The following is a 60,948-nucleotide window of genomic DNA, read 5'->3' as shown; positions in this document are numbered from 1 at the left end:
CTGGCAAACTATAGGCATCAGGGTTAAGAAAGCAACACCATTGGATTTTTATATCAAAATTTCAAAAGGCCATGGCTTGAAAGTGGTCAGAGATAAAGTCCTACTGTAAATGTAAAAATCTTTGAGTTAAACAAAAGTTTATGAAGGGGGTAAATTTACCCATCTAATTTGCCACTGGATGGCAAGCACCTCAAATTATGCACCTTTCAGTAAATACTGGATGAACATATTTGAGCAGGTTTACTTTCCTTTTTTCATATTACCCACATAACAAATTAACAGGAAAACACCTACGATGTATACCAACACCTAAGATGTATATGGTTTCTAAACCACAAGCCTACAATAAAGTATTCTGGTCAAATCAGTTCCTATCGCGGGTAATCTGAGTACCCAAAAGTTCGCATCATATTGCGGGTGACTTTGTAGTTTAGAGCCCTATTTCTACTAGCCCTGCTGTCTGTACCATGTCCATTACGGACACTATCATCACGATTACTACTGCAACCTCCAAGCTATGTTGGGCAGAGGGTCGAAATAAGCATGGTATGCTTAGTGGACACCCATACACGCAGATGCACCTCCATTCAATAGACGATCGATCATAATCTCCAAAAGGATATTCTCCTTCAGATTTAAAATAGGTGAATAACATAGCCTACCTAAGACTTCATCACACGTAAACGTTTTTCAACATTTGGTGTAGGCCTATTTCTGCTTAATTTCTGTTTCAATTTATGCAACACTATGGCCTGCATCGCTTCCGCGTCATTACAAATGCACGTCTTTGTGTTTCTCGCTAATACAAGTATTTCCTGAAAACTTTGCGCAGCGATTTTGGGTTTGAATGAAGCTCTGGATGTCTAGCACATAGTGGAGCAAATGTGCGGAGTACAAATGAGATGTCGTCACCGTACTTGGAACTATCGTTTATTTTAATCAGTATCGTTGTTTGTCGCAATTAAAAAGTCTCAAGGGCCGGATTACATTATTATTTTGACATACGTCGCGGGCCGGAATTGGGCCGGACACGGGCCGGATTTGGGTGTTTGAGACCCCTGCTCTATATGCTCCCACTTGGACAAATCATCCAAAATAATTTGATTTCATGTCATAGCTATGCAGATGACACACAAATTTACTTAGCTCTGTCACCAAACGACTATGGTCCTCTTGAATCTATGTGTCAGTGTATAGAACAAATCAACACCTGGATGTCTCAATTTTCTTCAGCTGAACAAAGAAAAAACTGAAGTAATTATATTTGGTAAAAAGGAGGAAAGACTTAGGGTTGCCACTCTCCTTGACACAAAAAGGCTGAAGGCAAAGGATACTGTTAAAAATCTTGGTGTATTAATTGACGGTGATCTAAAATTCAAAAGCCACACAAAAGCGATAACTAAATCAGCTTTTTACCACCTCAAAAATATTGCCAAACTCAGAGGGCTGATGTCAAAACATGACTTAGAAAAACTCATTCATGCATTTATCTCCAGCAGGGTTGATTACTGCAATGGACTGTTCACAGGCCTTCCAAAAAAGACTATTCAGGTGATGCAAAATGCAGCAGCTAGGATTCTAACAAAAACTAAAAGAACTGACCACATTACTCCAATTCTTAAGTCCTTGCACTGGCTTCCAGTAAGTCACAGAATTGACTTTAAAGCACTATTGCTTGTTGTGGAAAATGTCCACCATCTGGCATTTTAAATGATTAAACACTGTCCAGATATTTGTTTGTCTAAAACAGTCTTTTTTTAATTTAACAAACTGTTTTAAAATGGACGTCACATATCAACTTGCACATCAATCGGTCTGCCCCCACACACCAAAATCCTGGACCTTTTATAAGGTACCAGAGTGGGTGTGGCCCAATTAACCCATTAACAATTACAAACACCTGCAGACAGTCAGTCAGCTAACATGCGGACAAGAACGTGCAAAAGTGCATTGAATTAAAAACAGTGTCCTAAAACAGGGAAGATATAGTCAGCATCTTCACACTTGTTTATAAATCAGTAAATGGAGCAGGACCTAAATACCTATCAGACCTGCTTCAGCAGTACACACCTTCTCGGCCTCTCAGGTCCCAGGTGAAAAACCTATTAGTAAAACCTACTGTTAGAACTAAACATGGTGAAGCAGCTTTTAGCTGCTATGCAGCTCAGCTCTGGAACCAACTTTCGGATGACATCAAAAAGGCCTCTGTAAAACTGTAGGCAGTTTTAAATCTAGACTTAAGACTAAACTGTTCTCAGATGCTTTCTGATAACTGCGCTGAGTTACAAATTCTGAATCTGCCTTGATAATTATTCTACCTTTTCTTTTATTACTTTTTTACTACTTTTGCCTTTGTTTTTGCCTACTAATTAAGGGCAGCCGTGGCCTACTGGTTAGCACTCTGGACTTGAGGGTTGCCGGTTCGAGCCCCGACCAGTGGGGGCTGAAGTGCCCTTGAGCAAGGCACCTAACCCCTCACTGCTCCCCGAGCGCCGCCGTTGAAGCAGGCAGCTCACTGCGCCGGGATTAGTGTGTGCTTCACCTCACTGTGTTCACTGTGTGCTGTTTGTGTTTCACTAATTCACCGATTGGGTTAAATGCAGAGACCAAATTTCCCTCACGGGATCAAAAAGTATATATACTTATACTAATTATTCTTTATTTTTATAAATGATTTTACCTTGTGTTTTATGTTTTCTTTTTATTATGATCTTTACCTTTTTAACTATTATTTAACTATATTGCCCTTCTATGCTTTAAGTTGTTATTATTGTTTGGTTTTGTTTATGTAAAGGACATTGAATCAGTGTTTCCCACAGAATTGGATTCAATTTGTGGCGGTAGATGACTTTGACAAGGGTGGGGGGTGGTATTAAGATCGTCTTGGTAGTGTATAGGTGTAATTGAGTGCCTGTCACTTTAAGACGTTTGAGGGAACCCTTGCAATTGTAACATAGTTGAAAGGCTGCTGATGTGTGGATGCAATTCATAACGTTTTCTACATAGTTAAAATAAAAAAAAGTAAAAATCCCTCCTTGGGACAAGCACTTTTGAATTTTGGAAAACACTTTTCCATTTACATCGGGATTTTGCAAACATTCAGTGTCAGAGTCAATAAAATGAGCCCTTCAACAGAATTGACAAGCAGCTTAGAAGTAGGCTAAGCATACTAAATTCGACATCCAAACAGTATTCTAACGTTAGCTTTGAGATACTGCTTGATTTCATAACTCTTAGTCTCTTCAATGTAGCCTACTATGCTGTGATAAGACCTTAGCAGAGTTCACTTCAATGCAGCAGTTTTGAACAAATTTGCGCAGCATGGTCACGATGCTAAGCGGATTTAATAGCAATTTAGCCAGACGTCTTCTATGCAATGCTTCTATGTGGCAACAACAATCCTTCAACAATCGTGAATATTTTGTTAAATGCACATGCAGAGGAGGGGCAGCGGGCTACGAGAGAGAGCGGGGCGGGTTAAGGAAAGGCTGCGTGCGTAAAAAGCGCAACTCAATGCCAATGCAAGGATTTAACCCTTATATTTAATTTTAATTAAATTAAACATAGAATATTCATCTGTGGCGGCCGATTTTTATTTCGTGGCGCCCCGCCACAGATTAGTCAATGTATGGGAAACACTGTGAATGACCTCTGTGTATGAAATGCGCTATATAAATAACGGAGTGTCTATTTACACCCCTGGTACGAATAGCCTTGGCCACACAGCTGAGCAGACAGGGTACTAATAGAACACATTGCTGTGTGCACCGGGGTACGAATAGCATACATTGATATTTGTACCAGACGGGGTACTAATAGGACACATTCCTGTGTGCACCGGGGTACGAATAGAATTCACTTCTTATTGCACCAGGGTACGAATAGCATACATAGCTAATTGTACCAGGGGTGCAAATAGCCTTACCCTATAAATAAACTTGACTTGACTTGGCAAATTTACTTAAGGCACTGGCAGACACATTTGCTTGTTTTTAGGACAATTTCGCTTAACACACTGGCAGACAAAGCTTGTTTTCAGGATGAGAAAGAAATCGAACTCTTAAGTCAATGACTTTACGAGAACCTGCTAGATAAGTCTCTTTATCACTGAAACAATACTTTGATTTTTTGATCTTGATGTAAGATTAATAAGACTTGGTTAGATTGTATTAGATAAGCAGTTTTTGCAGTGCACAAACATAACATGAACAAATAGCTTTCAATTGTTTTCAATCATCACCTTCAATCATTAACATCACAGAGGTCTCCACAGTCATTGCAGCCATAAAAAAAAGGGTTGTGAATACAAAACACTTACCAGTGACTGCCGGATAAATGTTTTCAGTATCTGTGCCTTTTCGTCCTGAAAGTAACACACTTTAAGCTTATAATCTAAACTGTGACGTTTTACACATACTCAAAGCCAATGCAAACTCTGCATAACTCCACAAAAAGAGAGAGTATTTGTTGAAACTCACCACTCCTAAGATGGCATAGAGGGTGAAATAAAGACTGATATTGGTAGGAGTTTGCAAATTGTTCACAGGACGTGCATCAGTTGAGTTAAAGATGTTCGCGTTGAAGGCATCAAGGAGAGATTGTGTGTTTGGTTCTGAGCAGTTTAGAGTCACCACAGGATTCATGTACAAAGCTAAAGAAACAAGGACTTCAGTATTCAAAAGTGGAATGTTTGCAGACAATAGGAGCAATATGAGGAATAGAATAGAAGTGAAGAGAACACTCAACATCATTAAATGTGCTGTTGGGTAACGTCACTTCTGTTGATGTTCAAACAAAACAGAAAGCTAACTCGCCACTCCCTCCCCCTCCCTCCTGTGCAATTGAAATTCTCCTAAACGTGCATATCGTCGGTGATTGGCTAGAACAGTGTGTTATGGTTTTATGGTCCATAAGGCTGGACCAAGTTGTTTTTGTTGCCGTTTCTGGAGACTAGGCTGTCCACAGAGACCACATTTTTTACAGTGTATTCAGGGCAGAGGCATCTAGTGGATGGTGAGTGATGTCCCTGCTGAAAAAAAACAGCCTGACCAGCTTAAGGTGGTTTGCCGGTTGACCAGCTTGTTAACCAGCTTGTTTGACCATCCTATGATGGTTGACCTGCTAGACCAGCAAAACTCTTCAGCAGGTTTACCCAGTTTACAATGGTAATTCAGCTGGTTTTGCTTGTTGAACCACCATCTTACACCAACAATGTCAAGCTTGACAGGCTGATCACCAGCATGACCATCTTGCACCAGTTGTATCCCACACTACAGACTGGTCACACCAGCATATCCAGCTGGTGGCCCAACCAGCTACACCAGCAAAGACCAGCAAGAGCTGGAAGAAAACCAGCAAAGAACAACTAAAACCAGCTACCAGCATAAGCTGGTTTCTATCTGTTTTTTCAGCAGGGGTATGTGACAAAAATGTTGGCTTAGAAACCACGTCACTTACAGCACTTATAAGGCAAGGCAAACTCTTTTTAACAACTACAAGACAACATGTAAACATTTCATTTGTAAACCACAATACATGTTATGCTATCTTACCATGTATGAATACACTAAAGATGAATCCTCTTGGACTCCATATGTTTTGACACTGCAATATACGCATTCAGAGGAGTAGAGAGGATAGTTATGTACACAAGTAATGAATGAATATATTTGTAAATGAAACATATTTTATAGAAACATAAATAAAGCTTACAGTGTAATTTTAGGACAAATACAAAGACACATGCAATAAATACATCACACATGAAATAATTAATGTATTATTCATAGACAAATAATGAACAGATACATTTTAGACTACCGTATTTTCCGGACTATAAGTCACATCTGAGTATAAGTCGCACCAGTGAAAAAATGTGTCATGAAGAGGAAAAAAACATATATATAAATATATATATGTTGCACCTGAGTCGCAGGACCAGCCAAACTATGAAAAAAAAGTGTGACTTATAGTCCGGAAAATACGGTATATATAAAACACATGTAAATCTAAAATACTATACAGAAGTACTATATATATTTAAAATTCAACTCACTGTGATAAATGTCTCTGATAGATGTGTGGAAACCATTGCCACTGATCGTCTGAGTTGGTTTTACCGACATACAATCTGCTCTCTGCGTTTGTGTGTATGTGTGTCTGTGGTAGTTGTTTTTTATACCACTGATAGTATGTCATCATTTCCACTCCACTGACAGTACATTTCCATACAAAAATAAGCACCCCCACCCCATCATTTCAATGATCTGCTTAGTGCTTTGCATCTGCGGCTCTGTGTTGCAATAAGACACCATCATTTCAATGATCTGTTTATGGCGGCCTTACATTGTACGATTTTGGTCTGTTTTCACAGTCGGCGACTAAATTCCCAAAGTCCGGGCAGTTGTGGCCTACTGGTAAGCGCTACGGACTTGAAACCAGAGGGTTGCCGGTTCGAACCCCGACCAGCTGAAGTGCCCTAGAGCAAGGCACCTAACCCCTCACTGCTCCCCGAGCGCCGCTGTAGCAGGAAGCTCACTGTGTCAGGATTAGTGTGTGCTTCACCTCACTGTGTGCTTAGTGTGTTTCACTAATTCACAGAATGGGATAAATAAATGCAGAGACCAAATTTCCCTCACGGGATCAAAAGAGTTTATATATACTCTTATATATATATTTAAGCAATATAGCACTCTATTCCCACGGGTGTTGTTCGGCCGTAGCCACGAGGCCGGAGGCCGAGTGGCGCAGGCAACAACAGCCGTGGGAATATCCATGACCAATCCCACGATCACGAGTGCTATATTGCTTTTATACAACAATTCTACCACAAACTAAATAATCTGAAAACATCCCGTTATTGTTTAAAAATGTTAATTTCGACATCGTTCTTACGCACCAAAAAAATAGTTCCCTTCTCTTCCACATGACAAAACAACTCTATATCGGTTAGGGATGTTACGCATGAAACAATGCTGCAGAAACACAAAAATATGACTGAGTTTAGTAGTTCAGTTCCTGTTGATATCTATTGCACAATGGGTAATAATTTAAAGGAATCTAGTTGCAGTCTTGTAAATAGTGACCCTGCAAGATCCCTAGTTGTTGCAAAATCATAGTCTGTGACTTAAAACTCTACTACTTGTCTTTAGATGTGAGAGGGTCTGAGACTGTAGTCTTTCAAAAATCTTTTCCAAATCTTTGCAAATCTATACAAAGTCTGTCAGTGTAAGGAGGGCTTTAGTGCTTTGCATCTGTGGCTCTGTGTTGCAAGAGCCAAAGTGTGACAAAAGCATGTTGTGGTCATGCAAATACCTTGGTGCTTGGCAAAAAAACTAGCAAGCAAATATGGTGGTGGCCTGAAAAACTAGCAAGCAAATATGGTGGTGGCCTGAAAAACTAGCAAGCAAATATGGTGGTGGCCTGAAGTTTCCAGTAGCTGCAGGAAGGTTACAGCACATGAGTGAGTTTAGCTGCAGGCAAATGGAGAGAAATGAACTCAGACACAGGACTATGGACTACACATGACACATGACTGTTAGAACTTAGATGCGTGTGGAAAGTGCTGTTGAGACTGGAGCGAGTCATATTCAAAATAATCCAAAAAATAAATCCGCAGATAAAACCAATTATCCTCATTCATGCCTGCCAGCATGCCTGCTTGCCGACGTTCAAACGAAAAAAAAGATGTCAAAGCACCTTTTGCGTTTGAATGTAGCACGAATTTAAACAGCTTGACAAATGATTTAGCTAATTGATTATAGCCTGTACAGCAATTGTTGAACATTTACCTGTACAAGTACATTGTTAGCCTACAGACCAATTTCCATAGTGCACATCTTATCAACAGTTTGAATGTTGTGTGTGTTTCTGCATTGACAAATACCGTTCAGCACAATGATTCATGCCCAATTAATTTCCCCTGTTAAAGTGTTCGCCTTTGTTACACTATTTGGTTTCATGATGTAGCCTATGATAAACACCATATGGCCAAATATGTGACTCAGCTAATGTTATAGGCTATACAATTTCCCCTCTTAAAGACAAGCTGGTGTAGCTTATTAGACTAGGCTACTATTAAAATGCACCGACGGTAGCCTTGGCTATGTGTAAAGTAAGCTATCGCATGATTTCATGCACGTAAGTTCATGCATCTGTCAAGTTCGTAGGGCCTCGCACCCCCTTGCGACGGCCCTGCAGCTCCTCCTAAGACAGCGAGGAAAACGTTAAAATACGCGATAAACCTGGGAAAAGTTGACAGGTTTGTTTCGGTCCCAGTGATTATTTGTGAAATTGTGCAAACGACAGCCTTTTCAAGGCATTTCAAGGAAGGAGTCGTAGCATGCAAGCTCCCACATTGACCCAGAAGGCATCAATAGCCTAAATTGTTGGGACTGGGGAGGGTCATGCGTTTTTTCTCAATCACTTTGGAGGGTCATAGAAAAATGTCTTGCTGGCGAGGGAGGGTCACATCTTTTTTGACTAACGCTCCCAAAACTCCTCCGGTAGCCCCTTAAATAAATAACGAACAGTCCCTAATTGATTATAGCCTGTAGGCCTACACCAGCAATTGTTGAACATTTACCTGTACAGGACATTGACAGTAGCCCAGCCTAACAAGCAGATGTTGCAAAAAAGACGCAATTAATCATAGAGGGCCACATCATTGAATTTATAGGTTACTGAGGGCCACATAATCGGCGAACATGTGCATGGTGCAAACTATGAAATCGGTATTGCAGTATGGCTTATTCAAAATTGGTGTGTAATGGTCCTAACCACGTTAAAACAGTGTGGCTGAAATAAAAAAACAAACAGCCTACAACAGTAACATTTTCAAATGCAACTTCTAGGCCTACAGTATTAGTTAACAACTGATCAATATGCATTCATGGACTGACATTGATGAGAATAAACTGCAGTCAATAATGTGCATAACAATGTCCATAACACATATCACCACTAAAATTAACTGTGACTAAGAAAGGTACTGTGTGTGTGAGAGAGAGAGAGCTATGGTACGTACACCCACCCACCCCCACCCCCGCAAAAACAAATTCACGCGTGTACAATATTTGTCCGTTTCCCGGTTTTAGGTCCGTGCATTGCAAAAAAAGTAGCCTACATAGCATAACAATATCCGCATGCAATAATACAACAACAACGTCTACGATGACCTATTAATTTGGACAAATTGATACAGCCCTATAGCTAAAGTTACCTTTAGTTTTGTTCTAGCGTACTGTGACGTCTGGCTTTAAACAGCTGTAATCTAACGTTCTGACAAGCACACCAATTGCCTACCTTGTTCTTGCCCATCTGGAGTAACTCCTCTAGCTTTGTTGTCTCCATCCTTTCTGTTTTCGTTGTTTAAACTTGTGATAGCTATCCATTACGGAGCCCGGGAGAGCTCACTTTAAGTGATATTTTTTCTGGTCGTGGTCATTTGTGAGCACGTTTTCCTTTAAGCCCTCGAATTAATGAAACGTGAGCACGTTTTCCTTTAATTGAGCCTTCGAATTAATACAACGTGACCCCGTTGTAAGCCTAAATTGAGCTCTCGAAATATGTATTTCGTGCTCACATTTAGTAATTCCCGACATTTTCACCGCTCGCTGTGCTGTGGTGGCAACTTCGTGTACCTTGACATGGACTAGGCCTACAGCTGTCTGTAACAGTTCATATTGGTAATGTGATGATAACCGTAGGCAGCTAATTAAAGACTTTAGGTGGTCATGGTTTATAGCGGACTTCTACTCTTTGTAGCAGGGGTACTGTGGTGTCAACCGCCAGCTATGGAGACCCATAATGGGGAAATTCTACTAGGCTACAAAGGCTACTCGGGCTCTTGTAATGACCGGTTTCCACTATCTCCTGGATTGTTGACTTAACTGTGAGGTCTAGAAGTCAATCGAAGCACATCACAGGGACAAGCTGTTGGTACAAATAGGCTACTGCGTATTAGTAGTATAGCCTAATACCCACCCAATACAATAGGTTCCCTCTAGCGCCCGATGGGCTTCACCAGATAACCCACGCGCACACCAATGGTGCACACAACGAGGTAAGCTTTGATACGGACTATGAAACGGGAGACATAAACAGTGGCGTTCACGATGCTCAGCTCACACCGTTCGCGATAAACACCACAGCTCTGCATACACTTGGACCTCAACAAACACTCAAAACTTCGGCAAACATTCAGCTGGACGATGATGGCAAGGGGCCTGTACAAACACACACAATCATCTGCTCTCCCACCTACAGCCTACCTAACGGGGCTATATCCAGGTGCACTGCAATCAATGAGATTCCCTCTACGTCACTACAAGCGACACACCTCCCCACGACATTCCCGGGGATACCCCTTGACACCACACTATGTTTTTGTGCACACAATTTAATTTCTTCGAGCCCACGTTTTAATTATTCGTGGGTGCGTTTTAGTAGATCGAGATCTCGAATATAGCCTACTATAACGTGCTCATGTTTACATGTGTCAAGACAATATTGAGTGCACGTTTTACAAATTGTGGCCACGTTTAAGTAGATAGTGCACACAATGTTCTATAACCATGTTCACAAATTGTGCTCTCGTTTTAATAAATTGTGCCCTCGTTTTACTATGCTTAAAATGAGAGCTCAATTTAGTAAAATGAGCTCACACTATAGTAAAACGAGAGCACAATATAGTAAATTGTGCACACGATTTAGTAAACCGAGCGCACAATTTAGTAAAACGAGCGTACGATTTAGTAAAACGAGTGCACAATATAGTTAAACGAGAGCACAAATTACTTAAACAAGAGCACAATTTAGTAAAACGAGCGCACATTCTCTCAACATGCAAAACATTTTGCGATGACCCCTCTAGGGCTCCGTAATCCATAACTAGTGAATTAGCCCAACATTGTGTGCTGATAACCATATATAGATAGCCGAGTAAAAGAAAACAACAAGTAGCCTAGTTATGTGCCTGCGTGCGTATCTGTCTTTAAAATTTAATAATGTTCTGCACCTTTTACTAAAGAATAAAGAAAATTAAGAAGACATCTGAGCTGCACCGGCGTCTCTCCTTCTCTCTAACACTTTTTGGCTTTGGCTAAATATTTCTAAAATCATTTGAGTTTCACTATAGTCACATGTTTTAACAAGCAACACTTCTTATTGAACTAATAACAGACGTGTGTCAAAAATTGACTTTATTTTCCATATGGAGAAATAACATATGCAGAGTCTACCAAGGTCAATCTTGCCAAAAAAGCCCTCAAACCTGAAAACACATGAGGCAAAAGTGCAAAAAATCACAAAACTAACTAAACTAACACGCGCATATTTTTGTATTGCAATCATTGTAGCCTACAGTTGTAACAGCGCGTAACAGTCGTTTTACTCCCCGTATGCGCTCATTATAAAGAACGTTTAACGTGTCCCAAAAACAGCTATCAATTAATCACCAAACGTCTTATAAACAAGTATTGCCAGGAGCAACACCTTGCAAAAAATGATAACAATAGGCCTAGGCCTTTATATGGCTCTGCTCCTGCCTAGATTCGAACTCAGAACTGTCTGAAAGTTGCAGACCTGTTCTGGAAATACGTGCATTAACCCACTTGACCGTCAGACAACGCTATCTGCTTCGAGTAGCCTATTGGGTAGGAATGTAGCCTACACTGGTTGCTGTGGCACAGTCTTGAGTGACTGAATTCGTTTTCCTTTGTCATATGAATGCTGTCATTTTGTTAACATTACTGTTAAGGAGATGCTGTAGGCAAAGGCTATATATTTCAACCTCGTTAGTGTAGTAAAAAAAAAAATCAGAACTATTCACAAGGTTTCTGGGCAGCATATTTATGTTCTGTTAGCAAGCGAACTTCTCATGACTACCGACAAAGTAGCGTACTGCCAGCTGACGAAGCTCTCATTTTAAAACATTACTGAGAGACAGGCACTGTACAATCAAGAAATCTTGCCACTGAATCCAAAACTATGTTTAACATTATGTACAAAGCTTAGGCTACAGTGGACTAGCATGTTGCAGGGGCTGCTAAAAACACAGAGAAACGCACTGAAAACTCGGCCAATCACAGCCCTTGCTGTCGAATGCGCCGTCCGGTTCGACCGTGGAACGCCATAGCAGACTATGCTGCCCCCAAGCGGCTGCAGTTGTACTTACATTTCACCCAGCTGCGTGAATCACCTTGATCGTGAATGAAGTGTCAATTTTTAACTGGGACCCACTGTAGACCAGCAAATCTATTGAGAAAATATACCTTCAGCTGGTTTGCCCAGTTTACGACGGTGATTCAACTGGTTTTGTTTATCATACCGCCTCAAGCCAGTCATTTTAGTTGGTGTTGCTGGTCTACATCGCTGGTTTAACTGGCCATGCCAGCTTAAGTTGGTCATTCTAGCAAACCAGCATGACTATCGTACACCTACAATGTTGGCAGGCTGGTCACCAGCATGACCATCTTACACCAGCTGTATCCGACATGACAGGCTGGTCACACCAGCATGACCAGCTTCCTCAGTTGGTCACGCCAGCATGTCCAGCTGGTGGCCCAACCAGCTACACCAGTAAGAGCTGGAACCAACAAAGACCAGCTAAAACCAGCTACCAGCATAAACTGGTTTCTAGCTATTTTTTTCCAGCAGGGTTGGAATCTGAAAGAGAAGAGAAGAAAATAATGTAGAAAAAGTAACATAAAAAACGATATCAGTGCAAGAATAGGTTGAAGTAACAGGGTTACATCCATTGGTCAAGTATTAAGTATAAAGTATTAAGTACATACACAATGGGAGGGAGGGAGGGGTTATGCATATGTGCTAATATAGCATGTAAACAGTGTAGCAGTCAAACAGTAGGCCATCAGTACACAAACATGGAGAAGGTGGAAAGGCAGACAGACTATGCAGAGAAGTCTATCCCTCCTCTTCCCTTTAGTGAAGCATTGAATGTTTCACAGTTCAATGGCCCTGGGGACAAATCTGTCAGTTGTGCATGACGGTGAACGAAGTCTCCAGCTGATCAAGCTCTTCTGCTTTGTAAAAGCGCTGTGGAGTGGATGACATTCATTGTCCAAGATGTTGATCAGTTTGTTCAGGGTCCTTTTATCTGATATTGAAGTGATTCACTCCAGTTCAGCTCCCACGACAGAGCCTGTCTTGTCGCCCAGCATCCTTCTTCTTTGTGCTTCCTCCCCAGCATACCACAGCATAGAAGAGGACGCTGGCAACAACAGACTGGTAAAACATCCTGAGGAGCTTACTGCAGACATTGAAGGACCGCAGCCTCCTCAGGAAGTACAGCCTGCTCCGTCCTTTCCTGTAGAGTGCTTCAGTATTGGCTGACAGGTCCAGTTTATTGTCCAGGTGTAAGCCCAGATACTTGTAGGTGTTTACCACCTCCACATTGACCCCATCAATGGTGACTGGTAGAAGAGCGGGCTTAGACCTGCGGAAATCCACCACCATCTCCTTGGTCTTCGAAGTGTTGAGTTGGAGATGATTGAGTTTGCACCATTGCACAAAGTCCTCCACCAGGCTCCTGTACTCCTCCTCTTGCTCGTCCCTGATAAACCCCACAATTGCAGTATCGTCAGAAAACTTCTGCATGTGGCATGACTCGGTGTTGTAGCAGAAGTCAGATGTGTACAGGGTGAACAGGACTGGAGAGAGCACAGTTCCCTGTTACAGGGATGGCAGTGGCAGTGGGACCAGGCCAATGCCACACATGGCATTTCTCACTACGAGAAATTATTAACTTTCCCGCACAGAAATTTCTAAGGGCTAAATTTTACAAACGTGTCACACAATGTTGCTGTCTGTGCACTCATTCAGCTCAGAGAGCTGCTGTTCAGTTACTAACCTATCAGCCAAACAGAAAATAGGATTTCTCAACCAATCAGGAAATAGTTTTGTTTTGATGTGGGTCCGCAACGTGGAGACTGCTGGTCCGCGGAGTCTTGGAGTGAAATAGGGCCGGTGCTTCGTCTGATAATTTGCTGCGCAGTTGATCAAGATACTGCGGACCGACAAAAAAAGAAAACAAATGTTTCTGCTATCGATGTCATTAAACATGGAGCCATGCAATAAAGTGGTGGTATGAGTGTTCATTCAATGCAGGCGTCTGCGCGAGGGAAACTAAAACTAATCGATAACGTTAACATCAAAGCTCCGCTTCAACCTGTTGAATGCTATTTAATTGTTTAACGACACTTAACCCTTTAGGCGCCAGAGGTTTTTTTCCGAAACGATCAATTTTGACATCTTCATTTCAAAAGGCTATATCTTAAAAGTGATAAGAGATAGAGACTTTCTGTAAATTAGAGAAATATTAAGGATGACCCAAAGTTTATGTAGAGATTAAATGTTTATATCTAATTTGCATATTATGACGTCATATGGTGGCGGCCATCTTGGATTATAGAAAAGTCGCATGTTTGAATGATAAAATGCACCACTTCTTTCCCCCCAAAATGTCCCTCACCTTCTGTATGCTATATTGCACAATACTGAATGCTCAGGTAAATAGTAAGTAGTGAACAAACTGTGTAAATCATTACTAATAAATGGCCGAAACAAACCAAATGCATGTAGCGGTAGACTGGCCTTTTGCTGTAGAGATTTTCCATTTACTACATACAGTAGGCACTCTGATTCCATGTATGGGGCACATATAGATTATTCAGATGACACACAAACACAAGTAGACAAGACCTGTTTAGTTCAAAAGCTCATTTGCCACGGCAAGGCACAGATCAGGAGTGAGATGACGAGACAAGATAAGAGACAATGTTAGTATTTTTTTTCTTTTTGTTGTTTTTGTTGATGTTTTTTTTCTTAGCTGACAAAGACACACACATCACAAGGACATGAACACACAAAAAGGAACACATAGTGTATGTCCTAAATGATCAGGGAAATAGATAGCAAATCAACAGTGTAAATCATTACTAATAAATGGCTGACATTTTTTTTTTTTTATGTAGCAGGCCTTTTGCTGTAGAGATAATGACTCCCTATCCCTATACATACAGGGCCGGCATTCCCATCATCTTGTGATAGACTATGCATGACCTAATGTGTGTGTGTGTGTGTGTGGGAGAGGGAGAGGGAGAGAGCGTGTCACCACCTCCACCATGCGAGCAGCATGGCCAGATCTGCCTCGCGCGCGCCGAGTGGAGAGAATTTGCGCAGCTCGGACTAGGCCTACTGTCATTCTCATTGCGACTCCCCACACTGCCACTACGTTTCCCCCTAACTCTCCTATGAGCACTTCGACCTCGTCTAACATACCCAGTCGCATTAGACAAAGGCTCCACCACGTTACTGTCGCCGCGATTGTGGAGAGGCAAAAGACAGAAGCTAGCGCTATTAGGCTACCTCCAGCCTTGTTCGCCACACCACTAACACCCTGCTAACTTCCCGATGAACACTCCGAACCCGTGAAACATTATTCCCACCAGTGACATTGGGCAAACGATTCAACGTTTGTGCTTGGTGTAAGCTAAACTATGGAGTAAACTCTCACTTTGTCCAGCTGCATCATTGAAGGCAGGGACGCATCTGAAGCCTCACTAAACGAATCACCGTCATTTCCTGAAGGCAGATATTCCCCTTCAGAATCAGGGTCCGCGAATAGAAGACCCAACACTTCATTTCAGGTAAACTTTTTTGATGCCATTAGACGATAATCTAATGCAAATACTCGCTAACGTTGACAATATCGCTCTGACTAAGTGGCTCACACGCACACTAGCTCCGGTATTGCACGCACTGATTCAATGCGCTGTAGCTCAAAACTTTTGTTTAAAACATGACCTTTTTCGGACTCGGGGATGACGTATGACATGTCTGCCACCTAGTGGAGTGGATGTCGAACGAAATATGACACCCTATTTGACTAAATCGGCCGTTTTATTCAGTACCGCATCTTGTCGAGTAAACTCGACAGTGGCGCCTAGAGGGTTAATACTGTAGAACAACGTTGATTTTTGAAACTTCCATAGAAACAGAGCAGAGACTGTATAATACAATGTATAGCACTTAGTATTGTATAGTCAAATTTGAATATAACGTGGCCAAAAGCTATTGTAGCCTTCTTTCTATCTGTTAAAGATCAACAGATCAGTGATTTACGCCTATCTGCTCGCCAAAAAAACTGCTATTGTGTTTCCTGAATCCTTACATTCAGGCTTTCAAATTAAACTTCATTACAGTAAAAACATGTTATTTTTTTTTCTCCATTTCCTACCAATGTATGATGCTTGCATGAGGGAAACATCCCAAAACAATAGCACCCATATAATTCTTGCTGTTTTGAGAAGTATTTCTTTTCTTATGCAAGCATCATGCAACTATGCAAAAGCAATGACTGGGCCTCAGGTCAAAGACGTTTGAGAAAGGCTGGTCTACATAACCTGCATCAGATTGAGGTTTGCAGTTATGCGCCTGAAGGCACGGGTTGAGGACCCAGTCAGTTACGTCACAATATGCACATTTGTTTAAATTCATACCTACGTAATCACCATGACCAAAATTGTACTTTTTTTTTACTTTGAATCTTGAAAAAAAAAATATTGACCGACCTACCTTTTTTTTTTTTTTGGCTGTTACTGCAAACAAGAATATTTTTAAGGATGGCCTCATGACTGTGAAAATGGCTGACATTGAACCACAGTGCTTTAAATGGGAGGCCCCCAGTGTCAGTCATCAAGGCATCAAAATCTGCCACAAACACTTACAACACACAACATCACTAATAAACACACACACACACGGACAGAACCACCACTGTTCAAGAGTGTGTTTGAAATAATGGAATTTGTGCTCTCTCATGAAGCTGGGTCGATGGGACATGGGGAAGGGGGTTTGTTGATCGGGGGGAGGGGGTGTGGCGCCACGAGTAGTTCAAGCAGACGTAGCAAAGATTATTAATCTTTGGACTTAGGAATTTCATGTACTTCGATCAGGAGGGAGTCACTGTGCTAATGCCACGCCCCCTCCCCCTGAGAAACGTCTCACTCCTTGCAAACTTCAAAACTTGAGAGCCCTGGACCCAGGGGTCAGGGCAAACCCAGGGGTCAAGGGAAACCCAGGGGTCAAGGGAAACCCAGGGGTCAGGGAAACCCAGGGGTCAGGGCAAACCCAGGGGTCAAGGGAAACCTAGGGGTCAAGGGAAACCCAGGGGTCAGGGCAAACCCAGGGGTCAAGGGAAACCCAGGGCGGGCAACCTATCCATGACGGGGGGATGTCTATGTGAAAGCAGATTAATAGAAAATGTAGTTTCTTCCTGTATGGTGGGCATCACAACTAGCAGTGTGAAAACTAGCAGTGTCCAGACTGGCCTTACAACACACATGCTGGTAAACTGATAACATGGGACATTGTACAGCTTCCACTGTGTGCCTACAGTAATGTCAGGGTAAAGGGGTACATTATGTTACCCACCCATATGCAAGCTGTACAATGGATGACTTTTGACCTTTACCAGGGCACACAAGGCCAATACATTGCAGCAGCTCCTCATTATCTCCCAATGACAAGACTTTACCGCTTACATATTCGGCCTTTGGCTGTGTTTGATAATGATTGTGATTTTTTGAGACTTTACTGCACACATATTCAGCCTTTGACTGTGTTTGATTTAATGATTGTGATTTTTTGAGACTTTACTGCACACATATTCAGCCTTTGACTGTGTTTGATAATGATTGTGATTTTTTGAGACTTTACTTCATGTTGCCCATTCCTGTGTTGTTCTTACCAATCTATATAAGTATATAAGTATATATACTCTTTTGATCCTGTGAGGGAAAAGGGCAATCTCACACCATCATTTCCATGTTGTGTGTTGGGTTCGCTTCTCTGTGTTGCTAGTGCATGTCTACTGTATGTGTGGAGGAAAACATTGTGCTAATGCAAATGCCTGGGTGCTTGGCAAAAGAAACATTAAGAACATGTGGTGGTGGACTGAAGTTTGCATGCAGCCTTCAGGTGGTTTTACAGAAGATGCAGTCCCATGGAGGAGATGAACTGGCACAGGGCAAAGGACAACAGAGAGACCAGTAGGGCAGAGGTGAGATGGTTATGTAAGTGACCCAGTGCCACATGGGTATGTAAGTGACCCAGTGCCACATGGGTAAGTGATCCAGTGCCACATGGGTATGTAAGTGACCAGGTAACCAGGTGCCACATGGGTATGTAAGTGACCAGGTAACCAGGTGCCACATGGGTATGTAAGTGACCCAGTGCCACATGGGTAAGTGATCCAGTGCCACATGGGTATGTAAGTGACCAGGTAACCAGGTGCCACATGGGTATGTAAGTGACCAGGTAACCAGGTGCCACATGGGTATGTAAGTGATCCAGTGCCACATGGGTATGTAAGTGACCAGGTAACCAGGTGCCACATGGGTATGTAAGTGACCAGGTAACCAGGTGCCATGACATGGGTATGTAAGTGACCAGGTGCCATGACATGGGTATGTAAGTGACCAGGTGCCATGACATGGGTATGTAAGTGACCAGGTAACCAGGTGCCACATGGGTATGTAAGTGACCAGGTAACCAGGTGCCATGACATGGGTATGTAAGTGACCAGGTGCCATGACATGGGTATGTAGGTGACCAGGTAACCAGGTGCCACATGGGTATGTAAGTGACTAGGTAACCAGGTGCCATGACATGGGTATGTAAGTGACCAGGTAACCAGGTGCCACATGGGTATGTAAGTGACTAGGTAACCAGGTGCCATGACATGGGTATGTAAGTGACCCAGTGCCATGACCTCCCCCAGCAACCATCCCCCATACTTGCTCCCCTTTAGAAATGAGTTGTGGCAGTCTGTATGTCACAGTGTGCAAAATATCATGTATTCACGTTTGTAGTGTTTAATGCACTTATCTTTGTCTTGTGTGCTGTGTGTGTGTTTTGCTTTCACGTGTGGACTTGATACTGCCACCACAGCTGCTCCAAATCATGATCAATTAACGAACTCAAGGACTCAACAGTCCAACCTGTAGGAAGGAGGCCGATTAATTTAATGAGGGGGAACAGGTGTGTGGGAATGTTTGTCTTCCTATATTTGCAGGGTCAACAGGCACAGAGGAGAGGGAACACGTCAGGCAAAGAACTGCACAAGGCACAGTGGCCAAGCCAGAGGTGGCCTACCCAGCCGGACACACAGCAGAGCAGTTCCCAATGCGCAAGCTATACCCCGGGTGGCAGATTTGGCCTGCACCCGGCAATGGGAGTAGCTCCATTTTGCCTCAAGCAACATAACGCGTATCAGTATCTTGGTAGTCTGCTCCATACTGCCCAAAGTCTCGTTCATTTCAGCGGAGCGATTGCATCGCTGCTGGTGATCGGGGTGGAGAGCTGAGTAGCCTGTATCTGTGGAGGACGGGATGGTATCGAGCTCTTGGAACACTTGTGGGTTGCCGTGCGGGTGACTGCTTGGCTAGGCTAGGCCGGGTGGGTGACTGCTTGGCTAGGCTAGGCCGTGAGGGTGACTGCTTGGCTAGGCTAGGCCGGGCGGGTGACTGCTTGGCTAGGCTAGGCCGGGCGGGTGACTGCTTGGCTAGGCTAGGCCACGGAAGCTACTTACTCACCTGCTTGCTTGCTTGCTTGTCTACTGCTGTGTTGACTGTGGGAACTGCTGTGGGGCATCTGGCGCTGCTGGTGGCTGGCTGCAGTATTACTGGCTGTGGTCTCCTTGTTTTATTACAGTGTTTGTTGTATATTTTAACTGAATTTATTGTGATTGACTTGACATGTCTATACTTAATAAATTTGTAATAAGATTTTGAGCCCCTTTGCCTCACTGATTAATTACACTGCCTACTGCCATTGATCTTTAATTATTCAGGTTAAAACCTATATTGCTGTCTGGTCACGGGCAGCCTTAAGACTACAACTAATCTGGTGACATGTATACGCAAGTGTGTGTGTGATGAGGCTCAATAGATTTACTTTTCAGGGAAAAACTAGCACCAAAGTTCATACCACAAGTAGGAAAGTATTGAGGTGAGGAAGCCATAGAGAAAATAACTTGCTATGTTATAAGTTTATATTATAATATTGAGTATGACTCTCACATATGATTATGTAATAACACACATTTGAGTGTGAGCTGTGAAGAGTGGTGATGACAACGGTGACGACTATGTTTGAAAGTTTGATACTACTACAATTTGTAGATACTTGAATTTGTAGATATTATACCATGGTGGTGGTGGTGGTGGTAGCATAGTGGTAAAAAGCAAATATTTGGCATTATCTTACACTCATTTCTGTACTCCTTACAGAGAAATGATGTAGAGCAGAAACATATGTATTTTCAGCAAAGGCTAAACGCTTCAGGTTTTATTTCCACTTTTTACATAGTACACCACATACAGTAAAGCATATTGGGCTGACACTTAATGTGGTATACAATATCATAACAACTGTAATGAATAAATGATCAGTGCAATTATCTGATTAAAGACGATTCTAATTCAGACTGTCACAATAATACAGTTGCCTGTTGTGGTTGACTTTCACAGATTGTATTTAAATAGCATTTAAACTGCATTTAAATAGCTATGTCAATTCTACAGATGAGTAGAACTCGGTACAATACAGGAAGTGGTATTACATGAGATATGGCCAGTATAGATTAATTGTTTTGAACTTGGAAAAAAAACAATAATTTATCTTAAACATCTACTGTATTTCATGACATGCACTGATGTTACCCTTATTAAATCACCAACTTATACAACTTAGTGATCTTCTTCATGGTAGCCAGAGTACCATGTAATCCATATAACCACTAAAGCAATGATGCTGAGGAGGAGGAAGATGATGTACACCCAAAATAAGAGGCGGTCTATGACCAGCCCAATACAGATCCAGTCCTCTTCGGTTCGGTTTGTTGTGTCAGATTTCTCCAGCTGTCTTTGAATGGCTCGTAGGTCGTCTCTCAGGCGCTTTAGCTCCAGTAGGCTGGCGTCTGTAGTCTGGGGCTCTTTAGACTCTCCTGTCCCCTGCTGTTTCTCCCCCTCATAAGGCACAAAAGGGTTCCCACCGCGGCCTGCTGCTGACACAGTTGGTGACGCTTATGAAACATTACAGATATACAAATGCGTGAAGCTATGAAATATCACAGTTGGTGAAGCTTATGAAACATTACAGATATACAAATGCGTGAAGCTATGAAATATCACAGTTGGTAAAGGTTATGAAACATTACAGTAATACTTCATAAACCCCACACCCCAGAAATAATAGTAATAATAATAATTATAATAATAAAAATTTCGTAACACCTCCATACGTAAATCAACGTACTCTGATTTTCAACGCGTTTGCTCTTTCCCATGCAGACTAGTCGTGCGAGGTATTTGAGGAAAAGCACTCTTATCCAGTTGGGCATTGGGAGGTCACGGATGGAGCCACATAGCATGTTAGTGATGAGGATGGTCTCCAGCAGACTGCCCACCATCAGCGCGAGACACAAGGAGAAAAACACATCTGGAGAGACACAAGGAGAAAAACACATCTGGAGAGACACATCTGTAGAGACACAAGGAGAAAAACACATCTGGAGAGACACATCTGTAGAGACACAAGGAGAAAAACACATCTGGAAAGGGGAGGAGTCCAAGATTAGGACAGCGAAACAAAGGACAGTTATGGAATCTCCTCCAATGAAAGGACCATTCTGGACAAAAATGTTCTTAATTGTCTTTACATTTCAGGTGCAATTTTGCTCTAGTCAAAAGAGAACTGTTTTTAAAAAAGCATGTGCCATAGGCCAGGCACTGGTGGACCCTGTTGGTCTTACTGATGAGTGGAATGGAGTTTCCAGTGACGGGCAGCAGGTCGTTTATGAGGAGCAGGAAGACGGTGTAACCCAGAATGAGGGTCATCTTGAAGGCAGAGCGGTCGACATTCTGTGGGGGCAGGATGAAGCTGAACAGGTCCAGTGTGATCAAGAGGAAGCTTGGGATCAGTAGGTTCACCACGTACATGGTTGGCTGCCGCCTGAGTGTAATCTATAAACAAACAAACAAACTTGTGCTTTAGTATAATGTACAATGTATAATTACAACAGTTATCTAATCAGACTTAAGATGAATGAATGTGCAGTGAGTATTTTAGTAAGTAGGGTGAGCTCACATAGTATTTGAGCTGATCACGCGTCATCCCTTCAAAGTTGACTAGTTCATGCTTTAAGGCCCTCAAGTCTATGAATTCCCACTCTCCCTGGGTGGCCATGACAATCTTGGACCTGTTGAACATCTCTTCCACCTGATTTCCAAATGATAGCTGAATCTCATCAACTACAAGCACACAAGCAAATAAAAAGCATCACTAAAGTTAAAAAGAGCAGTTTACTAATTCATCACAAGCCCTCTTAAAACTCATGCCACCCATGTGCAGCATGCCCACTAGTGAATAGAGGTGCTTTAAGGCCCACTAGTGAATAGAGGTGCTTTAAGGCCCACTAGTGAATAGACGTGCTTTAAGACCGATAGCTAAAAATACTGGTCCTCTCGCCATGGTGTATCCAGGAGTCAGGCCGATAGCTAAAAATACTGGTCCTCTCACCATGGTGTATCCAGGAGTCAGGCCGATAGCTAAAATTACTGGTCCTCTCACCATGGTGTATCCAGGCCGATAGCTAAAATTACTGGTCCTCTCTCACCATGGTGTATCCAGGCCGATAGCTAAAAGTACTGGTCCTCTCTCACCATGGTGTATCCAGGCCGATAGCTAAAAGTACTGGTCCTCTCACCATGGTGTATCCAGGAGTTGAAGGTGTAGGAGCAGTTCTGTATGTCGAAGGGGAACTTGAAGATGTCCAGATCACAGGAACTGATGACTTCCACTGGCAAAGCATCCTGCACCTCCCCCGTGTGACTCACAGTCACATAGTATGTCTCCGGGGCGTTGTTCTCATCCACACTGAGCAGAAGAAGTCAGTGATTATCATGTAGTATTGTGTTATCATGAAGTTGCTGTCTTATGGCAGTACTTTAGATTGAGGTATAGATGCTTACCATTAGTAATCAATGGATTGTGCAGTGCTGCAGATACATTTTCAGGATTGTTTTGGAGTATAATGTGTGCTTAATATGTGCTTAATGTGTGCTTAATATGTGCTTAATGTGTGATTAATATATGCTTAATGTGTGCCTAATGTGTGATTAATATATGCTTAATGTGTGCTTAATATGTGCTTAATGTGTGATTAATATGTGCTTAATATGTCCAGGGCTGATTTCTTGTATATGGATTTGGATAAGTTTAGTTGTTCTAAATACTTTCAATGGAAATTTCCATTGAGTTTGTCTTTTAGTCCATGACTACACTTTACTACACTTTAGTCCATGGCTACACTTTACTACACTTTAGTCCATGACTACACTTTCTCCATTGAGTTTGTCTTTTAGTCCATGAATACACTTAATCCATGACTACACTTAATCCATGACTACACTTTAGTCCATGACTACATCCATGTACAGGAAACTACTCTATATTTAGACCAGCAAGGGCTGGAAGAAGACCCGCTAAAACCAGCTACCAGCGTAAGCTGGCTTCTAGCTGTTTATTTCAGCAGGGATATGTTAAATGTTGCAGAAAAAAATATTATGTTTGTATTTTCCTTATTTCACATCTTGAAGTCCAAGCTATATTTCTCATTACCCAGTCTTCAATTAGGTAGTCAATATGAATCTACACAATTTATATAAATAACAGCAAAGGAACTCACATTTCCGCAATGATGATGTCAGGGACCCAGAACTTCTTCCTGGGCAGGATAATGGATGAGCTTCCACACTGTGTTGGGTCCCAACTCAAAAATTCAATTTTCCATCCCTGTCATAACAGGAGAATTTAGCATTTAGCGCACAGGAAAATGTACATTAGGACCTCCACTACAAGGCACATTGTAACGCTTGTCACATGCTGTTATAAGCTGTGGTAAGGCACATCATATGCTGTCATTAGCTTTGGTAAGGCACGTAATATGCTGTCATTAGCTTTAGTAAGGCATGTCATATGCTGTCATTAGCTTTCGTAAGGCATGTCACATGCTGTCATTAGCTTTCGTTAGGCACATTAAGGGTACGTTCAGACTAAGCGTCTTTTTCACAGCTGCCGGCGTCCGTTTTACATTATAATCCTATGGAGTAGACCGTGTTTTCAAAAAAGTCGTCTGCTTCTTTTAAAACGCGACCGCAACTTCTAGCGGAAAAGCGTCATACGTCATGCTGTCTTTTTTACAGCCGACCAATCACAAGCAGATTACCGAGACCTGTGGTTTCCCATGACAACAAGTAAAAAATGGAGAAGGTGACAGAACACCGGTCGAGAGACGTGTTTTAGTGTCTGAGCATAGGGAATTGTTTGACATGATTTCACAGCTTTACCATAACATACCAAAAGCAATAGCCAACCCCATTTTGTTCTTCCATGATATTTTGTATCCACACGTAACATTAGTCACTTTGCCTATCACAAAAAAAACGCTTCTGGCCGCTTTTTTGGAACAAGAGCGCTGGCAGATTTTTTGCCAAACTGAAAAAGAAGAAGGATGCGGGGCGACTTGACAGGCTGGTAAGGAAGGCTGGCTCTGTAGTGGGAGCTGAACTTGAGTGCATCACTTCAATATCTGACAAAAGGACCCTGAACAAACTGATCAACATCTTGGACAATGAGTGTCATCCACTCCACAGCACTATTGTTAAGCAGAAGAGCCTGATCAGCTGGAGACTTCGCTCACTGCCTTGCACAACAGACAGACTGAGGAAGTCATTCATCCCCAGGGCCATTGAACTGTTCAATGCATCACTTAAGGGAAGAGGAGAAATAGACTTTTCTCTTTTAGTCTGTCTGCCTCTTCACCACCTCCATGTCTTGAACTGTCTGTCCACTAGCCACTTTACCATTGTCTTCTGCCTCACTGTTTGCATGCTTTATTAGCACATATGCACAACCCCTCCTTCCATGCCACAGCCGAACTGTGACCACACTTATACCTTTCTTAATATAGTTATTTATACATAGATATATAGACTTTATTCTTGCACTGTTGCACTGTTTGACTTACTCGTTTGACTTACTCATTTGCACCATCACCATGACACTCATTCACAAAGAGCACCTTAAGGCGAGACACTACAGGTGAATAGGGTAAAATTTTTAACAAGCAGATATCACTATGAAACTTCCCCAGTTGATTACTTACATTAATATGAGAAAAAAATGTATTACAAGTTTGCTGTAATTTAATGTTTACATATGCAAATTAGGCATTATCTAATTAAATATGCGCTAATTTGCATACATTTTAAGGCACGAAACCTGAGCATTGGATACAGCCAAGTTCAAAATTATGTTTTCATTGTGTTCAGATATTAGATGGGAAAACATTTACAGAGGGATTTATGAATATCTACTTTTGTTATCCTGTAAATCAGAAAATTATGTCACTAGCCCTAAAAAATCGCTTTTTTCCATGTTTTTAGGCATAAAATGTCATGTAAGTCAGGCTAGGAATAATATATCAACAAACCCCTCTGTAGAAATCTTCGACATATAGTTAGGCATAAGTCTAGAAAGTTTGGTGTATGTACGTGCTTCTGAAGTGGAGTTTTTGAGCTCAGAGTGTGAGTGGAAACTCATTTTGAGAAAACAGCCTTGAAAGACAGCCAATGAGATTCCGTTCTCAGCCTAGACTCGCCTTTGAACTTTCGCGATTGGTTACTGATACAAAGGAAGTGTCCATATATGGATCACATAGCGTGATACAGGAAAAACAGAGCTTTCCAACGGTAGTACACATGTTATGTTTTGGACCACGGTCGCGGGAGTGCATGCAAGGTTAGAATGCTAACTTTTGCTGAATTTAGGAGAAATATACAGGCGCGAGTAGACACAATATAATGAAATAAACACCTAAATGTGTAAATCGGACTATTTTGTTGTAGTAGTGTGATAGAATACATGCTAAGGTAACATACTAGCTCAAAATCTCGAAATTGACCAGTGCATGAAAAAACGATGTTTTCACCTGCCGTGTCTCGCCTTAACTTACCTTATTCACAGAGGACCACAGGCTCAGTCCCTGCTTCAGTCATTGCAAGCGCACCTGATTGATTAATCACCCACTATGTGGATACTGTTTTTTTAGAATTAATTTAGATTACGTTTTATTTAGTATAATTTGTATTTTAGTATATTAGTATATTCTTTATCTTCTACAGTCCTTATTGCTTAGGTGTGTTTTTATATTATATACTTTTAATTACTTTTTCTGCTGTTAGTGAATGTGTGTTTGTATGTCTGTATGCTACTGTGACCTTGAATTTCCCCTAGGAATCAATAAAGTATCTATCTATCTAAAAGCGGTCTGCATAACTTCTTTTGTCAGAAAAAGATGCTAAGTCTGAATGTACCCTAATGCTGTCATTAGCTTTGGTAAGGCATCCCTGCTGAAAAAAAAAACAGCTAGAAACCAGCTTATGCTGGTAGCTGGTTTTAGCTGGTCTTTGCTGGTTTTCTTCCAGCTCTTGCTGATCTTTGCTGATGTAGCTGGTTGGGCCACCAGCTGGATATGCTGGCGTGACCATCTGAGGAAGCTGGTCATGCTGGTGACCAGCCTGTCTTGTGGGATAAAGCTGGTGCAAGATGGTCATGCTGGTGACCTGCCTGTCAAGCTGGTCATGCTGGTTTGCTAGAATGACCAACATAAGCTGGCATGGCCAGTTAAACCAGCAGTGTAGACCAGCAACACCAGCTAAAATGGCCAGCTTTTGAGGTGGTACGACAAGCAAAACCAGCTGAATTGCCATCATAAGCTGGGAAAACCAGCTGAAGGTATGTTTTCGCAAGAGTTTTGCTGGTCTAGCAGGTCAAGCATCATAGGGTGGTCAAACAAGCTGGTCAACCAGCAAACCACCTTTAACTGGTCAGGCTGTTTTTTTCAGCAGGGATGTCATATGCTGTCATTAGCTTTGGTAAGGCACGTTAATGCTGTCATTAGCTTTGGTAAGGCACATTAATGCTACAATTAGCTATCGTGATGGAGGATGTCCAGTGGCATAATAACGTCATGTGATTTTAATCAGCACTTCATATCGACTCTCGGGTTGGTCAATCCAGGTTATTTGACTGCTTCTTAACCCTTAACCTTGGGTTGTGCACGGGCTGATTTGGGTTGTGCACGGGCTGATTTGGGTTGGGCACGGGCTGATTTAGCCATAAACGGCATAGTCTTGGGTTGGGCATGGGCTGATTTAGGCATAAACGGCATAGTCTGTGTTGCTGATAATTAGATTATGAAAAAATAAGACAAAACTGAGTGGGTCCAGAATACATATACACAAAGCTTAAACAAATACATAAACAAATACATATGCACTATCAAACATTATTATGGGTGGGTGACCAGGCACAGTCTGAATTGCCATAACCATGGTGTATCCACTGTCAACAGTTTTGGTCTTAATTGCTAAAAAATTAGTTACACCTTGGCCAAATAACCCTAGTTCGACCCACGTCATTGGTATGAAAAGGACTGTGAGAGGCTAATTTTAATACACTGATATTTTATCAAAAATATCCCTGAATTATATTTGTTACATCTTGTTACCTTTCCTGCCCGTTCCTCTTGTGATGCAGAAGAGCTTTCTCACTGCAGAAGAGCTTTCTCACTCACTGGGGCCAGAGCTAATTCGCCGCTCGAGGATAAACACCCTTCACAACAGTTCTCACTCCATTGAGCTTGTTTGTGTTTATTGGCTCGTTCGTGTTTACTGTCCTTAGTTCATATATCAATAACGTATATCAACATATAGAACAGTGGGCATAGAAAGTAAAAGTAGGCTATAAACTCCGACAACTATACTGCCTCTAGTGCTGCATCTGTTTACCGTTAAGCCTCACGTTGTCACACACTCCTTCTGCACTACGTTACCCACAATGACGCTCGACAAGTAGCTTACGTAAAACCCCTATCCTGCAACAATCTGATAAAGTCCTGGAATGACACATAAAAATAGAAGGGAACTAGAATTATTTTGTCAGAATGTGTCGTTCATATTTGGTTTGCTTACATTGATATTCAGTCATGGAGATGCAATGTGTTTTGTATTTGACTTTGCAAAGCTACATACCAAGGTCAACCAGATTAAAGTCTTCAGAATCTGTGCCTTTTCATCCTAAAACACAGATACCAACAAGCATAGAGTTACGCAGTATTGGCTAAAAAGGAGCAAGTGTAGGGTATATTACACAGAGGAAGTCATACACAGTATTGGCTAAAAAGAGCAAGTGTAGGGTATATTAAACAGAGGAAGTCATAGAGTTACGCAGTACTGGCTAAAAGGGACCAAGTGTAGGGTATATTAAACAGAGGAAGTCATACACAGTATTGGCTAAAAGGGAGCAAGTATAGGGGTATATTAAACAAAGGAAGCCTTAACCATCCTACAGTCAAGAGAAGGTAAGTCAGTGAAGTCACATGTAAAGGACATTTTTAAAATAACCAAAATGGTGTGGGAATGCTGTTTATGACCCACCACTCCCAGAATGCCGTAGAGAAGGAAGGAGATGCTGACATTTGTGGGGGTGTTCAGGTTGTTGACGGGACGCACAGGTGACATGTTGAATATGTTTTCCTTAAAGGCAACGAAGAGGGACTTGATGGTTGGTTCAGAGCAGTTTATTGTCCCCCCCTGCTCCAGAAACAGGGCTGTGAAGTCAGATATGCGCTATGGATTACTGATGCTGAGTTTAGAGTTTGATAGCATGCAGATCATGAAGAGGTCACACACATGCGTCCTGCCTTACCCTGTAATACTAAGCCATAGACCATAACTGTGACATAGATTTTTCTCCATCGCTCTTTGGCCTGTAATACATAATTGTCAAATGTGCAGCAACTTCAAGCAAAACTGAATTCATATTTCAAGTTCCTACAGAAGACAAGTGAATGTGCCCTGTAAATAAGAAAAACATCAACCAGATTTAACATTAACATTGGTAAATCTTACCTCTTCTCTGTGAAAATTAGATGTAGCCATTAAACTATTCAGTGTGTTAGATACAGTAACACTATACAGCTCTATCTGCAAGTCCTCAGTCTGGGTTTAAGTACTCATGATATCCTATCTTTGCATAGACAAATCAGAGAGACTCTTTTTAATGCCACGTTGACCTGAATTCATGACGCTCACTTTGAATAAGTGGATTAAAAGTGTGAAAGTTAAAAAAAACGTGAAAGCTAGAGAAACCATGACTTGGCTATAACTTTTACCTTAACAATGCAGGGATTCATATTAGCCAAATGTGTTGTAGATTTATCAAAAATTTCAAACAATATTTTGTTCCTCACTCTACTCTAAATTAACCTCAAAACATGATTAGGTGAAAAATTTACAAACATACACAAAATGAACGATCATTCATCCTGGTATTCCGGTAGACTGAATGATTGATTGTGTTTCAAATTTGATTGGTAAACGCTCCTCTGATATATGCACTGCCACTGGCATACAGACAGGGACTTCAGCAGTAGGTCCATAGGTCCAGGTTCATTATTTTAACGTAATATCAAATAATATGACAACATAAAAAGATGGCTCTAAAACAGATTAGACAGCAATATGTCTTCTTAATTTCCCCAACATTATCCTTAATATCCTACTGGCATCTTTGAGGACCATTTCATGAGGACATTTAGAAAAATCTGCTGTGAGAAAAGGGATCAGCTGTTGTCAACCCTCTATATATTGTATCACAAAGAAGAACTTAATTCACTGCTATAGGTTGAGAAGAATATAGAACAAGTTATAAGTCACCCTTTATGTTGTATTAGGTTATAATAATAATAATAATAAGCTTTATTTGTATAGCACCTTTCATACACAGAATGCAGCTCAAAGTGCTTTACATTTGGAGCATGTAACACAATAAAAGAGCCAGTCAGTCATTATCAATCAGGTTATTACCTAGGTTAGGTAATAACCTATTAATGTTAATAAGCAATTGATAAAATTGATAAAAAGCTTACAATGCATTCCCTATTTTTGTGACTATGGCACTGAGATTAGGAATAGCTTTAATTGTGACTATGGCACTGAGATTAGGAATAGCTTTAAAGTTAAAGTGAGTGTTAGTAAAATGTAAAGACTCAATCATATGTCATCAGGCCTCTCTGGAGGAAATTCAAATTGGCATTACCCTCAGCCCCCAGTAGAGGGCAAATGGTATTGCAGTTGGGTCTGTCTGTCCGTTCAGGGCCGGTGGAAAGCATGGGCATTCTGGGCAATTGCCCTGGGCGCCAAACTACCAGGGTACCAGCTATAGGCTACAACATTGAAAACACATTGATTGTCAAATAATGACATAGACGGTTTAAATGTGGGAGCAGCAAGTTATTCATTTTCAATGATATTGTTAAATAACAGTCATGAATGAGACGTGCAAAGCATAGTGCTGCGGAAGAAAAGTGCACAGGTTGAAAAACTTTTCTCCTGCGTATGGGTACTGATCTTCAGCCTGAATCGTCAGGTTGCTAGCAGTGGAACGTAGCAGAGGGACAACAATGTATTAAGGTAAAATCTGAATCTCACCATGTTACCGAATCAGGGGCGCAATAAGATGGTCCTATCGCGGGGTGATGAGACAGCGACACTCGAAGTGCGTTCCTAATGTTTAAATGCACACCTAACAGACATCATCATATTAAATAGTAAATTAAACTAGAATGTAATGCCAGAGGAATTACAATAGTGGATGGAAAACTGCTAAAGTTGGTGGGGAAATTCCTGAAAAAAAAACATTAAAGGGGTGGTTCAGGATTTTGGACATAGGACCTCATTTCCAAGTAAGCAAGTGGGATATTTATCAGTGGAGACCGTTTTCAACACGTTTCATCCAGTCCTTCTAATTGCAGAGTTCGCAGGTGCTAGGCTAGCGCAAGTCAACGGTATGTGCTAGCCTGCCACTAAAGACAGTCTTACCCACTCCAAAGTACACCCGAGGCAAATAAATTATAACGCCAGACTATCGATGTAAATGTCTGTATTGACAGTGTTATTTCTAACGTTATTCTATCCTTGCATTTCAACGATCGCATTACATTTTGAGGGACTAGTTTCTTAGCAGCGGCGGAATTATACTTGCTCCGGTTAGTAGTACTGCGCCGAAAAGTAAACAGTAAAGCGCACTCCAATGGGGATACCTAGTAGTAGCCTTGGTAATATCAGTCCGCCGCTGAGTTGCAAAATGACTACTAACAACTTTAGGGACCAAAGTATAACTATTGCAACGCGATGCAAGGGTAGTTGTATTTCTTACACTATTCTATCAACACAGACATTTACATCGATTGTCTGGAATTTGCCTCAGGTGTACTTTGGAGTGGGTAAGACTGTCTTTAGTGGCAGGCTAGCACATACCGTTGACTTGCGCTAGCCTAGCACCTGCGAACTCTGCAATTAGAAGGACTGGATGAAACGTGCTGAAAACGGTCTCCATTGATAAATATCACACTTGCTTACTTGGAAATAAGGTCTTATGTCCAAAATCCTGAACCACCCCTTTAAATCACTTTTCTTTGAGTTCATACAAACCCTCGTACCAAAAGACCTTGTGTGGCAAGGCGTTCTTGAGATATAACACTCAAGGTGTTTTTGACCTTGACCTTTGACATCCAACATCAATTCACTTCATCTTTGACTCCATCCAAATACGCATACCAAATTTCAGGCACGTAAGTCAAGGAATTCTTGAGACATTGCACTCAGAGTGTTCATTGACTTGACCTTTGACCTCCAACATCAACTCACTTCATCTTTGAGTCCATACAAACACTTGTACCAAATTTGAAGCATATACGTCAAACCGTTCTGGAGATATAATGCGCAACGCATGAGATATGGCTGTGACTTTTATTTTGACACACGAGAAACACTTAACCCTTTAGGCGCCAGGTTTTAAAAAAAAACATCATTCGATTTTTACATCAAAATTTCAAAAGGCCATGGCTTGCAAGTGGTCAGAGATAAAGTCCTACTGTAAATGTGAAAATCATTGAGTATGGACAAAAGTTTATGAAGGGGGTAAATTTACACATCTAATTTGCATATTATGATGTCACTGGATGACAACCACCTCGAATTATGCACATTTCAGTAAATACTGGATGTTGAACATATATTTGAGCAGTTTTGCTTACTTTTTTGTCATTTCACCCACATAACACCTGAACAGGAAAGCAGTCACATGTAAACCAACAATAGTAAACTATTACTATAACCACAAACCTTATTCTACTATACAATAAAGTAGCTTGGTCAGATCAGTTCCTATCGCGGGTGACTTTGTAGTTCTTCAGAGCCCTATTTTTACTACCCCTGCTGTCTTTACTACGTCCATTACAGACACCATCATCACCTTTACCACTGGCACCTTCAGCTACGTTGGGCAGAGGGTCGACATAAGCATGGTATGCTTAGTGAACACTGTCGCAAAGACGCACCTCCATTCACAGACGTACCGTGACTAGACGATCGCTCATATTCTCCAAAAGGCAGATATTCTCCTTCAGAATCAGACTAGGTAAATAACAGACCCAAGACTTCATCACATGTGAACTTCCTCTTCAACATTTGGTGTATATCTGCTTCAATTTGTGCAAAACTATGGTCTGCATTACTTCTGTGTTATGGAAGAAATGCATGTCTTCTTATGTGTTTCTCGTGTGTAATCGCGTGTAATACCACGTCCATTACGGACACTATCATCACTATTACCACTGGCACCTACAGCTATGTTGGGCAGAGGGTCGAAATAAGCATGCGATGTGAACACTGTCAGTGAACACTGGTAGTGAACACTGTCGCAAAGACGCCAAGACGCACCTCCATTCAGACGCTCTGTGACTATCACCAAAGATTGTAAAGGCGGAGCAAGATACTTCGTCGTAGTTCATGTCTATGGGCGCGAAATGGGGATCGAATCCTGTCTGCATAAAGAGGTGTGTCGATGACGTATTGACGAGCGTACGTTGCAACCGGCCAACAGCAGCTGCATAAATAACCGGCGCACACCTGATATTCAATTTTCTCCTGACTGGAATGCTTAAAAATGTACCTGAAATGTTCAGAAGGATTTGAGGATCATGAAAACGTGCCTGAAATTCACATTCCTAACTCTATAGAACCAAGACCTTAGCATATGTGGTGAAATTCTGAGCTATGCCCATAGACTTCAATGGAGCAGTCGCTGCCTCTGCTCTGCATAAAGGGGGATTTTGACCCCCCCTCGTGCGATCCGGGTTCCCGGAAGTGGCTCCTGATGAAATATCTTGCTCCGCCTTAACAATCTTTGCTATCACTGCCAATAGACGATCGATCGTATCCTCCAAAATGCAGATTTGATCCTTTAGAATCCGAACAGATGAATAAAAGACCCGATACTTCATCACACGTGAATTTTTTTTTCAACATTTGGTGTATTTCTGCTTCAATTTGTGCAAAACTATGGCCCGCATCGCTTCCGCGTTATGGAGGAACGCCTTCTTCGTGTGTTTCTCGCGTGCTTCCTCAACATTTAAAAAAAAAGGTTGAGCTTGAATCGAAGCTCTGGGTGTCTGCCAACTAGTGTTGGAGAGTACAAATGAGATTTGTCACCGTACATGGATCTATCGTCTGTTTTAATCAGTGACGTTGTTTGTCACAATTTTGCGACTTTGGCGGGTAAAGGGTTAAACAGGATGTGTAGTTTTAGAGAGCGCCAGATTGTATGCATTAGAAGCTGAGACAGTTGAATTCACAGGTGACACCTGTGCCAGTGTTCTAATTAGCCCGGGAACTACTCTGGGAGCTTAACTAGCGCAGCTGGCTTTAGGCCATTATGACATCACACATCAAAAATGAGCTTTTTGACATTTTTAATCCCCTATTTCTCAAAAAGTATAAACTTTTAAGAAAATCTGAAAAAGTAAATCTCTTGTCCAACTCCAGACCTACAAAACAGTTATTCACCCCTTGCAGACACGTGACCTAAGTCACGTGACGGCTCCATGCTGGACGGCAAAAAGATGGGAGACGGACGGCAAATTACATTATGTCATAAAGATTATGATGAACTGAGCACCATTACTATAACATCTTTGTAGTTCAATGTATTGCTGTTTGGGGTCTGATAGTCAAAGAAGATGCCAGTGGTGTTGTTAGATGAAATGGGTCATGATCGCAAATGTAAAGTTATTAAAACTGGTGGTAACAGCAAGGGGAGATAACGTTACGTTAGGCTACTGTAATTAACATTATGGTAAATGAACACCCATAAGTGTTTCTGGACTAAAATATTGCTAAGCGATATGGTTACTTTATTTGTCTTGCTTTTATCAGTTGTAACATAGTCAAAACGTTAAGAATGTCATATCAGAACATGAAATAATAACTAGCTGCCACACTTAGAAGCTAGCTATTCTAGCTAACGTTTATCGTAGCTCATAGTGCTAGGGCTAATGTAACTCGTCAGTTTGTACGTTGCCCAGCGAATAAACTTACTTCTTACATGTCTTAAGTTAAAGAATTGAAAGAAATAGGAAATTTAAAAAAAACTTGAACGGTATTATCTGTTTACATTCAGATCTTGCCAAAGACTTTGCCTAAGTGCTATCTGCCGTCCTGTTCAGAGTCTATGGTTGCTATAGCAACCGCTGCTGTGCTTCATAAACTGAGGAGATAAGCATGCAATTGTGGTTGAAATACTCCCGAAACACAAAGAAAACAAACCAAAATATATCTATGCAAGAACATGGGATGTTGTTGTATTCCAAACAATAAGCCAACAGTCGTGGAAGGGCATTACTACGGTTAAATCTCACTATAATCTCCTAGCTGTGCGATATCAAGTCAAGTCAAGTCGGCTTTTATTGTCAATTTCTTTACATGCACTGGTCATACAAAGAATTGAAATTTCGTTTCTTACTTTCCCATGCAGACATAGACATGCTTTAAATACAGACATAGACATACTATGGACATAGCCATAGACAATAAACATTAAATTAAAGTGCAAGACTGAAATATAGAACATGTATGTATCAAAATAGAAATATAGGACATATATTAAAAAAAAAAAAAAAAAAAAATTGAGGTAGTTGTGTTGTATATTTCTATAGTCTTAACAGTTACATGAAGTTTAAACTTGTGCTTGTGTGACCTGTATATTTACATTGATATGCAGTATGCAGTAATTCAAGTATATCAGGCTTGATGTGAAGCAGCAACACGTTTGGCTGCGCAGTCACAGTGCAGTTCCACATGGCGGTGTTGGGGGGGGGGGGTTTGGTAGACAGGATCCTAGTTTCCTAGGTTCCTGGTTGGCTGGTGGGTGGGGGGGGGCTGTCAGTGATGGGAGAGTGGGTAGAGTGTTCAGCATCCTGATTGCTTGGTGGATGAAGCTACTTGCCAGTCTGGTGGTGCGGGAGCGGAGGCTCCTGTACCGCTTTCCAGAGGGCAGGAGGCTGAACAGTTCGTGTGCAGGGTGGGTTGTATCCTTGACAATCATTAGTGCTTTGCGGGTGAGGCGGGTGGTGTAAATGTCCTGCAGGGAGGGGAGTGGTGCTCCAATGATCCTCTTAGCTGTGTTAACAGTGCGCTGGAGGGTCTTCCTGTTCTGATCTGTGCAGCTTCCGCCCCACACTGTGATGCTGCTGGAGACGATGCTCTCGATGGTCCCTCTGTAGAATGTAGTCATGACAGGAGGCGTGGCACTTGCCTTCTTCAATTTGCGCAAGAAGTAGAGGCTACGTGATGATGGACTTCCCCTGCGTATTGCTCTGCTATTGGATACTCGCCTCGCGATGGACGGATTCATTTGCATAAAGTTGGGGATTGCTGAACTTTTCGACGCGCCTCAACCACAGCACTCGTCGCACCGCATACACATAATCCTATGCGGGTGCGGAATTCGCTTCTCATAGAAATTAATAGGGATACTGTGTCGTGGAGTTCGTATCGCGTGCTAGTGGATCACCGGCGTTGTGCATTGATGCGTAGCAAAATGTGTCATCCCAGTTTTTGATACGCGACGCACCGACGCATGCAATACTACAGTATGTGTTGTTGGTGGGGGCGACACTGCAAGGATTGTACATTATGTCAAGTATATGTTATATTTACAGAAGAAGGTTTGAATACAATGGCCAGTGAACAGGAAAAATTATGCAAGCTTATCTTTCTTTTACGGTCTATGGAGCTCCGCATTGTAGGTTACATGCTATTCATTGTGTATAACATGATTGTCACTTGGAGGAGACTTCGGACTTGTAGATAACTTACGTTAGTATGGTTAGCTAACCGCTGCTAACGTGCTAGCATCGTCACATCAGAAAACCATGAGGCTGTGCACAGTTAGTGTACATTTATTCACCATATATTAATAAAGTTGAAGTTGACCATGTTCCTTACATGACATTACCCAGTGTCCTTAACATGCAGTCAATCTAGCACAGCGAATCACACTCACCTCCCGTCTAGTTTGTCACCCAACAAAGCTAGATATTACTTTTTATACGTGTCTCCATATCATACTGGAGTCTTTTTGAGAATTCTAAATTAAATATGATCCGTGGCTCTCCAAAAGAGCCTCTTGGGATGTAACTTTTACAGACAGCTTGACTATCACTCAGAATGTCAGTCACCAGTGACTGCTACCCCCTGTTGCGTGAGCGATGTATTCATTCATTCATTCGACCTTTATTTATTCTCGGAGGGTCATTGAGGGAAGCCCTCATTTTCAATGAAGCCGAGATTACAGAAACAATGAAGTAACGAGATGTAAAAAGAGAGAGAGAAAAAGTATAGGTATAGATCTAGGCCTATACATAAAATAAAACAAAGTAAAATAAATAAATAATAAGATAACATACATTACATTATAGAGGAAGGAGGGGAAAAATACACAAAATCGCGCTCCACAAACAAGACGCATAACAAAAAGACAAAAGATGCCGGACGGAGCGGCGTAGTCGCCAGCGTTACGGTGACATCAAAACAAACAAACAAATTTACAACATAACAATTGACACACAAAACAAAAGATGGCTGATGGAGCGGCGTAATCGCCAGCGTACCCGAGACACCTAACGGTAGACATACAAGACAGACAACAAACAAAAATGAACAAGTAATAAAGAAAAGTCCGTGTTAACTTAGTCCAACTCAGTCCAATGGCAATGACATGGCGCACAGCTGCGTCTTCAGACCAACCCGGAGGATCCAACGTTACAACATAGGCCTTTTGTAAGTGACGTTATAGGCCTACTTCAGTCTAGAGATCACTAGAAGCATAGAAGCTAACCGTCTGAAGTCATTGGCGATCCCGCAGATCAGCAACTCGGTGGACCCCCGACAGACAGCCTGATGCTCCGAGAGACTGCAGAGCTCCCCAATGGCAACGGTAGTTACGAACATTAGTAGCTGCTAGCTAGAAGCTAGTCTGCTCAATCCAGACACAGTTAACGTTAGTCTGCACCAAAAACTTTGGTCTGCACAGTCCAGACTCCAGGCAAGGCAGATGGCAGCTCAGAGGTCAGCAGCAGCTCGGCGCCCACGGCAGATCCCTTGCAGAGTAGGCCCAGGTCCAGCTGTCCCGATAAAGCTCCTCGACCAGACAGTGAAGTGCAGCACCGCTCACGGATGGATGGATGGAAGGATGTCCAGGGCAAAGGTTCTAGCCATAGCAAGCTCCCAATGGACCAACGACATCAGCAGACTTGGAAGCAGTAAAAGGGACTAAGAATAACACTATTGAAACTAACATAAATGAAGAGATAATATATTTAACTAGACAAAATGCCAGACGGAGCGGCGTGTCTCACCAGCATCCCTGTAACCTAGCAACTTGTATTGCATTTCACCTATCGGCTGCGTTGCTTGCGTCCACCGTGTAGACTATGAAAGAGAGCACGTCGCTTGCGTCGCTAGCGTTGCTTGCTCGCGTTGACTCTGTAAGAGCCCTAACACTCCTATTTTACAACGCAAATAGGCAACACTAGTAGTGCTATTTTATAACTGTGTGGTGTTAAAATAACACCAACACTCTTTATTCAACACCGTCCCTGACATTTTAACAGTAATATATTTGCTGTGTAAACACAAAAAGACATAATAATTAATTTAGTTTTACAAGTGAAACAGACAGTGTACAGGAGTTTCTCAGCTCACTGATGATGTTGAGGAAATCAGGGAGAAAGTTAAAAAGCTAGGGAGACAGAAGTCCTTCTGAATCTCTCATGTATTATAAAAAGTATTCAGTCCGATACACTCAAAAAACACTTACTGAGTAATGTGCTGTATATCATTTATATACCCTATCATGTATACGTAAGGGATAACGTATGCAACTCTGGTCATTATCAGAAAATAAGTCCCAACAGGGCAAACTGGACCCCGACGCGCCGGCGGAGGTCAAGTCAAGTCAAGTAAAGTCAAGTCAAGTTTATTTATATAGCACATTTCATACACAGAGGTCATTCAATGTGCTTTACATAAACAAAACCAAACAATAATAACAAATAAAAGCATAGAAGGGCAATATAGTCAAAGAATAGTTAAAAGGTAAAGATCATAATAAAAAGAAAACATAAAACACAAGGTAAAATCATTTAAAAATAAAGAATAATTAGTAAGCAAAAACAAAGGCAAAAGTAGTAAAAAAAGTAATAAAAGACAATGTAGAATAATTATCGAGGCAGATTCAGAATTTGTAACTCGGTACAGTTAGCAGAAAGCATCTGAGAACAGTTTGGTCTTAAGTCTAGATTTAAAACTGGCTACAGTTGGGGCCTTTTTTAATGTCATCCGAAAGTTGGTTCCACAGCTGAGCCGCATAGCAGCTAAAAGCTGCTTCACCATGTTTAGTTCTAACTGTAGGTTTTACTAGCAGGTTTTTCACCTGGGACCTGAGAGGACGAGAAGGTGTGTACTGCTGAAGCATGTCTGACAAGTATTTAGGTCCTGCTCCATTTACTGATTTATAAACAAGCAATAGTGCTTTAAATTCAATTCTGTGACTTACTGGAAGCCAGTGCAAGGACTTGGATTAAGAATTGGAGTAATGTGGTCAGTTCTTTTAGTTTTTGTTAGAGTCCTAGCTGCTGCATTTTGTATCACCTGAAGCTGTTTAATAGTCTTTTTAGGAAGGCCTGTGAACAGTCCATTGCAGTAATCAACCCTGCTGGAGATAAATGCATGAATGAGTTTTTCTAAGTCATGTTTTGACATCAGCCCTCTGAGTTTGACAATATTTTTGAGGTGGTAAAAAGCTGATTTAGTTATCGCTTTCATGTGGCTGTTGAAATTTAGATCACTGTCAATTAATACACCAAGATTTTTAACAGTATCCTTTGCCTTCAACCCTTTTGTGTCAATGAGAGTGGCAACCCTAAGTCTTTCCTCATTTTTACCAAATATAATTACTTCAGTTTTTTCTTCTTTCAGCTATAGAAAATTTTGAGACATCCAGGTGTTGATTTGTTCTATACACTGACACATAGATTCAAGAGGACCATAGTTGTTTGGTGATAGAGCTAAGTAAATTTGTGTGTTATCTGCATAGCTATGATATGAAATCAAATTATTTTGAATGATTTGTCCAAGTGGGAGCATATAGAGGTTGAATAATAGTGGCCCCAAGATCGACCCCTGGGGAACACCACAGGTCAAGGACGTTGGTGTTGAGGTACAGTTTCCGATGGCAACAAAGAAGCTCCTTTCTTGTAGATATGATTTTAGCCAGCTGATAACTATGCCTGTAAATCCAACCCAGTGTTCTAGTCTGTGTAGTAAAATATTGTGATCAACAGTGTCAAATGCTGCACTAAGGTCCAGTAGCACTAGGACTGATGTTTTACCTGAATCTGTGTTGAGGCGTATGTTATTGGAAACTTTAATGAGAGCTGTTTCAGTGCTGTGATTTGCCCGAAAACCAGACTGAAAGTAATCAAAATACCCATTTGATGTTAGGAAGGTGGTTAATTGATTAAAGACTACTTTTTCAATAATTTTGCCAATAAAAGGTAGATTGGATATGGGCCTGTAATTGTTTAGCATGGAGGCATCCAGGTTATTCTTCTTGAGAAGTGGCTTTACAACAGCTGTTTTCAGTGACTTAGGAAAAGTGCCAGACAGCAGTGATACATTTACAATTTGAAGGACATCCGCCGCTATGAGGTGAAAAACAGTTTTGAAGAAATTGGTAGGCAGAGTGTCTAAGACACATGTGGAAGGGCTGAGATTCTGTACCGTTTTTTCAAGTGTTTCGTAGTCTATCAAGCTGAACTGACATCAAGTTTAGTTTCCCTCTGTTTGTTGCTGGAAGTTCAGGTTGTTGAATTTGTAATTGAGCAGATATGTTGAGTCTGATTTTGTCAATTTTACCTTTAAAAAAAAGATGAAAACTCATTGCATTTATTAGTTGAGAGAAGTTCAGGCGCTAATTGTGAGGGGGGATTTGTTAACTTATCAACAGTTGAAAATAGAATACGAGTGTTATTTGAACTTCTATTGATAATGTTAGAAAAGAAAGACTGTCTTGCTTTGCATATTTCAGAGTTATATGTGCGGAGCATCTCTTTATGGATTTCATAGTGGATCTGAAGTTTGTATTTACGCCATTTTCTTTCTGTCTTCCTACACTCTCTTTTTAGAAGTTTAACTGCTGGATTTTGCCTCCATGGTGCTTTCTGTTTGTCCTTAACTTTCTTGAATTGTAATGGAGCAATGTCATCCATAATGTTTGGCATTTTTGCATTAAAGTGATCAAATAAGTCTTCAGAGTCTGACAGTTGACTTGACTTTAGTGAAAGTGCTTGCTCAAACAGAGCACTTGTCTGATCATTTATGATTCTCCTTTTTACCATCATAGTTGTGTTTTGAGTGTGTGGGGACATAGACACATCAAAGAACACGCAAAAATGATCAGATAAGGCCAGGTCTTTAACAGCTGTAGAGACATCGAGACCCTTTGTGATAACACGGTCGAGGGTATGGCCGAGAGAGTGTGTTGGCCCCTGTACATGCTGTGTTAGGGAGAAAGTATCGATTAGTGCAATGAATTCCTTGGCATAATTGTTTTCAGGATTATCCACATGCAAGTTTAGATCCCCTGATATAATAAGACAGTCAAACTCTATGCAAACAACTGATAGCAGTTCACCTAGCTCTTCAAGAAAAACTTTAGCTGAATGTTTTGGAGGCCTGTAAATTGTCAGTAATAAAATCTGAGGAGAAGACTTAATGCATGCACACAGATATTCAAATGAAGTAAAGTCACCGAATGACGACGGATTGCACTGAAAAGACGTCTTGAAAATTGTGGCTATCCCCCCACCTCTTTTATTTGCTCTGGTAGCACTCAAGAAACTGAAGTTTGGGGGAGCTGATTCGATGAGAGTAGCAGCACTGTTTGCTTGATCTAACCATGTCGCAGTTAAAAGTAAAAAATCAAGGTTGTGTGTGCAAATTAGATCATAAATTAAGAATGATTTGTTTGAAAGAGATCTGATATTTAGGAGTGCTAGTTTTGCTGTAAGTGTTGGGGAAATATGATCCATGGGGGAAATCTGAGGTTGATGTGGTACGGGTAGGAGATTGGACTGGTTTACCCTATAAGCTCGATGCATTTGTGTTCTATTTCTTGTCAATACAGGAATAGAGAATGTCATGGGCTTTCCCCTGAAGGGACTTATTTTCCCGATAATGACGGTGTTCTATACATTATCCTGCTTATTATACTTATTACGCTTATGATTCTCACTGCAAGGCATTTGTTACTCAATTTGGCCATTGAGACAAATACAAATAATAACAGAAGGTGAAACAGAGGAGCTCTTACTGTGATTACCAAACACTTATGGCTTAATTTTTAAATGTTTTCTGTGAAGACAGGATTACATGTGAGTGAAATACTCTAGCTTTTATTTTTCCTTCATGCACATAGCACACATAAAACGTTCATTAGGCACTTGACTTATGATGTCAAGACAATTAATCAATTCAATTAATCAACAATTAGTCACAATGAACAAGTGATTTGTGGTATTATCTGTGTGGATACAATTATCATTGAAATTACAAAAACTACAGTTGCATGTTATCATCATGACTTGATATCTTGGATCATTAGCCTGGTAAACCAGAGCCTGGAATCTTTCAGATTAAGGGTCTGGCCACGAGTAATGAAAATGGCCCAATTTGAGGGGCGGCACCAAGCATGCATTTGAAACTCTCACTGCACGCAGTTGGATAACGCTACGACCAATCACAACAATTCATCAGTGTCAGTCATCAGTGTAGCTCGCCTTTGTCCCGCCTACACCGATTTGATTGGTCCCTCTCGCTCGAGAGATAGAAGAAATTTGGATCATTGCTCGTGGCCAGAGTATCTTGCGGGCACAATTCAAATTGTGCTCTCGCGAGAACTCTGGATTTCCAGGGTATTGGATCATAACATTATAACATCATATGGGCTAGGCTAGAGCCCCCCCCCCCCCTCACTGACAGATTAAACTCAGTGCCCCTCAACATGGCCGACAGAGTAGAAGGAAATCCATATAACCAATATACCAATGGAACTGCAGAAGAAAAAGATGAAATAGATGCCAAATACGATGCGGTCTATGACCAGCCCAATGTAAAACCAGTCCTCTTCGGTTTGGTTTGTTGTGTCGGATTTCTCCAGCTGTCTTTGAATGGCTCGTAGGTCGTCTCTCAGGCGCTTTAGCTCCAGCAGGCTGGCGTCTGTAGTCTGGGGCTCTTTAGACTCTCCTGTCCCCTGCTGTTTCTCCCCCTCATAAGGCACAAAAGGGTTCCCACCGCGGCCTGCTGCTGACACAGTTGGTGACGCTTATGAAACATTACAGATATACAAATGCGTGAAGCTATGAAATATCACAGTTGGTGAAGCTTATGAAACATTACAGTATTACTTCATAAACCCCACACCCCAGAAATAATAGTAATAATAATAATTATAATAATAAACATTTCGTAACACCTCCATACGTAAATCAACGTACTCTGATTTTCAACGCGTTTGCTCTTTCCCATGCAGACTAGTCGTGCGAGGTATTTGAGGAAAAGCACTCTTATCCAGTTGGGCATTGGGAGGTCACGGATGGAGCCACATAGCATGTTAGTGATGAGGATGGTCTCCAGCAGACTGCCCACCATCAGCGCGAGACACAAGGAGAAAAACACATCTGTAGAGACACAAGGAGAAAAACACATCTGGAGAGACACATCTGTAGAGACACAAGGAGAAAAACACATCTGGAAAGGGGAGGAGTCCAAGATTAAGACAGCGAAACAAAGGACAGTTATGGAATCTCCTCCAATGAGAGGACCATTCTGGACAAAAATGTTCTTAATTGTCTTTACATTTCAGGTGCAATTTTGCTCTAGTCAAAAGAGAACTGTTTTTAAAAAAGCATGTGCCATAGGCCAGGCACTGGTGGACCCTGTTGGTCTTACTGGTGAGTGGAATGGTGTTTCATTACTTATTACACTGGTGCCCCTGTAGAGTCTTGCTGGAGACCCTGTTGGTCTTACTGATGAGTGGAATGGTGTTTTATTACTGATTACACTGGTGGACCCTGTTGGTCTTACTGATGAGTGGAATGGAGTTTCCAGTGACGGGCAGCAGATCGTTCATGAGGAGCAGGAAGACGGTGTAGCCCAGAATGAGGGTCATCTTGAAGGCGGATCGGTCCACGCTCTGTGGGGGCAGGATGAAGCTGAACAGGTCCAGTGTGATGAGGAAACAGCTGGGGATGATCAGGTTCACCACATACATGGTTGGCTGCCGTCTGAGGGCAATCTGGAAAGAAGCAAACAAACAAAACAAATATGCTTGTATTTATTTAAGATACTATACTATACTATATACTATACTATACTATATTATACTATATACTATATTATACTATACTATATACTATATACTATACTATATTATACTATATACTATATTATACTATACTATACTATATACTATACTATATTATACTATACTATATACTATACTATATTATACTATATACTATATTATACTATATACTATACTATATACTATACTATATTATACTATATACTATATTATACTATACTATACTATATACTATACTATATTATACTATACTATATACTATACTATATTATACTATATACTTTATTATACTATATACTATACTATATACTATATTATACTATATACTATATTATACTATACTATATTATACAATACTCTATACTATACTATATTATACTATATACTATACTATATACTATATTATACTATACTATATACTATATTATACTATACTATATACTATACTATATACTATATTATACTATATACTATACTATATACTATATTATACTATACTATATACTATATACTATATTATACACTATATTATACTATACTATATTATACTATATACTATATTATACTATATTATACTATACTATATACTACATTATACTATACTATACTATATTATACTATATACTATACTATATACTATATTATACTATATACTATACTATATTATACTATAATATATACTATACTATATTATACTATACTATATACTATACTATATTATACTATACTATATACTATATTATACTATACTATATACTATACTATATTATATACTATATACTATATTATACTATACTATATACTATATACTATACTATATACTATATTATACTATACTATATTATACAATACTCTATACTATACTATATTATACTATATACTATACTATATACTATATTATACTATACTATATACTATATTATACTATACTATATACTATACTATATACTATACTATATACAATATTATACTATACTATATACTATATTATACACTATATTATACTATACTATATTATACTATATACTATATTATACTATATTATACTATACTATATACTACATTATACTATATTATACTATACTATATTATACTATACTATATTATACTATACTATATACTATACTATATACTATATTATACTATATACTATACTATATTATACTATAATATATACTATATTATACTATACTATATACTATACTATATTATACTATACTATATACTATATACTATATTATACTATACTATATACTATATACTATATTATACTATACTATATACTATACTATACTATATACTATAGCTAACGAAACTAAATATTGAATGCATGTGTTTTAGTAGACAATAAGATACTATATCTAATGCATGTGTTTTAGTAGACAATGGGCTCACAAAGTAGGTGATCTGATCACGTGTGCTCTCATCAAAGTTGGTTAATGTATGCGTGTAGGCCGTCATGCCTAAGAATTCCCATTCCCCCTCTGTGGTCATGACCGCTTTGGACAGGTTGACCATTTCCTCCACCTGCTTTTCATATGATAGCTGGATTTCATCAGCTACAAGCACACACAAACAAAATGAATCACAAGAGTTAAAATCATTTCATTTTCAGCCCCTCAAATCCAAATCACCCCCTTTATTTGCTATATTGCATATTGTTTCACTTGCAAATATACATTTGATCAATAAACTAAGTTTTGGCCTTTCAACCTTCATCAGATAATTGTCGGTGTGATGAAGGTCGATGGACTGAAACAGATGGAGTGAAACAGAGCAGTAGAAGGGGGTCACTTGCGCTTTAGCCTGGTTGGTGCTCACATAACAGGACGCAGAAGTCAAAAGAGGAGACCCAAGGTCTAACTAGGAGGGAGGTGGATGGGAGCACACAAAGCTTTAAGGGTGAATCTCACCAAGCCTGTCAGACTGACATCAAAGTGACTAAATAGAATGTGAACTTTTATTTTCTGATTAAAGTATTATAGTGAAACAATGTAATATAACTTTATTTCAATGTTATGGTAGCATGATCCAGAATAATTCTCATTACCAATACTGGAAATGAAAAAATTGCAGATTTTTTTTTCATTTATACAAATAAGTACATTAAATGAACAGTGCAGTGCATCAAAATTAATGTTTTAGATATTTTTAATTCCATTTTGAATGAATTAACTCTCATTACCGAAACACCGCAGCTTATTGGTAATGATAGTCCACAGTGTAAGATTCTATGACATTAACACAAATACCATGATGTGAGAGAAGAGAAAACTGAACTTGATTCCATGTTAATGGAAACCTGTTAATGTTAAACCTTTTTTCCCGAGTGATGCTGCTTGTTAATTTAAAGGAACAGTATAGTTTTTATAGGCAGGCAAAGTCGCATTACGGTAATGAGGAACATTTGTTGTAACACAATAGTTTTACAATAAATGTAGGGTGACCACCTGCTAATAATCCCAAGGGGGGACAAGGGGTATGTTTCTGAGGGACAATGTGGGACATTGCCTGGCGCGGCGGTGCCCCCACCTCACGGGCAGACCCACTGATAGTGGCTTACCCATTTCTAGCACATACCACATGGTACATGGTATATTAATAATGCCTTCCCCTAAACATGTGTAATTGCTGATGCATCATGAATAGGCCAACCAATGTGTATTGTTTTTTCTAAATAAAGATTCATAATACTTTGAACATTCAATGAATTGACAGATGCACTTCCACTTCCACTTACGATTTACTTTAGCTATTTCATTTGATTTATTTTTCATTATTTATTCACTTTAAATAAATTATAATGTAAAACTGTAGGATTAACAGGAATTGTAGTTGTGGAGTAACACGCTCTGAAAATTCACAATTTCGTCACCATTTTTTTTTTTTTTTTTTAAACATAGTCCAGTGTACAGTATTTCTTTCAAAATTGAAATGAAGTTGTATGGACTGGACTATGTTTTTTTTTTTTTTTTTTTAAAAAGCGACGAAATTGTGAATTTCCAGAGCGTGTTACAACACACTCAGCAATCAACTCCTACTGACTTTCCCCTGAAGATAGCAGCAAAGATGGCAACATTTCCGGAAAGGTACTGGCTTGATGTAATTCATTCTGGACTCTCTATCCGACCACATAAAGACCTCGGGATACTTCGGTTGAAATTAAAAATGAGGATGGGGGGGCTCACTCTTTATTACGACATCCCGTTATTACGATATGCCTCTATTTAGACATACCCCCTACATTTTTTACCAATCCTCATTATCAATTTATCTCTGCAGTTCCTGTATCCTATCAAATTCCAACATCCTAGATGCATGGATGAGCTGTAGGCCTAGTCATGTCATCTGCACCTGCAGCTACATCAACAATCCACCCGCCATCCACTCCAAACAATGTTTTCCCCAATAGTTGATATCGGCACACATTTCAGTCAAAACCCTACAGGTGATTTTGAACTGGCCATGTGAATAAATGTTAGCCTACATTATGTAAAACACAGGTAGCTCTCCTCATTTTATTCTCTAAGCTCTCAGGGGAAAACGGTCGGAAACTCCATGCATCAAATTCTGTGCGTGCAGGCCATCTATATTAATTAATTAATGGCCGTCAATCAATGGCCAATTGCGCAAATACGGGCGGAATTCTTACGCTCCAGTAGCCTAAACCAGGGGTTCCCAAACTTTTCTACGACAAGGCCCCCCAAATACCACTAGGTTCTGGCCAAGGACCCCCTTGATGTGTTATTAAACCCATCGACAACACTACGGCAAAAACACATTAAGCTAATCCTAATAATTATTTTAGCCACAAGCACTTCGCAATGGAGCGTAAAGTGTGAAAAAACTGCATTTGGGGCTTTCTGCTATATGAGAGCTAGCCTGGTCCTTACCGCCTGTGACTACGTTTCTCTTCGTCATACAGTCTGGAACAAAGTAATAATAATCTGTCTCCGTAGTGGGATGCTTATTTTGAGGTTTAAAATCATTGGAGTTCCCTTAACCAATCAGCAACGTTTGGTAATGACGTATGCTGTGCGCCGGAGTTCAGGCTCTTACGCTTCCCACTTCTGCTCTCAGTAGTAAACAGACCGCTGGCTAGTGACCGCCAGGGCAGTCTCTTCGTAGTGGATATATCTGTAACTTGCGCCAGCCACAGACCGAGAGTTGTATACCAAAAGCGTCACGTTGCCGAGATTATATCAGCTCTTGTCACACGCCAGTTTCCCCCTCATATCTCTTCTCGCCGCTTATCAGACGATTTTTACAGTTTTACTAACAGTTCGGCATAAAACAACGCAGCCTACCTTGAGCTACGCTCAGTGACTGGCTAACGTTACTGTCCACAAGCACGGTAGCCTCGCCTGGAGCCCAGCTCGGCCACAGGCTAGCCTCTGTCAAACACAAACACGGAGCGGTTTACCTTAAGCCCAGTTCGGTAACCGCTAGTCCCAGTCAAGCACAATCACAGCAGCCTAGCCTTGAGCTCCGCTCGGTAACCGGCTAGCTCACGTCAAGACACACTGCCTTGCCTTGAGCCCCGCTCGGTAAGGTAGCTAGTAGCTAACATTCCATTCCTTAAGTAGGCCTATGCCGCATTGATTTTGTAAAGGTAATTTGAGAGTAGGGGGGAGAATAACGAGCAGCAAACGTTTATTTGAAAACATGATAAGTAGTGATGCATGTAGTACGTGTTTAGGTTTAGCTATCACCATCTGATAAATCAAACTTTTCCCAAAGCCAGTTGGAAGGAGAGTTATAAGACGTCCTTGCCATTTATAAAATTGACAAGACAAGCCTCTTGTTCCTGCTTTAATTGCGTGATGCTTCTAGCGTCTCTTCCTCCGTCGCCATTGTTGCTATGCTGTTGAACTACAAGCTTCGCTGGACTACAAGCAACTTGGCAGGCAAGTTCCGCGTCATCACTCAACTGTTCGCTGATTGGCGCGGTCGTACGCGAACCGCATACTGTGGGTTGGGCCAGACTACGGCCGGAAGTACGTAGGATGGTAACACCAGGCTATATGAGAGCTATCACTCTACTATTATTCTCAGTCATTATCATGGAAAATATAATGTTCAGATATGCGAGACATTATTATAATAGCATTGTATAACAACCCTCATAGTAATATTTAAACAATTTCAAATGTATTTATTTGTTCCTTTTAATTTTCCTTCCAACTTGCTGAGGCCCCCCTGGCACCCCCTCGCGGCCCCGGCCCCCACTTTGAAAACCACTGGCCTAAACCACTTCAGTGAAAGTTCAAATAACCCCCAGAGTTCAGTGCCCATCAGGGTGTTCAAACTGGATGTGCGATATATTCAAGTTGCTTATATTGCATTTTAGAGGACAATGATAAAGCCATGTGCAACGCATTTTGGATAAACTCAATTTACTACACAATAATGTAGGCTAGGCCTATATCTTTTATATGTCATGCGTGCAGTTGTTGAATTGCACATAACATGTCTGCATATTTATTATGACATATATGTCATATAGGTTTAGTCAGATTTTTTTTTTTTTTTCTTTTTCTTTTTCGCATGCCCAAATTTCCGTCAATGATTCCCGGGACACTGAAAGACCGGGGTACACGAAACTTGGTGGACATGTAACCCCACATGGATAGCATGGAACCATCGTTTTTCGTTTTGATCTGTAGCCCCCCCGCTGAATTGGACCCCCCGAAAGGAGGGTAGGGCAGACACAGTTTTCTGTGAATATCTCGAAAACCGTAGGGTTTAGAAGGACCATTTTTTTTTTGTATGTTGATCTCAAGGGGCCATGTCAACCCATTCCATAACCACTCATTTCATGTATAGCGCCACCTAGTTAAACACAAAAAAGTAAAAATGAGGTGGTGTAATTGAAGGTATCTGTGACCTAACATAGTCAAAACTGCACGAAATTGGAAGTGTAGGATCATTATGACACCCTCTGTATGCACGCCAAGTTTTGTGGAATTCCGTTCATGGGGGGCCACACAATAAATTAATTTATGTTACTATACACCAACTGGCCTGTAGGTGGCCGGAGACAGTTTTCTGTGAATATCTCGAGAACCGTAGGGCCTAGGAGGTCCACCTTTTTTTTGTATGTTGGTCTTAAGGGGGCATGTCAACCCATCCCATTACCACTTATTTCATGTATAGCGCCACCTAGTTAAAAATTAAAAAGCAAATAATTAGGTGTTTTCATCTCAATATCTCTGGCTGACAAGGTCAAAACTGCACGAAATTAAAAGTGTAGGATCATTATGACACCCTCTGAATGCATGCCAAGTTTTGTGTACTTTCGTTCATGGGGGGCCTTACAATAAAATAATTTATCTTTACATTTAGTGACGTACACCAACAAGGATTCCCGGGACACTGAAAGACCGGGGTACACAAAACTTGGTGGGCATGTACCCCCACATGGATAGCATGGAACCGTTATTTTTCGTTTTCATCTGCAGCCCCCCCGCTGAATTGGACCCCCCGAAAGGAGGGTAGGGCAGACACAGTTCTCTGTGAATCTTTTATGGTATGTTGGTCTCAAGGGCCCACATCAACCTGGCTCATAATCACTCATTTGTGATTCCCCCCCCCCGGTAAAAAATGAAAATGCAATATTATTCTGCTTTAATCGCCCCTATCTTCAGTTAAGATGTTCAGAACTGCACCAAATTTTATGTGTATGATTGACCTGGCATTCTCTGGGGGTCTGGGGGTATGCCAAGTTTCGTAGAATTTCATCCATGGGGGGGGCTAAAAAAATTAGGTTATGTGTACATTTAGTGACTGTACACTCATTGGCCTGTAAATGGCGGTGCACACATATAAACATGCACACACACAGGCACCCACATACTATCGGTATTAGAACGGCCGATACATAATTACAAATTCAATAGGATCAAAAGAAAGCCAAAATATTCATCATCATCATCATGGCTGCATTTTCAGTATTGGCGATACTTTGTCCACTAGATGGCGCATCGTTGCAGTGAGACGTAATTTTTTTGAAGGTTAAAAGTGGGTTGAAAAAATAATGGACACTTCCTACAAGGACTGTAATTTACCGCAGCGAACATCTAATAAGGACAGGACGACGTTCACATGAAGTGTAAGTGAGGATGAAGTGAGGATGTTTATCGGACATGCTTGGTTTTTACTGCAGGTACGTTAATCTTGTAATATCAATAAGGACCTAGGTAATGTTACCGTTAGCGTTGGTTGAGTGATGGAGGCCCATTTGATTGATTGCATTTGTAGAAAACTATAAATGCGGTTATACCAAGCAAATTGATAGCAGCACTGTTTGTATCTTTCGACTGTCATTTATTGCACGTGCTACAAAATCATTCTGTGCAATGGAAGATTTACCAACGTTACACCGGTCTGATACAGTTTTGCCTATACATGCGTGAGACTGAGACGCCTGTTTATTTTGTTTTAAGTGCGTGCAGGGTGTGAGAGGGGAATCGATGTGCTTTGATTCCAGCTTGGTAGTTGTAGTCTGTGAAATTAAAAAGCACGTGTGTGTGAAGTATCCAAACAATGACACCTTCATTTCATTATGGCTGCTTTAGCAACACACCTTAAGCTACTGTGTAGTGGGTCCCATTTAGAAGTGGCTACTTCATTCGCGCTTTCCTTGACTCATGGAACTGCGTGAATGTTATTACAACTTTTCGCCACGATATGGCAGTTTAAGTCCGCTTGATACTGTAAGTCGTAAGCCATTGGTTTCCAAAGGAGATTTTATTTGTGTCGCCAGCATAGCCTATTGACAATTTATGTTGTAAATAGGCCTACCTTATAATCCTACCTGTAGCTTAGGGAAGCTAACAGCTTTCTATTAGGATCTAGTTTGTTAGTTACAGTTTTGTCATAACTCCCTAATGCATTTTTGCATTTAGAATAGCCAGAGCGTGTATATCTCAATCTGAAAATTAAACAATATCGGGTGCCTATGGACTAGGCTGGGTGAACCCAGCCTGATCTGCCCGCTATTTATTTTTTGATTTCTTAAAAGATTGAGCTTGGTCTGATGAAAGCCAGACTAGCCATGGACCTCAGTTACACAATGCAAGGGAACATGAATCAGCCTATATTTGCACGAACAATAACGGACAAAAGCTCTTCAACTTTGGCCCGTTAAAATGTGTATGAACAGTCTAGCGACGCATTTCATCAAGGCCCATTTGGACATGTCAGTTATTTGCACCACTGGTTAGATGTAAAACAGCATTTCGTTTCAGACTACTGTTACTTAATTTGTGCATTAACAATAACGTTTCAGACTACTGTTACTTAATTTGTGCATTGACAATAAAGTATTACATGAACTAAAGATGACTAAAATCTTATGGAGAAGAAGAAACATTCACAAAAAATCCATCCATCCAAAAATGACCTTTGTTTTTGATAGCTGTTGAAAACGGCATGGAACTGACAGAGATGTTTTTGTTTATAAATACATAAAAAATAAATAAATAAATAACATTATGCTGATACCTTTTGCTTTTCCCAAATACAATGTAGCCTACAGGTGTAAGTGACCTTTCATCAATCCAGTTGCAATGGATGAACTGTGATGACCTGCCCTACTTGTGATTGTTTAGAGATTTTAAAGGTTTTATAACAATGCTACATCTTCTTTGGCTATTCTACAATCTATTCACCTTTTCAGCACAAGTAGGCTACTTTCTGTGCAGCCGCACACACACACTCAGGCATGCCAAACAAGCATACACAAAAGTTTCAAGAGTGGGGGATGGAGTAAAAGATGGAGACAAATTGAAGTGTGATTTATTTTCGCGGAATGGATGTACAGGACTGAGCGGCGGTCATATTTTGTACCGCTATGCGGTACATCTAGTTTAGTCTTCTTTCTCTCGACTTTTGGCTAGCGCATGCATTATCATGGCCCTATAATTGTGCAAAGACAGGCGGGATATCCGACGCTCCTTTTACAGTAAACCACTTCACAACGAACGTTCACATAACAAAACATAACAGAAACATAATCGAAAAGTTCAAGCGTGAATTGGGTGTGTTTTGATTTTGAGAGAGACTGGAGAAGGGCCGTATGTCTCACAGCAACTGCGATAACCTTGTTTCTTAAAGGCTATCCTTATAAGGATATATACCTCCAAATATCCACATCTAATGATTGTCGGCGACTATCCAATACCCAATACTATTTGCAAGACCCTCGATATACATATTGTTGGAAAGCTTAGTTGGCCGTTCGTGTGAGTAGGCTACAATAACTTAATTTTGTAAATTTTACCAAAACGTTTTGCCTTGCAGGGTCACATTTCATTTGTTGTCTTATCGTTTTTTATTCAAAACAATTCATAGCTATCCATACTCAAGTCTAATTACCACCAGACACAAATAATCATCACCTACGGTAGGTTAAATCCTATCTCTCTCTCCAAAATCTCTTCCTCTGAGATGCACGCGCTAGGCTATAATTTAGGCTACCCGACATTTCAAATGTGACTCTCTAATCAACTTTTTTAGCTCTTAAACACGAAAGTGGGTCAGTGTTTATACTGGATCTGTGTTTGCATATTTAATACGTTTCATACACGTGTTTCAACACTGCATTTCGGTCGTTACTTTTACCTTACCATTACCTTACGCATGCCAGTTGTGTATCCACCCTGCCTGCAGCCTACTTCCAAAACTCCAAAGCTGCTTGCTGTCAGATTTGGTTCCGAGGGCACAAGTTCAGTGTATCAACAACACTCAATAACAGTTTATGTGATGTGTTAATCAATTAAATTCCCAACAATTTCACAACAGCTAGTTCTGGAGTAGGCCATTCAACTAGACCGCTTGCTTACGACGAGACTCAGGCTGCGCAGTCGGCACCCGCTTCCTTATTTGGGTTTTGGGTTGCCAGGTTTTAGCCTATGACAAAATGGTTGAAATTGAAACTAAGTGATTGTGTATGTGTAGGTTGTATTTCATACACAATCTGGCAACCTGAATGGATCAATGATTTTAAAATGAAGTTTGATGGCCATGCAAATTACGAGAGTTTTCTGGGAGTAATATCAAAACGGGAGGGTGCTGGGAGATGACCTTGAAATACGGGAGAAACCCAGGAAAAACGGGAGTGTTGACAGGTATGGTCGGAATGGCAGGACGTTTGAAAAAAAAGTCAAGTGTCGCTACTCTGACAATGGAAAACAAATTGTCGCAGTAGTGGGATGCTTGAAAATTAATGTTAATGCCGCCACTTCGACAATTAGACGCCAATGTCTAAGTAGCGGCATGTCGGAATATCTGCATGTAGCCGAGGATAGGTCATGTCGCAATAGCGGTACTAAAAAAAATCGGAGTAGGGGCATGTCTAAATAAAGGCATGTCGTAATAACGGTATGTTGTAATAGAGGGTTGTCGTAATAACGGGTGAACCCCGGTTCTGCTCCTTGGTCCTAGTTAGACCTTGGGTGTCCTCTTTTTAGTTTATAAACAGAATTTACATTTGCAAGCAAAACAGTGTGTGGGAGTCTTTAAGTTCCAGTGAATATCATTGTTTGTGGCCAGGCCGATAGCTAAAAATACTGGTCTTCTCTCACCATGGTGTATCCAGGAGTCAGGCCGATAGCTAAAAATACTGGTCCTCTCACCATGGTGTATCCAGGAGTTGAAGGTGTAGGAGCAGTTCTGTATGTCGAAGGGGAACTTTAAGATGTCCAGATTGCAGGAACTGATGACTTCCACTGGCAAAGAATCCTGCACCTCCCCCGTGTGACGCACAGTCACATAGTATGTCTCCGGGGCGTTGTTCTCATCCACACTGAGCAGAAGGAGTCAGTGTGTGTGTTATCATTAACAAGAAACGCTGCGATTTTAGATCGTTTTCGGGTCTAAATATTCAAACTTTTGATTTTAGAAACACAACTGAGCCCTAGCACCAGGTCTTGCGAAGCTGTGTGCAAAAGTAGATCAATATAGAATTAAAAATGAGTACTTTAGACCATTATTTGCCAAGGTATACTCATGCGTTTTGTAATGCCATGTGGAAACTCCCCATAGGACTTTTAGTTACCCAAAATGCATACTGACAATAAAAGTATGCATTTCTGAGGTTTCTTGTAGACTTTTTTGGATTATATGTCAGGTTCTGATATAGAATGACTACACAAAATAGAATAATTACACAAAAGTCTCTATTTTTGCGTTTTCTTTGTTGGCTTCATGGGTGTGTATAAGATGGACTATACATCTGCACAACTAATATGGGATAAAACAACATGAATATTTAATTACTATGGATTCCTGTGAATATTTCAAGACCAGTAATGTAGTGGTAAAATAAGAGGTGGGTGAACTATGAATTCTGTGATCATGAGGTGGACTGCTCCATGCGGTATCAGATTTTTAGAAAAGGCATTCAGAACATGTTTGATGATGGTGGAGGTTATTGTCCAATGTTTATAACAAAAGTGGCATTAAGTGGTTCATAGAGTGTTGATGAGTGTACATATTGTTATTGTGGATAATACAGTGTGATTTTTAAATATTAACAGTTGTAATTGGTGAACAAACTTTTAAGAGGTGGATAAACTCTAATAAGAGGTGGATAAATTATTTGGAGGTGGGTAAACTGCGTTTAAGCCTACTTGCGTTTAGCCTCCACTACATCCCTGTTCAAGCCCCAATGCTGCATCTACTTATTGCTAAGGACAGCGGCGCTGGAACGAGTTTGAAAGTGGGGGTGCAAAAAAAAAGAAGAAGCTGGTTTCGGCCTGGGTTCCCCAAGACAATTTTGAAAATTCCAGAGGCCAACTATTCACGCACGTTTTCACGTGGGATATTACGATATACGATAGTCTAATAATCATTTTTAAAAAGTCTAACAAAAAAAATGTTATTATGTTAGGAGCGTGGTTAGGTGTTGTGTGGTGATTTCGGGTGGTTAGGAGCGTGGTTAGGTGTTGTGTAGTGGTTTCAGGTGGTTAGGTGTTGTGTAGTGGTTTCGGGTGGTTAGGTGTTGTGTAGTGATTTTGGGTGGTTAGGAGCGTGGTTAGGTGCTGTGTAGTGGTTTCAGGTGGTTAGGAGCATGGTTAGGTGTTGTGTAGTGGTTTCGGGTGGTTAGGTGCTGTAGTGATTTCGGGTGGTTGGGTGCGTGGTTAGGTGCTGTGTAGTGATTTCGGGTGGTTAGGAGCGTGGTTAGGTGTTGTGTAGTGGTTTCGGGTGGTTTCATTCAAGCTGATTGGACTGCAATAGCGTCTTTTTACGCACAGAGTGATTTAGTCTAGGCTACAAGTTCTAAATGAATAATCTGCTAAAATAAACTGTGCCTGATATTGACAGACACAGACACACCAGCATAACCGGAATTTCCATTCAAGGAATAAAGGAGGTAGTCTATAGCCTACATTAATAATGATCACAATCTCCATTTTCTGTCCCGTGCACGCAGCCAAGGTCATTCCCATTCTCAACGCAGTGCCAAGATGCACCCGCATCTTTTGGCCTGTGGATCACTGACATACACAGACATGTATTATAATTTCATTGCATTTTACAAGAGCCCTATAATTTCGAAACAATTAAAAACATTGAAACAATCTTGTGCTTCACCGCATACATAAACAGCAATAGAGCATCACAGTCCCGCCCCTCCTCCGAGAGAGCTTAGTTTCTGGAAGTTTCCCATTCATTTCCCCCATAGACGTTTTGGAAAAATCCGTAACTAAAGAGTTTTAGAGCATGTCTTTGGCTAACCAGCTACGGCATAACTCATAAGCATACAACATATCATTTTGAGTGAAAAAACGAAGAGAAAGTCCAAAAAAAGTCAAAGGTACAAGACTGTACATATTTTCATTTCCAAGCGAAGGAACTACTCATCCCATAAACCACCGCGCCTCACTGAATAATATCGGCAAAACCGGCGCGATTTTGCCATTTAACTTCCAACCAACGACAGCACACAAACCTTTTCCTCCAAACAGTGGTTTTTATATAGTGAATGTGCAGTTAATAGCAGTTATTTCAGGAGTAATCGTGTAAATAATAGTGTTTTGGTATTGAATGTTATATTTACCATCGTGTATTTTATATCGTGTGTGTGAAAGCGGTTAACGTTAACAACATGGTGCAGTGCTTCGTATCTGACTGCCATCCCGATGCATGGACCGGTGCATGGTCTGCTCTTGGACCACCATATTCAGTTTATTAACTTGCTGTGAATTATTACACAAAATGTTCATTAAATGTACAAAGTATTTCTAGGTTAATGATTGATGATACGACTCGTACAGTATGAAGGCTACAGTAGCCTAGCTAATGTTAACTAGCGTTACCAACCGCCCTAACTCACCACACAACTGTGTAGGTCTTGTCCCTCATGCTGGCCCTTACAAAACCCACAAGCTGACCCTCGGACACACAGCAGTCAATAATGTGACCCGATTTAAAGTTTTCACCCCTTTGGACACTCTTGATTTCGTCCTTGAAACAGTGAAATATTCACGCGGGCATGGACGGTTTGCTAACCATTATACTGCAGCATCCAGCTTGGGCTATCAGTATCAGCTAGCTAGTTCAAAAGTTTAAGTACTTAATGAGGATATACAGGGCTCTTTATGGCTCGACTAAGCTGATGTTGCCTATAAACAACAATTCATGTTCATAGAAACAACAAGGTCACTAAAACATAATATATGTCATGCCTGTGTTGCAGCATGTAGGCTAATGTTAGCAGCATTATAATGACATTCTAATGTCTGAAAGGCTAATGATTAGCCTATCGGCTACCTGAAAAGTTGAGTGTTTAAACTAGCATTTACAGTGTCCTATTTAATGGTGTATTGGCCCTGACTAAGTTCGTGTGATATATAAACCACAATCATTGTTGATACAAGTACGTTTAGTAGTAGTAGTAGTAAGTTTGTCTAGAAAGTTTTTATTCACATTAAGATTTTCGCCATAGGCAGTAAAAGACTCCGCCATCTTGGTCAGGGATTTTAGCTGAGAAAGTTTACGCACTTTCAACCAATCAGAGGCATCACTGTGGGATTTTTCAGGATTATGGGTAATGAAGTACTTATCCAAGACATCGCGAATAAAAGACATTTATCTCAAAACAAGGTTGGTGCCCCTTGAATTTTCGCCCTCTATATGAGCATATACAATCGCTTAGTACAGCCGTAGCTGGTTTTAAGTCTACCATGTATGGTTACGTTTTTATGGCTTATACCCCAATTGTCAATGGAGAAATTGTATTGAATTCTTACTTCCGGAATCGGCTGTGGGCGGGACTGTGATGCTCTATAGATCTAGCATACTTCAAGGATGCTCATAGATAGAGGAGGCCAGCGGCTCATAAACTCTTGTTGACCTCCTCAGAAAAATAAAATAAAGCACGATTCACCTCAACATTGGTCTGACTGTATTTGGAACCTCATACCTGATAGCCTAATAAGAGATAGCCTATTAATAACATATAAGCACACAGTGATATGACAACATTGTTTTTATTAAATCGATTAAAAATTACATCTCATTCTCTCAAACTGTATATTCTAACATGTACCTTAGCTTGTCAGATCATTGTTTACACATTTGTCCAAGTAGCATTTTTCTGTAGCCCTACGAATGCACCTAGGTAGATTGGCAGCTATGGTAGCAACTGCTTTCCGCGTTGATCAACATTGACTGTCACCGTAGTGTAGCGATGTAAATGTATCCAAGATCTCTGTAGTCCTCCACACACAAGTTTCAAGAACAAATACAACTGAAGGTAGCGTAGAGCAGTAATGCTTAGACTAGAGTAGAAGTAATTAAAGCTACAGCACTGTAAATATATCTAGTTCATGCTCTAATCAATGCGATGCCGTGTTGGTGTTGTGCTTCCGGTGCGCCTGGCTAAGGATATAGGCTACACTGCAGCTAGAAGCTAGAGGAGAGGAGGAGGGCATTTTTGACTAAATTTAATTGAGACATACTACTACGTTAATGTTACTGCCATCAAGCTGCAATGATTTGCCGCGAATGAATCCCAAATCTGTCGAGTCATCTTAGGTGCGTCAAGTGCAACGTATATTCCCATCTGCTATTGATGACCATTATGAACTTTCGGGCCCCTGGGCCCAGATGTATTAAGGGCCCCCCACTAATTGTCGCATATGTGGGAGGGGGGGTTTGGGGGTCCTCCCGCAGAATTTTTAAAATTTGTTTGATGTGATTTCCTGTATTCTGGTGCATTTTGGGGATGGCCAATACTAAATTTAATCAGATTCATAGCCTACATCCTAATTTGCTGATATTGAGGCAATGATTCCATGCAAAGGCTTCAGGGCCCCCTGACCCCATGGGCCCCTGGGCCCGGTAGGCCCGTGCAGTAATCCATCCCTGTTGATGACGCAAACAATAATAACGGTAACTCCACCGAAATTATTTGAAACTAAAGTAACGAGTCAGTTTTGTAAAATGTAAGTAGTGGAAAGTACTGATATTCGTGTTAAAATGTAAGGAGTATACTTAAGTCTAAGTATAAGTATATATACTCTTTTGATCCCGTGAGAGAAATTTGGTCTCTGCATTTATCCCAATCCGTATTAGTGAAACACACTCAGCACACACAGTGAGGTGAAGCACACACTAATCCCGGCGCAGTGAGCTGCCTGCAACAACAGCGGCGCTCGGGGAGCAGTGAGGAGTTAGGTGCCTTGCTCAAGGGCACTTCAGCCGTTCCTACTGGTCGGGGTTCTCCGGTTACAAGCTAACCAGTAGGCCACGGCCGCCCCAAAAAAACTAAAAAAAGTAAAAAGTCACCACAAAAATAAATAGTAAAGTAAAGTAAAAATATCTGAAAAATACACTACACAAGTATTTGTACTTCGTTACTCGTTACTTCCCATCTCTGCTGCTCCCCGAGCGCCGCTGTTGTAGCAGGCAGCTCACTGCGCCGGGATTAGTGTGTGCTTCACCTCACTGTGTGTTCACTGTGTGATGAGTGTGTTTCACTAATTCACGGATTGGGATAAATGCGACCAAATTTCCCTCACAGGATCAAAAGAGTATACATACTGAAGGTATGTTTTCGCAGTTGTTTTGCTGGTCACAAGCTGGTCAACCAGCAAACCATCTTTTTTTTTATTTTATTTTTTTTTTAAACCTTTTATTTTACCAGGAAGGTCCCATTGAGACACAATGTCTCTTCTGCAGGGATGTTTAATGTCTAACCATGATGGTGGGATACTCTATATTACAAAAATGTATTTACTGACATACACAGTTTATATTAGAATACATTATAATTCATTTTCTCACAAACCATTTACCACAGCAACTTGGCGCTAATGTTATATTATTGGAAAGCTTAGATTTGATATGCTGTGTGATATCTGTGTAATGAGTACTCCAAGATTAGAGTAAAACTGGGCTCGTGACGCCCTTGCTAAGGTAGAACAAAATCCCGGTCGATTTTTAAATTCCGGCCGGGCACATTTTTTAGGGATGTCCGGCATAAAGAGGACGTCTGGTCACTAGATTTGAGGTGTGAGAGAGGGAGCTAGCGTTTTAGCTATTGGATTGTAGCTCATGCTTGAGGCTACTTTAGCAAGAAGCAAGTTCACTAGGATACATGTGTTAGCTATTGGATTGTAGCTCATGCTTGAGGCTACTTTAGCAAGAAGCAAGTTCACTAGGATACATGTGTTTTCGTCTTGGCAAGTAAGCTGTAACCTAGGTACTTTAGTGACCCATTCATCACTACTCACCTCCACACAAGCCAAGAAACACCACAATTGGGCTGGTCACTGAGAGAGTGTGCCTAACATGAAGCCGGCTATGACTGCATGCTCAGCATTGGACAAGAGAGATGGAGGGAGGGAGGTAGACAGGCCACCGAACGCAACAAGTCTAATCTTATATTTAGGGTTTTAGTTTAATCAATATTTTTGACAGGGAAGCTGTGTGCAAACAGGAATATGTAAAGTCACATTTTTTTAA

At 40.8% G+C, this 60,948-nt stretch overlaps 2 protein-coding genes across 2 annotated transcripts in view; both read right to left on the bottom strand.

Annotated features, from left to right (window-relative positions):
- Positions 1-20,771: 20,771 nt before the first annotated feature.
- On the bottom strand, positions 20,772-30,325 carry LOC121678566 (5-hydroxytryptamine receptor 3A-like). Its single transcript, XM_042058187.1, has 9 exons — positions 30,247-30,325; positions 28,584-28,756; positions 28,179-28,223; positions 23,771-23,877; positions 22,790-22,959; positions 22,171-22,334; positions 21,836-22,046; positions 21,340-21,522; positions 20,772-21,085 (listed from the first exon to the last, which is right to left on the bottom strand). The coding sequence occupies exons 1-9, from the start codon at positions 30,323-30,325 to the stop codon at positions 20,772-20,774; spliced, it is 1,446 nt and encodes a 481-aa protein (XP_041914121.1).
- Positions 30,326-42,597: 12,272 nt separating this feature from the next.
- The window catches only part of LOC121678565 (5-hydroxytryptamine receptor 3A-like), a 20,933-nt gene continuing 2,582 nt past the window's right edge, over positions 42,598-60,948 (bottom strand). The window contains exons 3-7 of the mRNA XM_042058185.1: positions 54,612-54,781; positions 45,370-45,533; positions 43,695-43,905; positions 43,106-43,288; positions 42,598-42,911 (exon numbers count right to left, since the gene is read on the bottom strand). Coding sequence (XP_041914119.1) covers positions 42,598-42,911; positions 43,106-43,288; positions 43,695-43,905; positions 45,370-45,533; positions 54,612-54,781 — 1,042 coding nt within the window. The remainder of the gene's footprint in view (positions 42,912-43,105; positions 43,289-43,694; positions 43,906-45,369; positions 45,534-54,611; positions 54,782-60,948) is intronic.

This window comes from Alosa sapidissima, chromosome 12 (assembly GCF_018492685.1).
Source record: "Alosa sapidissima isolate fAloSap1 chromosome 12, fAloSap1.pri, whole genome shotgun sequence".
Lineage (NCBI taxonomy): Eukaryota > Metazoa > Chordata > Actinopteri > Clupeiformes > Clupeidae > Alosa > Alosa sapidissima.
The sequence above is the reverse complement of the archived record's forward strand: the minus strand, read 5'-3'. Positions and strand labels throughout refer to the sequence as shown.

Bases quoted from the DNA above. Each gene is read 5' to 3' on its own strand.
- LOC121678566 (XM_042058187.1), bottom strand. From the start codon at position 30,325: ATGCCCATGCTTTCCACCGGCCCTGAACGGACAGACAGACCCAACTGC. The intron at 22,960-23,770 runs GTGAGTTCCTTT...TCTTCTGCTCAG, and splicing joins GACATCATCATTGCGGAAAT to TGTGGATGAGAACAACGCCC. The intron at 22,047-22,170 runs GTGAGCTCACCC...GTTTGTTTATAG, and splicing joins GTGATCAGCTCAAATACTAT to ATTACACTCAGGCGGCAGCC.